Source organism: Helianthus annuus, chromosome 17 (genome assembly GCF_002127325.2).
Source record: "Helianthus annuus cultivar XRQ/B chromosome 17, HanXRQr2.0-SUNRISE, whole genome shotgun sequence".
NCBI lineage: Eukaryota > Viridiplantae > Streptophyta > Magnoliopsida > Asterales > Asteraceae > Helianthus > Helianthus annuus.
This window is the reverse complement of record NC_035449.2, coordinates 191,148,116-191,209,063: the sequence shown is the minus strand read 5'-3', so window position 1 is coordinate 191,209,063 and position 60,948 is coordinate 191,148,116. Positions and strand designations below refer to the sequence as shown.

Sequence of the window (60,948 nt, the reverse complement as noted above, 5' to 3'; positions counted from 1 at the left end):
CAATATATTAACCCGTTTCAATACCTTTCCTTAGTGGCCGTTAAATGATAGCAATGTAAGTATCCATGTGCTATTTATTTCCTAAAATCATACAACTTGACAACCCATTAGTCAATATTGTCAAAGGGTGATAATTTCACCCTTTTGACTCGTTTGGTCTAAATAACCAATTACCATCGCCAATTTGTCAAATATTGTCAATTTACCAATTTGCCCTTATCGGTTATTATAATTTACCTTATTTGATAACCATTAAAAGTACATGTTTCATTCGTCATAAAATGATCGAATAACCAATTTTAACTCATTTCTAACCATCACTATGGTTTCTTATCATATTTGATTATTTTGTTTCGTACGACTACACGCCGGAACACCATATCTCAATTAGATATTTGTCCTTTACGTACTCTAAAAAAATATATATATGACTAGTGTAAGATATACTTACTTTGCATCCGAATTATGCTTTTCCTTCGTTCTTGATTCGTTTGACCCGCTTCCTTCCCCAAGCTTTCACCTAGCTTGCCATGCGTCAAACTATCATTGTAATTCGTAAGACGGTTGGGTTAGTCATAATCATTTACGACTATTCCATCCTACGCTTCTTATATCGAGTTTTATCATTTGATCATATACTTGGTCGGTTTGACTTTTTAAAGTCAATCGACTTATCAACTTATTGATTGCACATTTGGTTTATTGAATTTCACTTAGTCATTTCATCCGAATGCTTAACGAAATCAATTTTTTACACACTAACTACTAGGTAACATGATTTCAAGCATCTATATCACGATCTTAACATCAATTCTTTTATATCATATAAAAACCCATCTCAAGTCATGTATGTTCAACACTCAAACTTGCAAATTGTTCAAGTATCTTGCTTCTACTAGCAACTATGATGATTTTAAACATGTGTAAACCATCATCTTCCCTACATAATCAAAACCCACTTAGCACATAATAGGTAAATTATCAAATCCCTAGTTTTAACACTAATTCTCTAAGTTTTCAACTAGGGTTTGTTTCTAAACAAAGATTTCAACACAATAGCACTCATAGATTCAATATTCATTCCAGAATTTCGATTATGATTGTTCATCATAATCTCAAAGTATCACCAAATCTTAAAATTCGACATACCTTGTGATCCCCACGACTAGGTGATCATTTATATGTGTTCATGCATCGATTTGGGTCTTGATTTGAGCTTCAATTTGTTGATTTGTTGGAGTTAGGGTTTTGGCTCTCCTTGGAGCCTTCTCCTGGTCGTTCACGAACACACTAGGTGTGTGTGTGTGTTTTGTTTTTCATTTTAGTAAATAATCTTTTAGATTATTCCACCTTTGGCCCCTCAAGTTTTGTTAACTAGTAAGTAGGCTACAACCTACTTATTTTCAACAATACTTTGTTTTGTTAACTAGGTTAAACTTTGCTAGTTTAACTTAGTGAGTTCGGGGTAGTCGTAGCCCGTTATATTTTAAGTCCCGTTAGCTCGGGCCTTCTCTATATACTTTGTTTTCCTCAAAGTATTTATCCTCTTTTAATTCATATCAAATTTATTCATTTAAGTCCTAATATTAACCGGGTTAATTTTTACCACTAACGGTATTTTGCCCGTCGTCACTAGTAACTTGGTTTAATTACCAAATCCATTTTTGGGGTGTTACAAGTCTACCCCCTTAAAGAGGTTTCGTCCTCGAAACCTTTTCTTACATAATTTATTTGAGTTTCAACCCAATGTGCATAAACTGAGTAACCTTCTAAGCATTACTCACACTTTGACCATTTGTTAGTGTCATTCGACAATATGGTAACATCTTTTAATTACACAACATATGTATCTTTTATGCGAATTTACGCAACTCAAAATAACGCCATCTTGTCATTTCGACTTGTTTGAGTAACTTAGCGAAATCCATCGCCTTTATACTTTCGGATTCCTTGTGAATCCGTTATTTTCACCCATTTGGATGTTTCTAGTGAGATCTTTCACTGTTTACAAACATACCACTTTTCTTTACGAACTTATTTATTTGGTTCATTCGTACAGCATTCGCCACTAAAATGAATTTCCTGATTTTATCTTATTTATTTAGCACTATTTAAATGTGCTATTAACGGAATTCTACAAGGCATATTACCACATACCTTCCGGCTTTATCCTTTTTCTCGTGCCTTTACTCGATCTGACTTCCCAACACTTTGCTTGTGTTGCCTTGTGATCGCTCAGTATAGGCGATCAATACTTTTCATTATTATGACCTCATGGACCATCACTGTCGTTTTGTATTCACCTACCTTTATTATTTGGCTTGACTGAGTAGCCATTTGGCCACTAGGTCATACACGCTTATCAACTATGATTATTTCACGCTAATCTTAATATAGATAGCGTGTTGAACACTTTCTTAATTTAAATATTGATCTTAACCGGCCTCATTGACTAGTCTTATTAGTCCAGTTGCTTTATACCCATCTCTCGGGCTAATATGTGATTTTATTTCACATAACTTTCCTGACCGTGATCGCGTCACGTCGTGTTTTAGGTTTATTCCCCAATCATCTCATACTATATATGTTTGATAAAACGTTGTTTTTGACTAAAACGGAATTTTAGTTTAATGTTTTATCTTTAAGTTATGTCAAGCAATTTTGACGACTTGGCATTTACTCTTTTACAGTCTTTGTTTTACGCGAAGATTCTCACTGGTTCCCTCACTTTGTTTAAGTAATTCGTAGGTTCTCTCACATGGCCTCGTAGGCTATTTCCTTAGGTCTTCACCCCCTTTTAATGGGAACCCTAAGGTTTATTCCCCTTTCTTTTCGTGACCCGAGGGTCATTCTGATCCCATAGACCTTAACACTAATCGCATTCCCGTAGGTTACGATGATCCCACAGATTCATCTTTTATTTGTATCTACATTCAAATGCATATATGTATATATGCATATATAGCTTCAAAACATGTCTTGTTATGTTTGGAATCGTATATTTCCGCTTTTGAACTTTAGTTGACCTTGATCGTAGTCTAAGGCTTCATTTGTTTATTTTCGGACGAAATTTTCCGACTTTATGACTTCTCATATCATTTATGCGTAGGTTCATCTTATGCTCACCATTCTCCAGTTTTCATATATCCGTACTCGATTATGTCCCATTGCCGGGCTCATTATTCTTTTGCTTTTAGCGGTACCACTATCCCGTTTGTATTTATTCATGCCGTCCGGCGTGATATTGTAATCGACCCGTTCAACTTTAAAATAGTTGAACATAATTTATTCACAATTTTTATTTACATTATTTTGTCATCTTTTAGTTATGACCCAAAACCCGAGTCCTTTAACTTTCTATCCGAGTTTCCGTTTCTCGGTCTGTGCATGCGTTCAATTCTTACCCATCAACCGGGTGTTTTACCGAAGTCGTTATTATTATGACCCTCCCAGTATGCATTAAGACCTCGCTTCATTTCTATTTTCCGACTTTGTCCTCGAGTTTGACGTTTTACAAAAACGACTCGTTTAAAGACATATTTTCATTTTTCCGGGTTCGAGTGTAAGTACACTCCCTCCCAATGCATATCTTGATTATTCTACATGTTTATATTCTTCGGGTTCGAGTGTAAGTACACCCCCTCCCAATACATGCCTACATCATTTTACATGTTTGCATTTTCTGGGTTCGAGTGTAAGTACACCCCCTCCCAATACTTGTCTAAATCATTTTACATGCTTACGTTTTCTGGGTTCGAGTGTAAGTACACTCCCTCCCAATACTTGTCTAAATCATTTTACATGCTTCTTTGTCCCTTCACTCGGGCTCATTATCCTGTTGTAATACGCTTCCGTCACTCGGTTGTGCGTTTACATTATTATCAAATATTTTGCTTATCTGATTCATTTGGGTACTTTTTAGTTAGTCCCATTCCCTCCGCCCTTACTACATCGGACGTAAATGTGTCCGCTATAAGAAACTCGTGGTATCATATGTCATTACTTACTTGGCCAGAGTAAGTGATTTAACACATGACATACACGACCTTTTTATAGTTTTCACATCACGCCTTATGTAAGTAACGCCCCTATTCAGTTTTCTTGGAAATTACATCCTGGATATGTATTTCTGTTCAGGTTTTCCAAGTTTCTAATTTACCTATGCAACGATCATTCTCTACATGTTTGTTGCATATTGCTAATTGTGCGATTATATTTAAAAACACGCACCTGGTAATGCTTGCCCCGACGGGCGTTTCTTGCCATTAACCTTGTTCGCGGTCGTTACGCGATTTAGTCCTTAGTGAGCATGCTCCTATCGTCATACTTCGGACCGTTCCTCTATCATATCCTTAATTTGTTCAGCTCTTGTCATCTTTAAATGCAAGTGTCCTTCAATCAAGATATTCACAAAAGTTAGTAATATCAACTTCAATAACCACCTGTATTATAATACAAGGCTTTTTCTACTATACGCGTCAACGCGCGTATTTTTGTCAACTATATCCATCATTTAATTGGGGTAACGTGTATTACACGGTAACCCTATGTGTTGTCTACAACACTTTAATGCGCTAGACCATTAGCATACATGCACTTACCGGATTTGCGATCAAGCCTCGAACCGAACACTATTCTTTGTCAAGAGCATAAGGTTTAAGTCCAAGCATGGTTCCTCCCCACCATACTCGAATCTCTTAAACCAAGGCTCTGATACCAACTTGTAACACCCTAGTTACTAATTAACGATTTTGTATGTAATTACCAACAATTAAATGTGTAGTTAAGGCTACACATGCTATAGAAGTACGAGTTTATTAAAACTTTTACAAATCATAAGTTATTCTACATAACGTGATCGAATTCGTTGTTTAAAATTTACAACGTGGCAAAGTGCGGAAACGTGTATCTTTATCGTGTTCGGTTCTTCGCTGAGCTTGATCGTCTTCCGGCATCCAAAAGTACCTACATTTCATAAACATGAAATGCTTTAGTCATACGGGGTTTAAAACGTGTCTAAACAAATCCGGGAATTTAAAATAAATAAAATATATTTTGTTACTGGGTCCACCGTAACTTACGGTGGCACCGTAAGTTACGGTAGCCCCTGAAAGTCTATCCTTCCACCGTAACTCAGTATGTAACCATCGTAATCATATCAGCTCCACCGTAACTTACGGTGGCACCGTAAGTTACGGTGGTCCCTGCATCCAGCTTTTCCATTTTGCCGTTTAACGACACGAAAACTTTCGTATCTTTCAAACCGCTTGTCCGTTTAACCTACCGTTTCTTCCTACGTGATTGTAATTTGATTCTCCACCTTATGGAGTTAAAATCTAACCTCCGGTTTTACAAAATTTTAGACTTTTAAGTCTTCGGCTATTTCCCTTTTTACCAACTTTCGACCCGTTCTATTTTTATCGAACAAACGAGTTTGTTTGACCTTTATTTCCCATAAACCTATCAAGTTCAAAAATGTTTAACATAATAGGTTTCAAATTACAGGTTTATATACCTCCTTAAACCCATTTTCACCCATATGCTCATTTTGACCCGTTAAGGGTATTTATGCATATTTTAAGCACCAATCTCTTTCATTCGCTTCTAAATACATATGCCCACATTTCTTATCAAATGACCTCCCACCACAACTATATTTGTGGTGGATTCGATGTAGTGATTTATATATTCCAAATTACACACTTCAAATCATTATTTTACGGCAAAGACTCTTTATAGAGACTTTTGACCAATATTTTACGTCTTTTGCTTTTCATACTTATTCAAAGTATTTATTTCATCCTATCGCTTATTTCCAAACAACCTTTATGGTTCTTTGCTCAATTTCACTTACAAGGGCGTTTTAGTCAATTTTAGTCCTTCATTTACGACGAAGGACTATTAGTACATGTTTGATTCCAATTTACGACCTTTTAACTATATTCTTGTTTAGAAATCGATATGTTTCTAAAATACCTTAATCATAACTCAATTTATTCGGTTTACCTAAGAGGTAACCAAATATCTATATTTTAACCTTGTCTAATTCTTGTAGAACTCAAAATTCTACATGATGAGTTGTATCATTATACATACCTGGCTCGGGTCAATATATTGACCCGTTTCAATACCTTTCCTTAGTGGCCGTTAAATGATAGCGATGTAAGTATCCATGTGCTATTTATTTCCTAAAATCATACAACTTGACAACCCATTAGTCAATATTGTCAAAGGGTGATAATTTCACCCTTTTGACTCGTTTGGTCTAAATGACCAATTACCATCGCCAATTTGTCAAATATTGTCAATTTACCAGTTTGCCCTTATCGGTTATTATAATTTACCTTATTTGATAACCATTAAAAGTACATGTTTCATTCGTCATAAAATGATCGAATAACCAATTTTAACTCATTTCTAACCATCACTATGGTTTCTTATCATATTTGATTATTTTGTTTCGTACGACTACACGCCGGAACACCATATCTCAATTAGATATTTGTCCTTTACGTACTCTAAAAAAATATATATATGACTAGTGTAAGATATACTTACTTTGCATCCGAATTATGCTTTTTCTTCGTTCTTGATTCGTTTGACCCGCTTCCTTCCCCAAGCTTTCACCTAGCTTGCCATGCGTCAAACTATCATTGTAATTCGTAAGACGGTTGGGTTAGTCATAATCATTTACGACTATTCCATCCTACGCTTCTTATATCGAGTTTTATCATTTGATCATATACTTGGTCGGTTTGACTTTTTAAAGTCAATCGACTTATCAACTTATTCATTGCACATTTGGTTTATTGAATTTCACTTAGTCATTTCATCCGAATGCTTAACGAAATCAAATTTTTACACACTAACTACTAGGTAACATGATTTCAAGCATCTATATCACGATCTTAACATCAATTCTTTTATATCATATAAAAACCCATCTCAAGTCATGTATGTTCAACACTCAAACTTGCAAATTGTTCAAGTATCTTGCTTCTACTAGCAACTATGATGATTTTAAACATGTGTAAACCATCATCTTCCCTACATAATCAAAACCCACTTAGCACATAATAGGTAAATTATCAAATCCCTAGTTTTAACACTAATTCTCCAAGTTTTCAACTAGGGTTTGTTTCTAAACAAAGATTTCAACACAATAGCACTCATAGATTCAATATTCATTCCAGAATTTCGATTATGATTGTTCATCATAATCTCAAAGTATCACCAAATCTTAAAATTCGACATACCTTGTGATCCCCACGACTAGGTGATCATTTATATGTGTTCATGCATCGATTTGGGTCTTGATTTGAGCTTCAATTTGTTGATTTGTTGGAGTTAGGGTTTTGGCTCTCCTTGGAGCCTTCTCCTGGTCGTTCACGAACACACTAGGTGTGTGTGTGTGTTTTGTTTTTGATTTTAGTAAATAATCTTTTAGATTATTCCACCTTTGGCCCCTCAAGTTTTGTTAACTAGTAAGTAGGCTACAACCTACTTATTTTCAACAATACTTTGTTTTGTTAACTAGGTTAAACTTTGCTAGTTTAACTTAGTGAGTTCGGGGTAGTCGTAGCCCGTTATATTTTAAGTCCCGTTAGCTCGGGCCTTCTCTATATACTTTGTTTTCCTCAAAGTATTTATCCTCTTTTAATTCATATCAAATTTATTCATTTAAGTCCTAATATTAACCGGGTTAATTTTTACCACTAACGGTATTTTGCCCGTCGTCACTAGTAACGTGGTTTAATTACCAAATCCATTTTTGGGGTGTTACATTTATGCTGAGAAAAAATAATGTAAGATGGATTAGAGAACATATTTAATTGTATGTCATTTACTCACGATACAAAAGGCTAAAAACATGTCTAGTTTATTTAACGTTTGATACATTCTTTTGTCATGTGTTACAATCTTCTTATTATAACGCTACATATAAACTAAAGTTTATTTGAAATTAGAAAAAAGGATGAAACAAAAACATACATACATATATATATAATGCATAACAAAAACTTTACAACTTTGATAAAGTTATAAACTTAATTAAAGACTTTTAACCATAGTTATTGTAAAGATGTAGAGCAAGCTATGTTGATGGAGAGTAAGAACTCAAGAAAGTAGAGATGGTGAAATGCCAAAGTCAAGATTCCAAAGATCAAAAGTTCCCTTCACAAAATCATAATGTGCTCCCTTTAGTGATAGTTTTTTGTTGACCAAAGCTTCTCTCACAAATGGATATGTTAGTAGGTTCCCCAAAGATACATTCACAGCTTCCTGTATTTGTTGCAAAACACGTTAAACTCCGTTAAGTGCTAAGTCCGTTATAAAAAAAGGGTAGTTCATGATGTATTTCATTCAAAACGAGTCAAATTGGTGAACAAGAAGAAAAAGATAATTAGGTTAGTGGTGTGCATAAACCGTTGAAAATGATCAAACCCCTAAACCAAAAGAAGTCGGTTGGTTCAGCCAGTTTGTGATTTATACAGTTCGCGGTTCAGTTTTGACAGTTTAACGATTTAATGAAAGCGGCTTTAACAAGTTTATTTGTTTATGTATTTTTGGTACATGCACTTATGTAGATGTATTATATTGACCTCTTACCTTTATTAAAATTTTCAATACAAACTAACAATTTAAAGAAAAATATAGAAATTCATCAAACCGAACCGTAAAAATTGTTAAAACTGGTCAATCCAGCCGACCCACCCACCCAACCTAAGTAGTTTGATTTTTGTCAATCAATAATAAAAAAAAGAGAGAGGGAGAGAGACAGATTGTTAGTTTGTTGCTATCAGACGATAGCGTGTTATGTATTACAATAAAAAAAGTGGAAACTTCATGTTAATAAAAATTCTTTAAATTATTTAAAAAAAAATCTAGTAATTTGATATAAACATACCTTCTCACACTGGGTGCAAAGATCAGAGTACTCCAAATCGCTACAATCCGCTTTCACTTTGCTCTTAGCAGGCAAACCGATTTTGACCCATTGCTCAATGAAATCACTGTTCATTAAGTATACAAAACCAAGTTACATTATATTCATCAAAGATAGAGCAATATCTAAAGAACCACATACATATACATACATACATATATAGGATGTTAGATAGAAACCATGAGAACTGCATAATACATTTGTAGACAATATTTGACAAATGTATCAAGAGCAATGATTTTCTTTTTATAGTTAAAATCGAGTGATGTAATAAACAATTATGAAACTTGATTATTATTTACATGGTTGCAAAAGTCGCTAGGCGCTCTCTAGTCGGTCGACCGGGGAGTTAAGAGTACTCGGTCTACGCGGAGAGTACCCGGAGAGATTAAATATATGTCAAATAACACAGATTTACTAATATTATTTAAGTCAAATAACACATATTTACTAATATTTATAACAAAATACTTTTTGGAGATTAAATATATGTCAAATAACACAGATCTACTAATATTTATAACAAAATACGTGAAAATGATATTCATTCTTTAATATGATAGGCATAGAAATTATGTTATACTATTATTTAAGTCAAACTAGGCCCGAGTTGACCTACTAGATCCAATTATGGCCGAGGTTGACCGTGTTTGACCGACTCCGAGTAATTAGGCGGGGTCAAAGAAAGTCGCCTCGGCAGCCTGCCTTGTAGCGACTACTCGGGGAGTACTCGGCCTTGGAAACCTTGTTTTACAACCATTATTATTTATATCAAGATTTATAATTGTTACTTTTATGCCATTCATTTTTTATCGTTTATGAAAAAAAATTCACAAAAACACTATTTTTCTTGTTAATAACTTTTAAATAAGTATTAATTTGATTTTCAACAATTAAGGAATTCACATAAGATTTATGTGCCATGCTAGATTATGGTATTAATTTGTTGTATTAGGCCATCCGTAGTCATAAAGCCTCTTTGTGGGCGTTATGCGACACGTGTCGTGGCACGTCATACAGGGGCTTTATGAGGCGCTATATCACTAGAGCCCGTAGTCATAAAGCCCCTACCCATCATTACCTAATTATTAATTTTCATTTTTATCAATTAATTAAAAAAACACTAACTATTTTTTGATTGGTCAAACTTTTGAAAAGCCCCTGCATCACGCCGCTATGAAGATAGCGCTGCCCCCCTTTTTACCTCATAAAGCCCACCGTCGTGGTGTGCTAGGCGCCATTGGGCGCTATGAGCCAAAAATCCACCCATATAGCGCCCCACTACAGGGGACCTTATGCTTATAGTAAGTTACATATATAATTACCTAGCAGTGGTTCCATCATCTGGTATGGACATGAGTCCTTTAATTCCACCACAACAACTGTGCCCAATAACTACAATGTTCTCCACCTGAAAGTACAATGTTAACATTATTAGGTTACAATTAAGATTTATCTCCCATGTGTTGGGTTGACTAAGACCCTTTAAGCATTGTTTTGGAAACCGGGTCAAACGGGTTGGTCTAACCGGCTAAACCAGGAACCGACGATTTCATAAGTTGGGTTACAAGTTAATGCCCTGACTTATATAAATAGTACGATTTCAAGTAAACGAGAAAACTAAATAAGAAAATTGATTTTTTGTGTGTGTGAATAAATGATAATGCATGTATAAATAATTAGTGTAATCAATTGTCATATGTTAAATAATGAGTTTATCTTTTTTTAAACAACAATACATATTCTCTAATTCTACACTACCTAAAAAAATCACATAAATAGTCACAAAATTACCATTTTTCATTTAATTATATAATGACATAGTTATGACAGAATTAATATAAATAAAACAATATTTATATTTGATTAACGTATAAAATAGTTTTAGAACGGCAACTCACCACTTGAAATTGACAAAATCTTATATTAGACATGATAAATGATAACTGGATTAGATATATCCTTATAACTCATGAGTTCTACTTGACATAAGGAATCTTCTTAAACCCTATGTTTAGCATATTCCAAAATATGTCACAAAGAGGTACGTACGTACAGGGGCGGATCCAACCCATATTTATGGAGTTTCCAGAAACCCAGTGCGTTTGGAAAAATCAGTGAGAATCTTATAAAATTTAGAAAAAAAAATAGTGAGAATTAAAGATAATTTATCAAAAGGAACCCAGTAGAATAAAATCTTGGAACCGCCACTACTTACGTAATTTTTTAAATTGGAATTGTTTAATTGCCTCCCTAAGACCACCCGTAATCGGGCGTTTTTCATAAAAAATTTCCCAAACATGCCCGATCACGCCCCGGTGCCGCCCCCTAGGCGTTTTCTGGCGTTATTCGCAAAAAAAAGGGACGTTGCCGTGATTTAAAACACGCCGGAACTTGATTTCTTTGCCCAATACGACCTTGCCATGTGTGTATACTTAGTTTTAATTAAAAAAAAAACAAAAGAAATTAGTTTTAATTAGATTTTGGCAATGGTTTTTCTTGAAGTTTAAGTTGGAGGTGGTTGTTGTGGATGAAAGGAAGAAGAAGGTGATTTTTCATTTCAGTCTGCATTTTGAGTGTATATAAAAAAAGATTTAAACTTCAAAAGTTCTTAAAAAAGGATTTTGCATTTCAGTCCCTAAAGTTTTAATTAGATTTTGGCAATGTATTTTTTTTTTTTTACTTTTTTCTGGTTTTTTTTTATTTTTAGTATTGTATTTTTTTAATTTAATGAAGTATTTTAAGTTTTTAATTAAAAATAATAATTGTGTAATGATTGGAAGAGGCGTTATTGGGCATTATTCCCACTACGGCACTTTTGCAATAACGTCCAATAATACCCCTATGCTGACTGGACTGCCACATGACAGAAAACACCACAGGGTGAAAGCATTATTTATCTAAAGACACGCATGTTATAACCAGGAAACCTCCTTTTCTAAAGATGAAACCTAACTACCACTATATAGAAATATATGGTCCTGGGTCCATAAGGCATGTTCTTCTTATCAGTGTTTGTTGTTCCCCTTTTGACTTTTTAGCATAGACAATTTTTTTATGCTCAGTTCAAGTAATCATCTAGTTGATAATATAAAAAAAAATATATATATATATATATATATATATAGGTAGAGGATCCTGTAAAAAGTGCTCAAAGTGTAAGAAGTGTGAGAAGTGTATTATAACACTATATATAATACTATATAACACCATATAAACACCGTATAACAATATGTAACACCATATAATACCATATAACACTATGTAACACTATATATCATTATATAACAAATATAACACTATAGGTTGTCTGATAGCATGTCTATGATAGATGTATAGTGTTATATTTGTTATATAATGATATATAATGTTACATAGTGTTATATAATATTATATGGTGTTACATATTGTTATACAGTGTTTATATGGTGTTATATAGTATTATATATAGTGTTATAATACACTTCTTACACTTCTCACACTTTAGGCCCTTTTTACACTATCCTTATCCTATATATATATATAAATTATCAGTTTTTGTTTCAATTATGAGTTTTAAATTACAATGATAATTCTTTTAAACCGGAAATGAGTCCAAATCATTTATAAGCTACTCTAAATCAGCTTACTAAAAATGGTATCCACTCAAAACAAACAAATTTGATTAAGTTGTATCAAGCTACGTTATATACAATTTAACTTATACATGTGTGCGTATATATAAATACACACGAAAAATAATTTAAAAAACTACTCCGGCTCAAGCTCTTATATGAGCCGACCTCAAGCTTAGTCAAACTCAAGTTAGACTCGACTCCATTACACCTCTAAAAAGGTTATCAAACAATAATCATATTTTTAATAGTTTTGTTGAAGTTCATCAGATTAAGGGGTTGTTTGTTTACCTCTTAATGAGGCTCTTAATGGTTCAGAGTGCTTACTGATTCAGCACTTAATGGTTCAGACTGTTTGTTTCACGAGCAGATGTATGAATGGTTCAGACATTTACCTATGAATGGTTAAGCATTATACAGAGTCTTAATGGTTAAGACCTTAAATCTGAATTGGTCAGACATTTGCCTCTGAACGGTTAAGCATTATATATGCTCTTAATGGTTCAGACCTATTACTGGTTCAGCACTTAATGGTTCAGAGTACTTGGTAGCCTCTGAATGGTCATTAAGAGGCTACCTCTTAATGGAACCATTAAGAATTTTACCAATGAGAAGGTAGAAGAATGTGACATGTGATGATTTACCATTCAGACTTGAGGTTACCTCTTATTCATTCAGAGGTTTTAAACCATTAAGAGGTAGCAATCTGAATGGTCATTAAGAGGCTACCAAACAGCCATGGTTCAGACCTTGTTCATCACTTAACCATTCAGATGTTGCCAAACAGCCCCTAAGAAATACTTTTATAACAATTAAAAATATTAAAGCGTTTAAAAAAATAAATGAGTTTAAATAGAAAATAATATTGAAACTAATTAACAGTTGAGTTATGGAACTAAAAAAAGGTTTCACTGTTTACCTTTAAGTGCAATACTGCATATTCAATGGCTGCTCCAGCTCCAGAGTGTTTTATCTATACAAAGTGACTTTAAATGAGTCAACAAAGCAATAAACAATCCAACAATTATTGAACCAAATTCACTATTATTCAAAGCGTCCACTTGTACTTTCAATACATTAGATAAAGTCAACTGTTGACTTTTTAGGTTATTATAGATGTATTGGAAAGTTTTCTGTGGATGAAGTGTAGGCAGCAATGCCTTAGTGGTGGTGATTGTGACGACAACGATTGAGACCATAGTTTTATTACTAGACCCGTCATCAAACCGACCATGTGCACCAGTCCACTTGTCAACCCGTTTTAAAAATCAATCATTTATAAATAAATTAAAAGACTAAAAATATTTATGTATAACTACGCTAAAATAAAGGGAAATTGGCCTGTAATAATCCCACCTAAACTTTATTTGTCATTAATAATCCCACCTCAGAATATTCCCCCCACCAGTCTCACTTTTCACTTATTTTTCCTACAATGGTCCACCGTTAAAAAAACTTAACGGAGTTAAGCTTTTTTCCAAATTACAAACAGATTTTTTAGGGCTTTTGATTAGAACGACGTAAGTTTTACATCAATGGATTCGTATCATCGTTCTGATCAAAAGCGCTAAAAATATGTTTGTAATTTGGAAAAACTCTTAACTCCGTTAAGTTTTTTTAACGGGAGACCATTGTAGGAAAAATAGGTGAAAGGTGAGACTGGTGGGGGGAATATTCTGAGGCGGAATTATTAATGGCAAATAAGGTGTGGGTGAGATTATTACAGGCCAATTCCCCTAAAATAAAATATTAAGCTGCTTTATTTATTGTTGTTAACTTGTAATGTTAACAAAATATGAAGTCATAAATAAATAAAATACGGAGGCTGAAGTATTAACGATTAGCAAATGAGAATTTAGAAAGAAAATAATTACAAAAATATTGAAACCGGTCTAATCACTCGGTCTGGTATGCCGGTTCATCCGATCCAACTGGTAATCAACCGGGTCAGATGGAGGCATGCATAGACTCAACCAGACCGGTTATGTAGCCAATTTTTACTGATTTTAAGTTAGCAGGTATTATAACGTAAGTAAACTCAAATGGACTTGATAATTTTTGGAGACCCAAATTAGCTTATAATTAAACAAAAAGTATTTAAACCGGTTCTCTTCTTGATTAATGGCTCGTGAATGTCGATCTAGTCATAAGAGTTTGAACTATTACTGTATCATAAGGAGGAACCATGTTGGCGATGTTTCTGACGACAAAGGCTTCACCAGGTTGAAAATCCAGGATGTGTGATGGGCAAACTCGAGAATCCGAGCAAGCAAATACCAAAAACTGCGTTACAAGTAAAAGCAAGAAGTTTAATGTCTCTAAAAACATGATTATAAACTTGCAGTGTATTTATTTATATCATGTAATATACTGAAAGATATTCAATATAAATAAAACAAAGTGAAGTTGTATAAAAATGTTCACTTTTTTCTTATTTAGCTATAAAACACACTTCAAGAAAATGTATAATCCCCTTAAACCAAATGTGAGGGTTCACACCCCATTATAAGTATTCAAAGACCCTGGGCTTATAGCTTAGTGGTCATGGGAAATGAGGGAAGACTTCTGGACTTTGGTCTTGAGTTCGATTCCTGATTCCTCCGGGTTTTACCGGTTTTTCATTGTCGTGCCCTCGGGCGGGGGAAGGGTCGGGTTTTCCCTGGAACTGGTGGCTTGGTGGGCTAGGGGCTCCATACGTGCAGGGTGGACTGCCATGGGGCTACCTTTCGGCCAATGGACGCCGCGTACGGAGTACCCAGCATTGCTTAAGTTGGACGTTAAAAAAAAAGTATTCAAATGGTGTAAAATTAGGTAGTGTGTCTATTATGAGTATTCAAATGGTGTAAAATTAGGTAGTGTGTCTATCACAATTCTAAAATATAGTTAATGCAATGAAAGATAGCAATGTGTCAATTTAGTATGAAAATAAATATTAATATTAATATTCCTTTTAAGGCAAAACTAAAGTAGAAATATGAATAGTTATTTTGATGTTCAAAGAGTGACGTATTTAACACAAAATTTCATTTGAGGTGCTCAAGTTTATATCAATTGGTCATTTTACCACGTAGCTTTTTAAACTCGATTCAAATAAATAATAGATTTAGATATATAAATACCATTTTCGACAACAGGATCAGCATTATAAATGTTTGTCAAGAAATAAGAGATATATAAATACCATTTTCGACAACAGTGTCAACATTATAAAAGTTTGTCAGGAGATAAGAATTAAACGTCTCAAATGAGAAATATTATATATTTGTATCATGTTTTAGATAATTAGATCACTCTCAAACTTGATTTTTATAGTTAATAAATTAATGGTAAATACGTTATAAAGAGTCATTTTCAACAAAGGTTCATCGACCAACACATGTAGTTTGTGTCTTTATTTGGTAAAGAGTCATTTTCAACAAATATTTAAAGTTTGTTACCTTATTTGCTAATCTTTAAGACTATGTGTAATGGTCTGTATATGGCGCCCTTTTCCTTCATAACGCCCCCATAGCGCCCCGAACACCACTACGGGGGGCGATATGGGGTAAAAATTTTCTCCTCCCGTTATATATTTCGCGGCGCCATGCTTGTTGTTTGTTTTCCCTCCACTCACACAGACATATATATACACATATATATGTATAGTTTAAGGGTTTATTAATTAATTGGGTAATGATTAGACGGGGGCTTTATGACTACGGACTTAAATGCATAAGGCCCCATAACGCCCACACGCTGACGTGACGCGCCACGTGTCGCATAACGCCCACAAAGGGGCGTTATGACTACGGATGGCCTAAAAGCATCACAACCTTAATTTAGGAGAGAGAGAAAGTTAATTACCTTACATGATTTTTTTTTTTCATTTACCTCTTTTATGAATTTTACTTGTATAAGATTAAAAATAAAATCGTAAATAATGTAAAACAAATAGAAACAAAGTAAAAAAGAGGGAGAGAAAGAGGGGTGACCTTGGGGCTTTGGCCTTTGGCAAGCTCACCATATAAAGTGGGGTTTGTTCTGCACAAATAGAAGAAAAAGAAAAGGACAAAAGGTCAAAACATACACAATTTTGCCCATAATAAAAGTTGCTATCACTTTGATAATTTATTCGTTATTATGAATCTACTATTTAGAAAGTTGTTATGAACAATGGCGAACCCAGAAATTATTTGCTTGGGGTGCGGATAAGTCGTTCAATCATATTTGCAAGGGGCGCGGTCGGGATTTTTGCCTAAAATATACACTAATTTTTTTTTCAAATGGTGCGGCCGCCCACCCACGACTGTGGGTAAGTTCGCCACTGGTTATGAATTGTGAAACTGCTGTGAAGATGTTAATCAGATGTGTTGCAATAAAAGGAAAACTTTACACTTATATAATCATTTTATGTATCACATATTAAGCAATATATATGTCTTTATACAGTTCTTGCAGTTCTTTATTTAAATTGGTATCGTAAAGAACGCTCCTCATACGTTTATAACCGGAAATAAAATTAACGTATCTCTAAAGTCATAAAAATCTTGAAAAGAAAACATGATTAGCTACTTTTCTTCACGTCGACACATCATAACTTTCGAGAGTACACAATATCACATCAACTTTTTAATGTTTCTAAAAAAATGTCGATTTCAAGACCCGAAAATGTCACATTGCTAAAGAAAATCATGACATTGATAAAGATCTAAAAAAATAAATAAGATTTTCGTTACAAGCTTTATAGAGTTCTTCTTGCAATCCATTTTAAAATTGATTATCCAAACATAATTCAATATATAATTTAATATTTATGATCAACTATATGTGCGTTTATAAAATTAGTCATTTTTTCGTTTATTAATATAACCAGAAAACTTGTTAAGTTACATCAAAACAGAAGGTAGACGGGCAACAAGTTGCGCCGCCAACCCTTTATAAAATCAAAATGAAATTAATAATTATGCAAATCATGGTTCCAATTAAAAATTTAAAAGTGGCAAAAGTGGCAGTACAGTCAGCCATTATAAAAATGGAGTGGATTATGTGCAGAAATGAGCAGTGTAATGATTTCATTTCAGTACTAAAAAAGGTACAAGACGTACTCGTATTTCTCCTTTTTAAACCGATCGAATCCTTCCCGGATCCTCTGCACCGGGTTAAACCCATCGGATTTTGTCGCCTCCAACTCCGCCGTTAACTGTTTAATCTTCTCGGCGGCAACAACTTGAAGGTCATGTTTCTCACTGCCAAATTGCCAAATCAAACGGCGTTAGTTTTTTTAACGGCAAACATAAACAGGCCAGCAACATGGCGGATATTGAAATCTCTCCGTATATATAAAAAAAAATACGGGTGTAAATGAGCTGAGCGGCTCGCGAGCTACTCGAGTTCAGCTCGAAACAAGACGAGCTTTAACGAGCTCGAGCCAAGCTTGAGTCTAAAATAAAGCTTGTTTAGCCTCGCATGTGAAGCTCATGAGACTCATCGAGCCTCAGTATAATATTAGTTTTTATAATATTAATAACAGTTACCCCTTATTTAAAGTTGTCTAGTAAACGAGCCGAGTCCGAGTTTTACTTATGGAGCTCGTAAGTCTAAACGAGTTTATTATTTATATTATTTTCACTTAATATATTATAAACGAGCAGAGCTCGAGGTCTGAAAACAAAGCTCGAAACGAGTTGAGCTCGAGCGGCTCGTGAGCTACTCGAGTTCAGCTCGAAACAAGCCGAGCTTTAACGAGCTCGAGCCAAGCTTGAGTTTAAAATAAAGCTTCTTTAGCCTCGCATGTGAAGCTCGTCAGACTCATCGAGCCTCAGTGTAATATTAGTTTTTATAATATTAATAACAGTTACCGCTTATTTAAAGTTGTCTAGTAAACGAGACGAGTCCGAGCTTTACTTATGGAGCTCGTAAGTCTAAAAGAGTCTATTATTTATATTATTTTTACTTAATATATTATAAACGAGCAGAGCTCGAGGTTTGAAAACAAAGATCGAAACGAGTTAAGCTCGAGCTCTCATAAGTTAATCGAACTCAAGCTCAACTCGTTTGCACCGGACCGGCCAGTCATTTTCAATTCCGAAATAACAGGATCAGAATTGTCCTTTTCAGTAATTTAACATGCTTTGATTTTATCATTTGCTGGCTCTGATCCCAATATTCTTCTGTTAAACTCATTTTGTTTTTTCCCCAAACGTAATTACCGTCAATACTGACGCCGTTAGTTTTGACAAAGGTTTAAAAAGGACTTATTCGGTATATTCACAAAAAACAGAGCTAGCTACCTTAGAAGCTTCTTGAGTCCGTTAATGGCGTCATCGATCGTGTGGCCGTTAGTCGCCATGTCTTCTACGACCTGAAATTCACGAAATCTGCACTTAAGATCATGTTTATAATCAATCTACAACCTGAAATTCACAAAATCGGCCGAGGGAAACCTAATTTTATCAAAGTTATATCGATTAACATGTAAAATCACTTTCGGTTATGAATTTACATATCAAATCAGATTCATAATCAAATGTTTGTGAGTGATTTACTGAATATGACTCGATATATTCACGATATCCTCATAGTAACTAACGGCAATCTTTAATAAATTGATACACAAGCAAGCAACACGTGAAACACTTTAGAATATTCACCTACACTACATATCAGATCAGATTCATAATTATATGTTGTAATTGAATTACTGAATTCGCTTATTGAAAGCAAATTCTAATAAACTGTGAGACGTAAAACACTTTCGATTATGAATTTATATATCAGATCAGATTCATAATCATATGTTTGTGATTGAAATAGATTAATTCTGCGACCTGAAATTCACGAAATCCTCCAGAGTAAAAGCGAATTTTGATGAATTTATATATCAATCAGATCAGACTCATAACCACATGTTTGTGAGTGAACTACTGAAGATGAATGATCTGGAAAAGTTAAAAACCTAAATAATCGATGATCGAGTACACGCAAATAGAGTGAAATCGATGAGTTATAGTGATGAATTTGATGAAGGTGGAGTAGACATAAACCTTGATAATGGTGTGACGATCAAAGGCGTGATTGGTGTAAAATCAGCTGGTTCAGACCAGACACGTTTGTATGAAGAATTTGAAGAAGAAGAAGGTGGGGGCTACCCTATTTATAGCAGACGTATGTTGCTAACCATGGTTAGACTTTATGTAAGAATATTCAAATATTAACTTTTTACGGTATGCCTTTATCTTATTTTTCTTTTTCTTTTTTCACGTCTAATAAACCCCCGCCACTCCGATTGGTAAAAGACCAGGTACGGTTGCGATTGTAGACATCGCTAGTGACCTGACTTGTTATCAATGTATATGAAACTCAATAGTCGAATGCCTATAAAATCCATGACTCACACATGACATTTTGACACAAACGAGATTCCATCCGACGATCTTCACTAAATAAAGTTATTAGGTCGTGTGTCCACTTTTTTATGTTTTAATATTACTATACTTAGGGGCGGATATAGAGTGTAACAAGGGGTAACTTTTGTTGCCCCTTAACGCTCCGGCGGTAGTGTAAATTTTGGGAAAAACTGTCCTTTTTTTCGTTACCCCTTTAGATTTTTTATTTTTTTTAAATGTTGCCCCTATACTGATTTTCTAGATCCGTCATTTACTATACTAATATTCTAAAAGAAGATTTTTGCTTTTAGTAATAGTCTAAGGGAAGAAAACATAAATATTTATTTGTAATAGAAGCTTATACATGTAACTTTAAGACTTGTATATATAGATATTTAAAAAAAAAATATTGGATGCCACATGGCATACACCTATTGGCCTACAAAAATCATTAACCAATCAAAACACTCAAAAATGAATAGTGAAACCTTTAATTTTAATAAATCTTATACTTATTTATTAAAATATTATTATAATTGTTATTTTAAGTTCAAACTCAATTGAGCTACGAGTTAACACGCCGCAACATGTTTGCGTGGTTCAATGTTACATCTAATCTTTTGTTCGAATTAACGGTATCGCCGCAACGTACTACACATTTTAACATAAGCTTTCGGATATTGTCAACGTCTTTGCTATAACGTGTGGAATTTTTTTATTTCTTTTACGTTTTGGTGAAAATTTTACGTTTCAACGTTTTTACGTCTCTAAATTAACAATTCCGACGCAACGTACAGATTCTAAATACTAGTTTTTTAAAATGTACCATGGTAATCAAATGTAGGTCTTCCACAAACAAATAAAAACAAATTATCAATTAAAAAACATACCAAAACAAAAATAAAAGTCAAGCCGGATTTCATGTTCACTTATAAAAATATACCAAATAAGTTTATTTTTGTTCTTCACTTGTAAAAAATCGTAACTTCATAACCGGTTATAAAAATATAGAAGTTACTAGATATGGGTTACCGATCAAGCTCGGTCACGAAGACACGTGGTATGCCTTAAACTTTATTAATGTTTTAATACTTATATTAGTATTTTTTCCAAAAATAATAATTCATATAAAGTAAAATTAGATATGATATTATCTGGTGGGGGTGTGTTCTTGACTTCTTGACTCTTAAATGCGGTTTTTTTGACCTTTGAGAAGGACGACATGAAGCATGATATACAAAGTCAAAATATATAAACAATATTTAACGCGGTTTAACAAAAGTAAAATATAAAATAAAAGGCATTTGGTGAATGGTCTTGGTGGACCGACTAAACCGGGAGACATGTGTCCACTGGCTCGATTGGGCGCACACCAACCTTGGCTGGCTCAAATTATTTGAGAACCTTCGGTTGTTGCTAGTCATATGTTTCTCCTTCCACGGCCACCGGATTTTCAATTTTTTACAATTTAAATAATATATTGTAAGAGCTATTGATGATGGGGGTAGCCCAAGACCAAATAAAGTAACCAAACATATAAGTGCTTAAAAGGTTAAACGGTTCAATGGTTAAAAAGCTGTGAAGTGGGAAAAGCGAGAAGGGAACAGTAATCAATCACATCCGAGCTCACTCCACCAACCCACGCTCGCAAAAACAGAGCAGGTCTGCAATACATGCTATTACCCAGGGGTCCAAAGCCTTCAACCCCAAAAGGGGAAACCCTCCACTGCAAACAGGTTCCACTAGTCTTGTACATACCATTTGAGGAGATGTCTTCCCCTATAAGAAGACAGCTCTTTCACCTCAAAAAGACATTCCAAACCGGAGAAAGATTCCTTCATCTCTGGTCATTCATAAGAGTACTTGCTTCCAAGTTACTTCTCGTCATATTCACCACATACATTCTGTTTGCTTTCGTTTCTGGATTCGAGCTTGTCTCGGAGAAAGAACCTCAAAGCAAACAACAACTACATACTAGTGAACCTCCTTCCACGTTTTGCAAAACGTGGGGGGACCCCGCGACCTGCGTTAGGCAAAGCTGAAACCTTCAGCCTTTTTGCCTAACCAACTCCGCTACCATCCTCGGTCTCGTGTTTGTTGCATCAACAAGTTGGCGCCCACCGTGGGGGCTACGCCGCTATTTCTTCTCAAAAAGACCTAGTAGTGTAGCTCTCTTCACTCAAAATCACCATGTCAGAAAGTGGATCCCCGGGAGAAGTGAACCAGATCCCTAACACTTCTACTCCGGGTGGTGGTCAAGCTCATACGACTATAACAACACCGTTTTCGACTCCGGGGAGTACATCCGAGTTCCTTACCTTCAACACACCAACCCCATCCAGATCCGGGGCTCCGTCTCCCAACGTCGGTGTATCAGACACCCCAGCGCGTGTTGAACTTACCCCCGAGGGGGTCGCTAATAATTTCCTCGAGTTAAGGTCACTTCTTAACCAGCATGTGAGTAAAGAAAGGGAAAAGGGGGTAAGGATTCGTTTAGATTATGACGAACCTGAGCCAACGCTGTCTCCCGGACCACCCCAACCTCCTTTTACCACAAGAAGTGAGGCTGGTCCTAGCAACCCTTCAAACCCTCATCCTTATCTATCCACTATGACAAATCCAACGGTTCATCCTATTCTCTCTTCCCAACCAATTACTAGTGGCACTCCTCTGGGACACGAGCTAACGCTTGACCAGCTCCTACAGTCCCCGGTGACAAGCTATCCAGCTTCTTTAACAACCACATGGGAGCAAGCTCTGTCCGTGCTCCCTTTAGCACGAAGTGCTGTTACTAGCACCCCTCTCGGGGTAAACTGCTCAGTTGGTCCAGGAAGCCTTCAGGGCTTCAACTTCATACCCAATATGATGTCCCAGATGATGGCCAACTTCCCATGGCAACACTTCATTAATCAAGTGCTAGCCACTCAGGGGAATCATGGCAATAGTCACAATGTGTATACAAGACCTGAAGAAGACCTGGCTAAACCCTATAAGCCAAGCAACCTTTCATGCTTCTCAAGGCAGATAGCCGATTATGATTTTCAATCAAAAATCAAGATGCCAGCCCACATCAGAACGTATGATGGGACTGAAGACCCCGAGGATCACCTCCAGATCTTCACTGGTGCTACTCGAATAGAAAAATGGTCAAATGCTGAATGTTGCCTAATGTTCATGCAGACTCTTGTTGGATCCGCCAGGATCTGGTTCAACAACCTACCTGCTCAAAGCATTCGAAGCTTTGATGATCTCAGCAGGGGTTTTCTGGCGAACTTCTCCCAACAAAGGCGATACGTCAAGGACGCAACAGTAATCTTCCAGATAAAACAACGCGACGATGAAAGTCTTCGAGCATTCATTGAACGATACAAGAAAGAAGGACTAACCTATGTAGGGGCTGACGAGAAAATGAGAGTGGCCGGCTTTATGAACGCCATAACCTCTAAATACCTCACACGAGATTTCAACAAATCTCTGCCCAAAACCTTGGAGGAAGCCCTTGAAAGGGCCGAAGCTCACATTCGGGGAGAGAAAGCTGTAGATATCAAGAAACAAAGGAAAAGAGGGTTTGGCTGGCGAAGCAACAGCCCAGCCAGAAAGAGAGGAAACTTCAACTCTTACGACAGGCGCCCAAAGGGTTCAGACCCTCGAAGGGTTGAAGGTCGAAACCCTTCAGGCAGAGACAAAGGCATGAGTTTCACTCCCCTCACCAAAACCCCTCAAGAAATCCTGGCAACGGAAGAAGTCAAACAAAACTTTAGACCTCCCAGGCCTCTCCCCAAAAGCAGAAAAAATGAGAACTCCACGCAATTCTGTGAGTTCCATGAAGAAAAGGGACATCACACCAACGATTGCTTCCAACTAAAAAAGAGAACTGAAGAGACTGTTAAGTCAGGAGAGCTCGCCCATTTGGTAAAAGGAGTTCGGGACAAGATGGCTGAAGGCAAAGGAAAGGAAGTAAACATGGTGTATTCTGATGAAAAGGTTCCTCACAAGAAACAGCGGTTGGAAGCCTGGGAGCTTCAGTGTGTCTGCTTTCCCCCAACGAGGAAGGACCCACTTCCCAGTCCCCTTGTGGTTGAAGCCACCGTGGGTACACTACAAACATGTAAAGCATACATAGACACGGGAGCAACCACTGAAATCATGTTCGAGAAATTCTTCAACCGTTTAAGCGATGAGGAACGTTCAAGGCTTCAACCTTTCCGAACCTCCATAAAAGGTATCGCCGATATAACCCTGAAGCCTTTGGGGCAGATAACCCTTGATGTTCGTTTTCAGCGAGAGATCGAAAGAAAGAACCCGGTCACTAACCTTTGTGGTTATCAACATCCCTTCAAACTATGACGTAATCATAGGGAGGCCCGGACAATGTGCATTTTACATGGCAGTGTCTGTCGGCCATGGCACAGTCAAATTCCCTACTGAAAGAGGGATAGCAACCCTTCAACCCTCTCAGGAAGCTTACATGATCGAGGGTGAAAGTTCAAACGGTGAAAAGGACAAGCAAGGGTTAGTCATAAACCCTAAATACCCTGAGCAACGAATAAGGGTCAACCCCAACCTTTCCCAGGAGACTCTTTCGTACCTTGAAAAGCTGCTGAAACATCACAGTGATGTGTTCGCTTGGTGTCCTGAAGATATGTCTGGGATCCCCCGAAACATTGCTGAACACGAGTTAAGAATACCACCGGATGTCAAACCGGTGGTCCAAAAGAAAAGAAGCCTGGCACCCGAGAGAAGCCTAGCAGCTTGCCAAGAGGTTGAAAAGCTTGTATCAGCCGGTATTCTCCGGGAAGTCAAATACCAATCATGGATTGCAAACCCTGTTATGGTCAAAAAACCCGACAACTCTTGGAGAATGTGCATAGATTTTAAAGATCTTAACAAGGCTTGTCCCAAAGATTGTTACCCGCTGCCGGAAATTGATCTCAAGGTCGATTCCCTCACGGGATATTCGTTTAAATGCTTTCTTGATGCGTACAAAGGTTATCACCAAATCCTCATGAAGAAGGAGGATGAAGAAAAGACAGCTTTCCACACGGACAAAGGTATCTTTTGTTATCAGAAGATGCCTTTTGGCCTCAAAAATGCAGGTGCCACCTATCAGCGACTCGTCGATAAGGCCTTTGAAGACCAAATCGGTAGAAACATGGAGGCATATGTCGATAACTTGGTGATTAAGAGCAAGACGGAACATCAAATGCTTGATGATATCCAAGAAACTTTCAAGAACCTTAGAAAGATTAACATGAAGCTCAACCCGGAAAAATGCTCGTTTGGATTCGATGAAGGAAAATTCTTGGGTCACATCGTCGGAAAGCAAAGTATCAAGGCCAACCCTAACAAAGTAAAAGTTGTCCTTGAAGCTAAACCACCAAGAACCAAGAAGGAGGTTGAAAGCTTAAACGGGAAGCTTGCAGCCTTGAAGCGTTTTACCTCAAAACTGGCCGAAAGGTCTCTACCCTTCTACAAAACGCTCAAGAACTGCTCAGATAAAAAAGATTTCAGATGGACTGATGAAGCTGAAGAAGCTTTCAATCAAATGAAGCAGCACTTAGCTTCCCTACCAGATATTGAAGCACCAAAAACTGGGGAGGTCATATCGGTGTACCTTTCAATTGCCGACGAAGCCATCAGTGCAGTTCTCACCATTGAAAGAGATAAGGCTCAGGTACCCGTTTATTTTTTCAGCAAAACTCTAAAACTAGCTGAAACCAAATACCCTCCCCTCGAAAAACTTGCTCTAGCCCTGGTTCAAACAGCCAGGAGGCTTAGGAGATTCTTCTAAGCACACCCTATACAAGTGGTCACTGACAAACCTGTCAAGAATGTGCTTGAAAAACCTGAGAACTCGGGGAGGCTAGCAAAATGGGCAGTGGAACTAGGTGAACATAACATCACCTATGTCCCACGAAAAGCAATTAAAGCTCAGGTCCTGGCCGACTTCCTGGTTGAAGTCCCAAACCAAACAATTGAAGAAATAAACACCACAACCGCTGAACCCTCCAACCCTTAAGCCTGGAAATTATTCACTGATGGGGCTTCAAGCGTTGAAGGGTCAGGAGCTGGTCTAGTCCTAATCAACCCTGAGGGGCTAGAATTCACATATGCTCTCCGTTTTAATTTTCAGACCACCAATAACGAGGCTGAATACGAGGCATTGATCGCTGGTCTGCGACTGGCCAAAGAAATGAAAGTCCAGAAGCTTGAAGGGTTCACAGATTCACTACTAGTATCAAGCCAAATTAATGACAACTATGTCGCCAAAGAGCCCAACATGAGAAGGTACAAAGAAAAATCCAAGGAGTTAATGAACACCTTCCAGGCATGCAGCATTAAACAAATTCCAAGGTCCCAAAACAAAAAGGCCGATGCCTTGAGCAAATTGGCATCCCTCACATTTGCCCACCTCACGAAAAAGGTGTTGGTTGAAGTGTTAAAGGCCCGGTCGATTGATGAACTGGAAGTGCAAGATGTGGTCACCGAGGAAGATCCAAATTAGATGACTCCCATCAAAAAATTCCTCCAAGATAATGAACTACCCAATGATCAAATAGAAGCCGAAAGGGTTAAAATCAAAGCAAGACAATATATGTTGCAAGGAGAAACCCTCTATAAAAAAGGTTACCTTGCACCCTTGCTAAGATGTGTGGGTCCTGAACAAAGCAAGTATTTGATTAAGGAAGTGCATGAAGGAATATGTGGAGCTCATTTTGGAGCTAGGACGGTGGTTGCAAAGCTCATGAACCTTGGATACTTCTGGCCGTCGATGCATCGTGACACCGTGGAACAGTTGAAGAAATGTGATGCCTGTCAAATTCATGCCCCAATCCCAAGAAGCCCCAAACATGACCTGGTTCCAATAACCCCGGCATGGCCATTCCATAAATGGGGAATGGGCATTGTTGGGCCATTCCCTCCAAGCAAAGGGGGAGTGAAGTTCTTATTAGTAGCAATCGACTACTTCAGCAAGTGGCCGGAGGTTAAACCCCTTGCCAAGATCACAGGAAAACAAGTCATAGACTTCGTTTGGGAAAATATCATCTGCCGCTATGGTTTGCCGGGTGTAATTGTCACCGATAATGGAAAGCAATTTGCCAAGAAACCCTTCAGCCTTTGGTGCAAGGAATACAGAATCAACCAGATTTTTAGCTCAGTGGCTTACCCACAGTCAAATGGCCAGGTCGAAAGGACCAACAGAAGCATCGTGGAAGGCATCAAAACAAGATTGGGGAGGTATGAAAGCAATTGGCTCGAAGAATTGCCTAGCGTTTTATGGGCAATTAGAACAACCGAAAAAGCAAGTCACAAGAAAACACCTTACAGCTTGGTATTTGGATCCGAGGCCGTAATCTCCGCTGAAATAGGAGTTGTAACCCAACGAATTGTCAACATGGATCCCGAAGTAAATCAACAAGAGACCATGTTGAATTTACAACTCCTAGAGGAAGCCCGAGATCAAGCGGCAATACAAGAAGCCAAATATAAACAAAAGATGGAAGCCTACTACAACAAGAAGGTTAAGAATGAATGATTCAAGCCAAGGGATCTAGTCCTCAGAAACAACGAAGCTAGCAAAAAGGAAAATTAAGGGAAGCTGGGCCCAAAATGGGAAGGTCCATATACCATCCTAGAAGCACACAAGGGCGGATCTTACAAGCTAGCAGACCCAGAAGGCAAAAGGCTTCCAAGGCATTGGAACGGAAAAACCCTGAGAAAGTTCTATGTTTAAAAAGTTTGGTTTGTATCAAAACGAAAACCTTTTGTAAAAGCAGATACTGCTTGAATGAATGAAGTTGATTTATCAAACTTGTCTTTCTATCCTAATATCAGGTTGAGAACCTAGCAAAAAACTCCATGGCAAGGGCCATGTAAGGGGATGAGCTCCCAGGCCATATCGCTCAATAGGTTCAAGGGTTGAATGAGCCTATATAAGGGGTGAGTTCCTAAATCAATACAACTCCATGAGATTTATTAAGAAAAAACAATAATGTCTCATAGACAGGTTTGAACAGCCTACACCAATCGTTCCTTAAGTCTTAGAAACATAATCAACAAATAGACTTACGAAATCAAATAAATTACAAAGAAATAATGAAAAGGATAGATACTACGTCTTGTTGTTAATAAACACTAAGGTAAAGTGTCTGCAGCACGGAACCCTTTAAAGTGTAAAAAACATAAAGACAAAGTAAACTCAACAAAGGCAAGACCAGAAAATAACAATAATTGACAAGGGAAAAATGAGCAGACCCATCAATAAAACATGCAAACCAAACCAAAAGCTGTCAAGGTTTTAAGCCAACAGAAAACAAGCTCGAGAGGTTAAAGGCTTTAACCCAAAAACAGCTACACAAAAGGCTTGAAGGGTTGAAAACCCACAAAACAAACCAAGCAAAACAAGTAAACAAACATAACACAAACAACATAGCAACCATCATATCATAATTAGGAAGGCCATAAAAGACCTTCAGAAAAAAGTTAAAGCAAGTTCTAGTAACTTGCAAGAGAAACTAGTGTTCAAACGGTCATTCAGGCCTAACAAACCACCAACAGGAACCTTAAGGGTTCCTAGAAACCTAATATTGTTTAAGATATTACAGACATAAAGTGTTTGCTAAGAAAGCTACGAATAAACATCAGGTAGCAGAAGGCTTGGAACCTTCAGCTTTGGACTTCTTGGCTTTCTTAGTCTTCATGGCCTTAGCACACTCATCACCACCAACCGCGGAGGCCTCTAAACCAGCATCTTTTGAAACATCAGGCAGACTTGAGAGGGTATCATCGCTATCCCCAGAGTAAGATCTCTTCCTTGAAAGGGAACCCAAAACCTCAGCACACACCTTCTCATTCAGCCCCTCAGGTTTCAAATCCTGTAAAACAGATAAAGGCTTACCAAAGCAAGAAGAAACCTCATAAATATAAGGGTAGGTTAGCCTCTCCATCTGCTCAACAGAGCCTTTGAAAATATCAGAAGCCTCGGGGCGAAACATATGTGATTTCTCCAAGGGTTGTCCAGACTCATGAAGCTTGTAACCAGCAATAAGGCCTTGATGTTTCCCCAGGTTCAGAAGCTTAGTATAAACATCACCAAGGGCAGAGTTAAACTCCTTGGAATGTAAAAGGTAAGTGACAACCTGCTGGAAACCATGCTCAATCAACCACTAATTGTCAGCAGTAACATGGCCAACCGAAGCTTTCAACCCTTCTTTTTCCTCACGAAAGGCCTGTTGTTGAACAGCCAAGGCCTCCCGGTCAGCTTTTAACTTCAGCAAGTTAGCTTCAAAACTTTTCCTCAGATCACCCATCTCAATATCATGCATTCTCTTCAAATCACTAACCTCCTTCCGCCACGCTGCTTCCTTCTCCGCAAAACCAGCTATTTCCTTCTTCATCGATGCTAGGGAGGATTTCATCTTATCCTTTTTCTTGGAGAAGTCCTCATATTCTTGCATCCTTTGACGAAAACGAGTAATCCCTTGAGGAAGCATAGCCGCAAGGTTGCAGGTGCTTAAAACCATGCGAGACAACATTAAGTCATCATCCATCTCAGCAATGGTCTTGTGCATAGAAGGAGGAGCAAGATGACTAAGAGCATCCTCACAAACAGCAGCATCCTTGAAGGTGTCATCATTTTTTACTAACCAAGCAGGCACATAAGTACCTTCAGGATTCAACCCTTCAACGTCCCTGCTTGAAGACTCCTGAACAGGGGTAGAGACAACCTTTTTGCTTTGAACCCTTTTACCACGAACAACCAACTCCTTGTCCTTCTCAACACCGGCTTCAACCTGATCTTCCGAAACTTCAATATCGTCACTCAAATCCACCGGTTCAGTAGAGGTGGATTGAGGAGCAGCTTTCAAACGACGAGTAGATCGTCGAGTTGAAGCCTTGGGAGCAAGAGGCTTCGAGAAACCCTTCACAATTGACACACTAGCATACCCACTACCCTCAAACCTTTGCTCAGCGGTCCTAACAACAACATTTTCATTTGGAACAGAGGGAACATCCTCAAACACAACGTCCGAAATGTCATCACTTTTAATAAAGTCCAAGGCAGACATAACTGCAAAGAACAATCAAACAAAACATAAGACAAAAAATTAAAAAACAAAATAACAAGAAAAATAAAAATGCATACCCGTGCCATCTCTCATCAGAACCGGATCCCGGTCGGCTTTTTCCCACAACTTACTAACCCCCAATAGAACCAGCAAATGCTCAGGAAAGGGATGAACCCTCGCAGGGCATTTACGAATACATTTCAGAAAAGCATCATTTAAATCAGACTCAAGGGGTTCCGGTTCATTGAGAACGGCATCCGGGTGACGCCACACAGTTTTAAACGGAACAATAGTGTCCGAAACCCAGAAAAAACGATCTTTCCAAACTCCAAGTGTGGTAACCATCGATGAAATAAGGCCAGAATCAACTTTAGACGCTTCAAAAGTAAACCAATCGCCATTTTTGGCGAGACGAAAAAAGCGACGGAATAATAACAAAGAGGGATCATAACCAAGGGCACGGCACAAAACCTCGAAGTGTAAAACCCTAGCCATGCCCTTCGGATGAATCTGACCAAAGGAAACCGGTAATACTCTAACAAATTCAAAACAAACAGAGAAAACGGGTAGCGAAGGTTTGAAAATTCAAAATGACGGCAATAAAGGGCGATGAAACCAGCCGGACATTTATCAACCGAAGCATCACAGGCAGGAGCAGTAGGTGTAAATTCAGCCCCAATACCATAATCTTTACAAAACAACTCTACTTCCTCTTGGGTTAACCGGGAAAAGGATCTCGCTAAATCCTTAAGGGCACCCATTTTTGCAAGAAAATTATGAAACAAAAGTAAAGCAAAGGGTGAACAAGCACTAACCTTGAGAGAAAAGGGGAAAGATTTGCAGGAAACACTTGATGGAAAATGAAATGGCAGCAAAGAAAAATATAAAACGAATTAATATAGGGGCAATAAAAGTAATTAAAGTCTCCTGCAAAACCGCCACCCTATCTACTGCCATACATCAATCAAATCAACTGTCAATAATTTAAAATTCAAATTCAAATACTAACTGCCTCCAACCTTTCAACTACTCAAGCAACGAACCATTGAAACCTTCAAGCAATAACACACAGGCATAAAAGTCAGAAGTCTTTGAGTATACTACCCAAAAGCCTCTGACTTGGGGGGCTGATGACGGGGGTAGCCCAAGACCAAATAAAGTAACCAAACATATAAGTGCTTAAAAGGTTAAACGGTTCAATGGTTAAAAAGCTGTGAAGTGGGAAAAGCGAGAAGGGAACAGTAATCAATCACATCCGAGCTCACTCCACCAACCCATGCTCGCAAAAACAGAGCAGGTCTGCAATACATGCTATTACCCAGGGGTCCAAAGCCTTCAACCCCAAAAGGGGAAACCCTCCACTGCAAACAGGTTCCACTAGTCTTGTACATACCATTTGAGGAGATGTCTTCCCCTATAAGAAGACAGCTCTTTCACCTCAAAAAGACATTCTAAACCGGAGAAAGATTCCTTCATCTCTGGTCATTCATAAGAGTACTTGCTTCCAAGTTACTCCTCGTCATATTCACCACATACATTCTGTTTGCTTTCGTTTTTGGATTCGAGCTTGTCTCGGAGAAAGAACCTCAAAGCAAACAACAACTACATACTAGTGAACCTCCTTCCACGTTTTGCAAAACGTGGGGGGACCCCGCGACCTGCGTTAGGCAAAGCTGAAACCTTCAGCCTTTTTGCCTAACCAACTCTGCTACCATCCTCGGTCTCGTGTTTGTTGCATCAACAGCTATAAACATAAGGGTGGAGGGAGTGGGCTCGGCAACATGTGGCAAGTTGGCGTGTACCATCCTGCGCGGTGCGACAAGGTGATTCGGCAAATGGTGGTGTGGCAAGGTGGGTTGGGTGTTTGCCAACCATGTTGAGGATCATGGAGGCGTTGGGTGGGTCCCTCCCCAAAATCCAATCAGTCGTATTCTGGTTTTTTTTTTATTTTAGATTTAATTTTAAAATTAGTTGTGGTATAGGAAGTGTATAAAGCGTGTGGCATTTCGTTTGATTTGATAAGTTATACAAAGTAAAAAGTCGAGCAGTTGAACAAGTTGATGTGGCATGGATGTGGAGGATGGGTTGCGGCATTTTGATCAGAGACAAGCACTCCCTCCACCCTAAATGGTGATGTGTATTTTATTTATTTATTTATTTTTTTTTTAAATGACAACGCTTACTTTTAGTCTATTACAACAATAATTTTTAATTAATCTTTCCTTCAGTGATTATACATTGTCTATCAACAAATTTTACTAAGTTAAAGTTTCAATTCATTTTGGGTTTTATTTAATTGATTTACTAAGTTATATATTTCCATTATTATTATTTTTTTTTTTTTACCTTTTTTTGAGGATTGAAAATGTAAGTTGGGTTACTGGTGGTGGTTGTGGACTCTAAATTTATTCAAAAAAAAGTTTGATGACGAAGAAGATAACAATAAGAAGTTAAAAAAATAATATAAATACGATGAAAATATCTAATATTAGTAATAGTAACAGTATCATGTGCAATTCTTATCACTATGGTTGCATGTCCATTCTATCCATTTAAAGGCCACCATAATTGTTATGGGCCACATAGGGAAAGGGCCTGTCGTATTACATTTGACATTTTAAAACTAACTATTATTAAAAAAAAAAAAAAAAAAAAAAAAAAAAACGAAATAGTTCATTGTGTGAGATAATAAAAATGAAAAAAATAATATTTCATTGGATCATTTCACTTGATGTTATTTGTTATGATTGAATTTAAGTTTTGACCATATCAGTTTTTTTTTTTTTTTTTTTTTTCCAGTGTTTAACACCTTACATGTTTCTGGAAATGGATTATATAAGCTTATTGACATCATGGATATTTATCGTTTTAATCTTCTTGATACAAAATAATGATTTCGGAAAACGTAAAATAAAAAAAATGATGTCAACTACAAAAACCGGACAATTAAACCATCAAATCGACCATTTTAGTTTATCGTTTTCTGAAACCATGGATAGCGGTTCGAACTAGAGTTTTCATCAAAACCGATCCGTACCGGAGGGTAAATTCCCCTAGTTTAGATCCGTGGAGATGTAATTCTGAGAGACACTAGAGTTGCAATGTTAATAATTATTGCAATCAGGGGCGGATCCAAGTGTCTTGGTGGGTGGGCGGACGCACCCTTGAAAAAAAAAAGTTAGTGTATTTTTTTGGCAAATAAAAACCCAACCGCACTCCTTTAAAATATGGTTGAACCCCTCCAGTGGCGGATCTAGGATTCTGACCAAGTGGTAACGTTTTATAATAAGCGGTAACGAAATCGAAAAACGTCAAATTTTTCCAAAATTTACACTAAAAACGTTAAAAATTTTCCGACCAAGCGGTAACGGAGGCTACCCCTTGTTCCATAATACATCCGCCCCTGAACCCCTCATCCGCAACTCAAGCAAATAATTCATGGGTCGCAATGATAGAGAAAAATTATAACTGAAACCATTGCATACATGATGGTAGCTTGGCTCTTGCTAGGTTTTTTATAGTAGGTATTAATAACTTCTGTTGTGTACGTAAATTGATTGAACAAACGAAGGACTGCTTTGAATGCTGATGTCGTGCACATGTCATACAACAATTGTTTACATGTTTGATTCTTTTCGATATATTTGCTAATTTTAAATAAAAATAATAGACTCGTTTAGGCTCGGCTCGTTTACTAAACAAGCTTATTGTTAGGTTTGGCTTGGCTCGTAAACAAGTTTAAATAAGCTTGGCTTAGCTGGTTTACTAGACAACTTTAAATAATGGATAAATATTATTAAATATTAATAAAAAATAATATTACACTAAGGCTCAACTATAGTGACGAGCGTCACATGCTAGGCTCAAGCTCGGGCTCGATAAGGCTCGGCTTGTTTTGAGCTTTTTCTTGAGCTGCCCGGGTCGTGTGCACCCCTACTGATAACTTTTATTATGTTGTTTTAATATGTGTACAATGTTATTTTATGGTTAAACTTGAAACTTATAGGTTAAAGAGAAATTGACATAAGTTTATATGATTAAATATAATTATTTTATATGTATTTGTATTTTTTGTTGTAAAGTGAAGCCGGATGTCTCACTAGAAGCAGCCTCTCTATTTCTACGAGGTAGAGGTGAGACTGTCTACATTTTATTCTCCTCAAACCCTACCTTAGCTTTGCTATTGGTGGGATTTAGTGATGATGATGATAATGATGATTATGATTATGATGATGATATTTGCTCCTTTTAATCATATAATTTTATAAATATTTGTGTAAATCTCATAAGAACACGATTATATTCGTGTTTGCATTTATTTATACATTAAATGATATACTACAACTTTCATTTATGTACATATATATACTTTACCATCGCCAGCCCTGAGGTGGGTTGGGAGAACCACCGGTCAGGGCCCATGATTTCGTAGGGCACATAATTATTTAAAAAAATCGATATTATATATGTAAAAAAATTAATATGGTATAACTAAACAAATACTAACATATGCCCACTTACAAAAAAAAACAAAAAAAAAATCATATGGTTTAGATTAATCAGTCCATTGGGATTAAGTTAGTGAGCCCAATAATGATTTAAAAACTAATAATAAACAAAACGTCCATGTTGGGCGGCAACTAGTGCCCTGGATATTGAAACGTCGTCTATGGCAGGAGAGTAGGAGACCTGGTTCGACGAAGAACTCACAGAGTCTGCACGCACATAGTCTGCACTCTTTTGTTCTCCGATTGTTATTCGATTTCAGTCTTGCATGCAGCCACGGGCCACCATGCATAGAGTTTTTCGACGAACTCAGTCTCATGATCACGGATCACGTATTCAGGTAAACATCAAATCATCAATCGTCAATCGGCCCTTGTTCAGTACTCCAGTTATGTTTTTTTTTTTTTTTTTTGTTGAATTCACTCATTCAGGTCCTAATTAGTTATTAATTATTATGTTTCTTTTTGTCGAATTGAGGCCCTTGTTTAGGCGATTAGTTATTGTCGAATTCATGTCCTTTTTATGTTGTGTTGAAGACTAAATTTTTGGTAATTTATACAAAAACGATTGTCGAATACGGCCCGTATTTTTTTTTGGTCGAATTCAGGTATGATTTACGATTATATAAGTAGTTGATTTATGATTTAGGAAGGCGTTAACTTAATTCGATGCAAACTTTGTCGATAATTTAGGCGTTAATGGCTCCTAAGGGCATGTTTTTTCGAGCTCGAACAGGGTATAAGAATTCTAAGAGCCTGCCCTGTACTTTACACACATGCACACAAGCACCTATTTTGTTAAGTGAAATATTAAAACTAAGATATAGGTCTTACATTGGGTTTCTGGATGCAACATAGTGTGATGCAATTGAATTTCCCTGTCATCTAGTATCCTTTATGTTGATTCCAACCTAAGACAAAATCATCAAATTACATAAACAAGAATCCTTAACGTTAGTTACTTAGTATATCGAATTATATATATATATATATATATATATATATATATATATATATATATATATATATTATCAAACTACATATATTATATATATTATCAAACTACAAAAAAAATAGTATCAACACTTTAAGAAAAATAGACAAAGTCAGTGAATATCAAAGTAAAAATCGGTGAAAAGTATAGCAAAACTCGTAAAAACCAGCTTTCAAAACTCGTATTCCTACTAAGACCACCCGTAGTCGAAGTGAAATTTGGCCTTTTTTTGCCTCAATCACGCCTAAAAACACCCGCGCACCGCCCCTTGGGCGTTTTTTTTGCATTTTTTTGGTTGAGCGTGTAGATTAAAACGCCGGATGAAAAATTTAAAAACCAATAAGAAATTTCCAACTCATTTATGATTATATTATATGTTTTATTTTTCTAAAAAGCTAATAATTAGGTAATCATTGTTGGGGCATTATGGGGCAATATATCACTACACCCATTTTAGAAAACGCTCCATAATGCTCTATTACTAACTGGAACGCCACATAAAGAATAATAACCAAGGGTCTTCCAACAACTATACAAAGTAAGAAAAGTACCTCATAAATTAGTTGTTTCTTCAAATGGATAGAATGGGGCTCTTCATTCAACAGAATTGATTCATGGGGATATGGGATTTAGAACGGGGGAAAACAAAAGAAGGGTTATTCTTATTTCCCCAATCAACAATTGAGAAACCAAGAACAAGAATACTAAGAGGACTTGTACTTTATGCAGTATAAGTTATACATGTTCATTTTTTATGCACTTTTCTTGAAAACGGGTATATAAATTTAAACCCTAGCGGACAAATTTAAGGAATGAAGACAAATTGGATAAAGAAAGTGATAGGGGAATTCACCAAGGCTTCTAAATGTGTTATCTTCTTGATGTGGGAGAATCTCTATGTTACACTTACCAATATGATCCATTTGTTCATACATTTATTTAGGCAAAAAAAGTGGCCATAAAACCCTAAATCCCAACAACATTTTGTATTTGGATTGTGTTATCTGGCCTATTCAACGAAAACTCTAATTTGTTTTAGTTAAATACTTTCTATTTTCAATTAAAATACATTTTACAACTAGGGATGGCAATCAAACCCGAACCCGTTGGGTAAACCCGAAACCCGACACATTTGGGACGGGTTTGGGGTCGGTTAATCGGGTTTGGGATGGGTTTGGAGATAGTTTTTAATTTTTTCGCGGGTTTGGGACGGGTTTGGGATTTAGTGATATACCCGTTTACCCGACCCAATTACCCGATAAACTGTACCCGTTTACCCGATTGTATACCCGATATAATTTCTTTTATATTATTAAATCTATCTCTTATACTAAAGCAAAATAATGTTGACTTTTTGACTTTAATGTGGCAATGCTCTTTGGCCAGAGAATTATATTTTTAGGCGCCATTCTCTCATTCTCTCTATTTGGTAAAAGAGCTGTGTTCTTCATATGGAAACTCTAATCAATCATCAATCACTTCAAAATCTTCTACAAAATTATGAACACGTATCAAAACCCTAATTGACAGCCGTATTCAATCAAAATTGTAGTTTCTCATACCTATCAAAACCCTAATTGAAACATCAACCATGATAGAGGCAGCGAAACCAGGCAGTGGTTGTGTCTAGCGGCGGCAGTGGTGGTCTAATGTTGATGGTGGAGGAGTCGCGACAGCAGTGGGTTTGTGGTACTGGAATCTTCATCTCAATCATTCCCTACTCCATCTAATGTTTTACAGGTTCGATTCTATTTTTTTGAATTGGGTTTGAATTCGAATTGGATAATGAGTTTTACTGATTTTGATTTGTGGGTTCTGTATATCTTAATAATTAGGGTTATTTATTGGATGATTTTGATATGTATAACAGTGATGTTGAAAGAAGATGCATACATGGAAATTTATATTATGGGTTTATGTAAGCATACATGGAATTGTATGCACATGACTGGTACAAGAACATTATTAAGGCCCCTTCTAAAAAAAACACTACTGAATATTTTCTTTTGTTTGTTTTATTTCAACTTAGATTGAATGGGTTAGGGAAAATTGGGTATTTTGATATGATTAGATAACTTTATCCAGCATAGGGCATAAAGATCAACTTGAACTATTGATAAAAGGTTTGAATTTTTATATGTGTCTGAGTTTAGTGAGAGAGCTGTGAGTGAGGATGATGATGATGATGTTTGTTTAAAATAATAAAAGTGGTGTGGGGAAAAAAATGATCAACGTCTTTAGTTGGTAGTTTGATTTCTCAGAGTATTATTGGTCTCATGATGACGAAGAAATTGTGTCTGAGGATGATATATCTGATGATGATGATGGAAATGTAAGTAGTTGATTATGTCCATCTTTAATCATTAGTTCCAAACCCGTTTGTTTTACTTTTATAACACACACTTAGTTAATAGTTTATCTAAGATTGTTTAATATATCTGTTTGCAGGCTGACAGCATTCGTGTTATGTGGGACAAATTAACGCCTCGAGATACCATGAAGAACGCTGGTGTTCCAACCGTACCAAGAAGTGATGGGCTATTACAGGTAATTTAATTCATTTACATCGCATTATCATTTATCGTATTAACTTTTTTATGTCAAAACCTTATGTGATATATTTTCATTGTCTTGCTATAGCACTGAAGAAGGCATCAAGTTAGCTGACGAGATAGGCTTCCCTGTGATGATTAAGGTAAGCTGTAATATTATTCTCAAAATAGGTGCCTATGGAAGACATTATTATACATTTATACTATTCTGATAAAGCATAATTTGTTTTTCATATTTCTAATTAAATCATTGAAACTCTGAGACCCTATTTGATTAAATCATACTCTTGTGACATTTAAACTCCGAGACCCTATTTGATTTGGGTTGTATTGTTTTCCAGTTTATAATATGTATAATATTTCAATTGAAATGGGGAAATGGCTTAAAGGTTTCAACTTTCTTACTTCTTCCTTCATTTTATTATTGATTTTTACAAACAGAGAGCATTCTTAGGGTTTTAATTTCATTTGAATATTACTTATAACTGTTATATTTTTGTGAATAGTCAAATACATTGGAAGAACTCAAGCCTTTGTTAAATCACAAACTGCTGGATGAATTGGTTAGCATCTCGCATAGAAGGAAGAGTGGTTTTTACTACCAATGTTCGTGAAGTAAGTAGACTTACATCTTTGGTCATTTCATTTGTAATCTCCACAACATTAATACCACTTTTCTAAAATGGATCAGGTTGGCCTTTCAATGGTACTTGGAGCTTTTCTTGCTGCTTTGCTACTTGCGAAAACTGAATTTTGTTTACAATTCTAATCAGATTTTGCTCCATAGCGTGGCCTTCTATTAGGTCCATAGCGTGGCTTACTTGGTGTTTCAAGTGCTTTACCATATAGAGGTCAATGTATCAATAATAAAAAAATCAGTTTAAGTATCAAAATTAATCTTAAGATTATATCATGGATGGCGAGAATGTAAATTATCAGTGAGTATGCTTAGTGTCTAAATCATTTAGATTTTCTTTTTTGATTGAAAAAAAATGTGCAATCTTTTACTTTAGTGCATTGATGTATAAATAATGCATATCTTATGTGCAGGTAGGTATATGTGCACTTTAGGAAAGGAAACTTAAGGAACTGAATCTAGTCATGAGAAATATTACTTGAGATCTGTATAATTTCATTGATGGCCTTGCTGACTTGACTTTGTATACCCTTTTAATTAGGGATGAGCATTTGGTACCGTGTACCAGTACCGAACTGTACCGGTATATTCAGTACCGGTACGGGTACCAATTTTCTCTGTTTTCCGGAACAGGTACCGGTTCGATACCAAACGGGTACCGTGCTCATCTCTACTTTTAATTAGACTTGATGTCTTGCCTTTGATGATCATGAATAAGGAATTTGTTTTCGCTTTATTGGTGGATCATGGTTTTGGTTTGGTTATAATAGTGTCATCAAAATCTATTATATAACGGAGTTTTTAGGGAATCAATTTATAGTACTTGAACTGTTATTTCTTTCAAAAGATTATTTCAACAATTTTAAATTATATATTTCTTTCAAAAGATTATTTCAACAATTTTAAATTATATAATAGTGTCATCAAAATCTATTATATGATACATCCATCTTTTACACATATAGGTATTCTATTCCATATACATTATAGTTATTTGATATATAATTTTATAATGACAATACAAAATGTAACCAGTTAGTAGTTACCCGATAGATACCCAATGGGTTTTGAGATGAGTATACCCAACAAGTAATCTTTTTAAATTAACGGGTTTACCCGAAACCTACGGGTATACCCGATACCCGATGGGTATTTACCCGCTAGAAACCCGACGGGTTTTGGGACGGGTTTGGGACAAGCTTATCTAACCGGGTTTAGGTTTGGGTTTGGGATTACCTAAACCCGTCCCAAACCCGACCCATTGCCATCCCTATTTACAACTTCAATGAGAATAAAAAATCAAAATATTTGTTTTTTTTTAACTGCAAATTTTGAATCACTGACGGACCACTGGAGTATCATCATGCCATGAGCGGAACCACCCGATCATATCCATCTCCACTAGGCTATAATGACTATACACCAATTCAGTAGGAAACCTAATAAATTTGGGAAAACCTCTTCTTGTGGGAATCGAAGTCAGAACCTAATGGTCTCTAAGCTTTATCCCACCCCAGGCCTAGGCTATAATGCCATGGGCAAAATCAAAACATTTTTGTTAAGCTTTTTAGAGCTTAGAAAAAATATATTTTACAGCTTCAATGGTAATAAAAAATCAAAACATTTGTATTAAGTTTTTTAGAGCTTATATTTAAGGTTTTTTTAATTAAAGAATCCTCAGTAATAAAACTTTTTCGGATTTATAAAAATATTCGTGATCTTTTAAGAGAAAATATACACATAAATCGTTTGAAGTAAATAAATTAAAACTGAGATTTGTGTTTCAACTTTCAAGACGAAGGGCATAGAATAATGATGTGGGCCGAACTTTATTCAATTACTTGTTGGGCTAATAATCAGCGAGAATGCAAAATATAAGAAGGGCCAGGTAGGTGGGTTTCGAGGATACCGGGCTTAAGGTTGTTCAGTTGTTCTTGGTAGAGATGCACAAATCGGTTTGGGCTCCAACCGAACGGGTCCCGGTTTGGGCCTTGACCAGTTTGGGGAGAAACCGGTTTGGTTCCAAACCGGTTTTTGTAGGTTTGAAGCACAAACCTATGGACCTGCTTTGGTTCGGTACTTCGGTTTGATTTTAGTTTGGTTCGGTTTCGGTGCGTAAACCGAAATTTAAGTGAGTAGTGATTTTGTTTACATAAATGTAATCATTAAACAAGCAAGAATAAAAAGATACATATATTTCTTTTATTTTCCGACACAACATGAAGCTAACATGAAATTTACAATATTTGGATTTAGCCTAAACGGTGTCAGATCAGTTTCAAGTTGATCATGTGGACACGTTTATCTAAATGGCTCATGGTTGTATTAATTTGTCTCGTTCACGGGCTTGACCTGTTTAATTTTCTTTTTATATTTCTTTTTAACGGGTGTTTTATTTCTAAACTCTTGAGCACTAAACGCCAATGGAAAAACTCTAAGCTTTTAATCACTCGAATAATATAGATGATGAGTCAATGGAGGCATGAAGCAGTGAAGTACCGCTTCGCCTTCATGTCTTGCTCATCTGTCACCGTCACTCAAGGATTAGTTATCGTTGTTGTTTGATTATCGTTGTCTATTGAATTTTGAGTTTGTTAAAGTGTTATTTTCTGTTGTATTCCTTTTTTGGTTATCGTTGTTTATTGAATTTTTAGTTTGTTAAAATGTTATTTTCTTTTATATTCCTTTCCAAACATGTTAAAACCTTTTTCTAACATTTACATTATAAATTCATATGCTTTTGTTACTTAAATATAAAAGTGTGTGAATTAACCTAGCAACTCGTAAAGTTGACTTAATGAAACCTTAAATCAACATATGTCTATCTCAAGACTATTATCCAATAACGAGTTCAAGTTGCATGTCCAACTTTAATATGCTCGGGCCTTTAATAAAATCTAGTAATCATACGAATAACTAAATAATATACTATGTTTTGTAATTATAACAAACTAGTGAATTTCAACATTATGGTGAGAATTCGGTCGGTATCGGTTTAGTTTATTATGATATTGGTACGGTAGCGGAACCCAGTATAGCAACAGAAAGCGAAAACCCCTAAAAAACGGTGGTTGTCTGATAATACCGATGGTTCGGTTCGTCACGGTATGGCATCGTCACTTGTATAGCTTACAATACAATATTTTAATACGACTCCATGCTCAATTAAATTTATAAAAAAAAAGTTCGTAAACATGTATCTTGAAGTGCAAATTGAATTTATCTTTTTTTTTAACAGCCAATACCCATCAAAACTTAAGATTTTGATACTAAACATGAGTCACGCTAACTTTCTATACATAACCCGAAATCAGACAATAGTCTATAGATTAGGGATGAGCTTAGTACCGCTACCGAAATTACTGGTACCGGAAATACCGGTATCGGAATTCGTCAAATATGGGTACTGGTATAAAAAATGTTCTATACGGTACCTGTATTTGACGGCAAATTACCGGTACCATACCGACCGAAAGTACCAATACTAAAAACGCCAAAAAGTGAGTACCGATTCGGTGCCGAAAATAATTCGGTATCGCTTTACCGGTACCAAATGCTCATGTAATGAGACGACTATTAGTAATCTTGGTCTGATATCCATCAGGTACCAGATACTTAAAATTCACCAGGTACGCAAGTATACCCCATATATGACTTATGTGGTTAGAATTACTCGTCAAGATGCTATTACTCGAGATCTGATCGTGAATTCACCTTAACAGTCGACTTAATTATTAAACATTTAGCTACACTTATAATATATTTGAGTAAACAGGACGCATACCACCTGATTGCATACCAGAATAAACATGTAAATGAGTCAAGTTAGGGTGAGACTCTTGTAAAAAGAACATTTTTCGTAAGAAGTGTGAGAAGACATAAAAATTGACATGTAGGCATCATGTTTTGAACTTAGACATGATATTTTAGGTTGTTTTGGCAAGAAAAACACCAAACATAACAATTCAAAACACAATGCAACGTATCATGGGCGTTAAATTTAAAACACATTGCTTAACACTTAAAACACACTACTTAACGTTTTTGGCATGGTGTTTTAAGTTTTAAGCCTAGAATCGATTGCATTTTGTCTCAAATTGTTATGTTTGGTGTTTTTCATTGCTAAAACAACCCAAAATATTATGCCCAAATTCAAAACATGTTGTCTACGTATGAATTTTTATGTCTTCTTATACTTCTCACGAAAAATGTTTTTTTTACAGGATCCTAAGACGTTAAAGGATCCTAAGACCTTAAATATAAATATTTAATTTATCACGTGGAGTTAATCTTTTAATATAAAAGGCATAGTGGTGCGAACTCGTTAAAGCATTTTATACGAATGAATCACGTGTGAATTCTTTTAACAATTTTCTTAACAACTAAGCTAGAACTAAAATTGGACACATGCTGTGTTGGTTTCACACTAATTGTTCCTTTTTATTGTAGTGTGTGAACCTAATCACAACAATAATGGATAAATGTTATTCTACTAATAACGAAGACATGGATTTTCTTTAGTTATATCAAAATGATCTATAAAAAAACAGACAAGGTAAAGACACATAACAATTACATCAAGTCAAAGCAAAAAATGCTTAACATTTGATAAAATTTGGTCTTAATATAGATTTTAGAGTGTGTTATTATTGAATGTGAAGAAAACCATACAAGATGAAATTTGGAAAACATATACGTTATCGTGTTCATCCATTTATCGTTAGCTGAACAAATGATCAGGCACCAACACTTAAATGAACAAAATTTATCGTTTGTACTCATTCATTAAGAGAATAAACATGTTCACCTCTATTTATGTTTGTTCATTAATATTCAAACGAACGATTCACAAACATAAATAAACAAACATAAACAAACGAACACGAACACCTGTGAATTTTATTGAATTTCCACCCGCTTATTCTTTAATCCAAACACTACTAGAAAACATCATTTTTCTAACAAAAAGTTTTCCACAAATTTCCTACAACTTAATTTTCGCTACAAGTTTCCTACCGTTTTCTGACAAAACGGAAAAACAAACAAAAACCCAAAACTTATCCACAATTTTCTAACAAAAGTGTCACACAACAAGCATTTGTAGTAATTTTGTAGCAAAATATATTATCTTTGTGACAAAATTCCTACAAAATAAATAAGAAATTTAAATTATTTGTTACTATAGCAAAATAAATAATTTAAAAAATAATTTTTCTAAATTTGTCGGAAATGTGTAGCAACTTGTTACAAATTTGCGACAAGTGTAATTTATTTTATTTTTCGAGTCTGAATTTCAGTAAAATAAATAATTAAATAACATAAAGTGTTAAACCTGTCGAAAATTTGTAGCAAATTGACCTTATTTGCTACAGTTTTTCGACAAAAAAGGTTTATTTCTTAACTTAGTTAAATAAAAAAATTTAAAAATAAAATGCTAAATTTGTTGAAAATTTGTAGCAAATTGACCTCGTTTGCTACAATATTCTTACAAAAAAAAAAGTTATTATATTTGTAATGTCTAAATTTTTGTAGATTAAATAAATTAAAAAATTAAAACTTACGTTGTAGCAAATTTGTAGCAAGTTGCTACGGATTTCCTACAAAAAGGTTATTTTATTTGTTAATTTATCAATTTTAGAAAAACATATATTTTTTAGAAATAAAAAATATATATTATCGTGTTCATTCGTTTAACTTTAGCTGAACAAATGATCAAGCATGAACAGTTAAATGAGCAAAATTTATTGTCTACACTCGTTCATTAAGAAAACAAACGTGTTCATGTATGTTTATGTTCGTTCATTAATATCGAAACGAACGGTTCACAAATATAAATGAACGAACACAAACACCCATGAATTTCTTTGAATTCTCATCCGCTTATTCTTTAATCCAAATCTACATAAGTAAAAATATTTGAATTAAAGATCCTCACCTATGGTTATCATGTTGTCACACCCCAATATTTCCACATGTTATCGGTGGGTCCGGCGGGTAGTATCGTGACGTAGTTGATATCATCATTGTCAATACACACAATATTATAGCACAACGGAAGGCTTGGTGAATAAACTATTACAAACCATAATGTCTGAGTGTTCGAGTTTATGAATATACAGACTGGAATGTAATAAGATCTACAGGCGGATCATAAATGTACAAAGAAACAAAAATAACAGACTTCAGGTATCTTATGGATTTGCAAGATCCTCTATAGACACCCTTGTCACACCCCCAAATTCCACCTGCGGAGTACCATCCGCTCGAGGGCGTGACTGACCAGGATCCAGCCACCAATTATACTGAATGATTGAATTAATAACCATAGTAATACTTACTAACCATACGATCAGTAAATATCATGTTCAGAGTTTAAAGTTTTAAGTTCAAATAGTAGTAAGTAGCGGAAGCATAAATAAAACAGTTTTTAAACAAGGTTCATAGTTCATGTTTATTTAACACCCAACACAGGGGTAGACGAACACTACACATCCCCAAGCAGCAAGCTCCTCAGTCACTGGTTACCTGCAAAGCATGCAGTAAGGTGTCAACATTAATGTTGAGCGAGTTCACTAGTTGTCCAGTTTTAATTACCAAAAACTTGTTTCACCAGTTAATTTATCCGTTTATACATGCCATGGGGAGCTACCCCAAAAGTTAGCGACTAAACTGTTTTTCCAATACCGAACACTAGGTAACCGTTTGCGTTTCCGCAGGATGCCCCGATGTCAATGTTCTATCATCATTGACGGATGCCTGAGTACATTAGTTCACGACCGATCCCAAACCATGGCACGGTGTGAGGTTGGTAAGACCTAAATAGCGCTATCAACTAATAACCCGTTCGCCTGGCCCCGGCGACTAATCGGTATTATGTAGTAGGGACTTGAGTGATAGAGTCTCGTTTAGTGCCGTTTGTTGCAATCCGTATAAACAGTAATTAACTAAAGGTTCCCAATAACAAGGGAAGAAAAGTAAGTTGTATCCCTCATAAAGGGATAGTGTTGTTTGTAGTTCCGTTTCCCAAACCACCGGGAACGCATGCTGTAACAACTATTATTAAAATCCATAATTAGAATGATAATTAGTCAATAAGGAAACCCTAATTGAAACACCCAAGTAATTCTACACTAACCCTAAAATTTTCGTAACAATCGGAATCAGGATCAGGGCCCCTAAAACTTAGGGGGCTTAAACCCTAGTAGATGTTTATCTTTCAAATTTGCTGTAAAAGTGAAATTAATTCGTTCAAATTACTCAGCAAAGCTACTGGACAACGAAACAACCTAAGCTAGAAACTAGACCCGTCGCGCCACGCGACGGGTACACCAGTCTCTCTCGCGTGGCGCGAGGGAGTGTATTTTTCAGATATAAATAGATGGGATTGGCACTCGAAGTTCGGTGTTCATTCGACGTCCCAACTCTTAATACTCTCTGAGTTATAGTCGAAACAGTTCACAACACACACTAATATCGAATCGCTGCCGCGGAACAGGGTAATCACTCAATCGCTATTACGATTCATTCTCCGAGATCAATATATCCAAAGAATGTCTAAGTGCCGCCCACTTTGGGTTATGCTTTGTCGTTTGTCGATAACTCGATAAATGAGTTGAAGCATTATACTTTGTCGTTTGTCGATAATTCGATAAATGAGTTGAAGTATTATACTTTGTCGTTTGTCATTTTGATAAACGAGTTGAAGTATTACACTTTGTCATTCATTGTGAGAATTTGATCTCGTAAGTTATCGTAACTGCTGTATTGATCACTAACCCTGTTTTGTGTGCATTATTGTTAAAATTAGGTTAACAGGGCTAAAATCCTATTCTATCCGTAATAAATCTGCAATGTGAGTTATTCTTCTTTTATAAACTCTTTTCTCACAGTTTGTGAGCTGTTAATTGTTTACAATACTCCAAATTATTTTCAGAATTATAACTTACAGTGATTGAGTTTATGTAATCACCAAATTACAGCCGGTATGTGGGGTATTGTATACATTACTTTATAATCGTCACCATTGGGGCAGCCATTGGGTGATATGACCATAATCACAGACACCATTGGACGTATGGGCCAATGGGTCGAGTGGTAAAGTACTGTGGGTAGTTGGTTGATATCAGAAACATTGTAAAAGATCTTACCACTGTAAATTATAATAAATGTGTCATTTTCAGTAAATAGAATAATTCACTCAGTATTTCCCCGCTGACAAAATCTTTTTCAAACATGTTTCAGGTGATCTGCTGTAATTCAGGAGAAATGCAGGGGAAGCATTTCAAGCTTAAGATAGTGGCTCAATATAAAATAAAGAATTATGTTTTATTAATAAAATCTTGTTATTGTAAATTATCGGGGTTTTATCCCGAATTGTGAAATAAAAATAAATCAGGAAAAGTTTTAACTTAGCCGATCCTGTGAATAAATTTTCCGCTGCTAAACTCACAATAAATAAAGTACTGCAGGATTTCTGTCTAGCGACTCCTGAAACGGGTAAAACCGGGTCGGGGGGGGCCGTGACAGAAATAAGGTGGTATTAGAGCCACTAAGTTAAGCTAATTAAGTATTTAAACGATACTTAATTTTTCCTGATTACTATTATTATGATTACGTGTTTATGTGCTTATAACTGATTATTTGTTAGTTACAGTATGGGTAAACAAAAGTTGCAAAACATCTATCTTAAATTAGATAGATCAATTTACGAAGAAGGAAGTTCGTCCAAAACTAAAATTTCAAAGCTCCCTACAATTCCTGAAGAAGGAATATTTGTGCAAAAAGCGAATTATGAATATCCGCTTTCTCCTAGAAAAAGGAATATGATTATTAAGAAAAGTAAGGAGCAAATCAGAGAAAAGAAAATTAAAAAGGAAACCCAGGATTTAATCGATAAATCACCTTGGGAAGATAAACTCGATGAAAAATGGGCAAATTTATATATGCTAGCCACTGTGGCAGAACATGCAAATCTCTAGATGCCCTAAATTTAGCGAGCAGCACTTCCCAATAAGTAAATAAATAAAATTTAGTAAAATAAATCTGAGTATGTTCCCCTGTATTTTTGTACAAATAGTGTGCAATAAAACTTCCATGTTTATTTGTTAAACTTTGCTCCAAAGTTTTAACTTGATATTTTGTGCATTTTGCATATATGCTACACAGCATGAACGAGATATCTGAAGCTTTTCAGAACCTCAATCTGTACCCAGTAAATATAGAAGTTTCTCATGAATTTACGGGATATATTGCTGATGTGGACCAACCTATAAAATCTCCTATTCCACCAGTAACCAAACCAAAAAGAAGGCCAAAGAAAAATTATGTGTGGGGAAGCCGTATACGTAAGAAAAAGTCAGTTACAAAACCTCCTAGAGCTAGTAAACCTTTAGAAAAAGGAAAGGCGATTATAATCCAGGAAAACCCTAATCCGCAAGAACAGGAAACTGAAGCCAATGACGAATCTAGGCAAATGGAGGAACAGTTTGATCAGTATTCTCAAGAAATAGAAATAGAAATAGGGCAAGGTTCTAGACCAACTCAGGTAGAATTCGGAGAGAGCTCTAATCAAAATAAGAAAATTACCTTTCAGGATCAGATAGATATTTTACTGGAAAAATGTGAGACTATGCAACCTGCCAGTCCGGGTATTTTTACCTATCCTATCGAACACCCAATCCCTATGAATTTTGCACCAACCATCACTGAACCAATAATCCATAACCAACCTGTAGAAATGGAAGAATGGTGGACCAACGATTGGCAATTTCAAAATATTGTCAATAACGCTTACTCATTTCTTCCACAGTTCGACCCAGAACCCCTACCTAATCCACCAATGAGCAATGAAAACCTGGCTGAACTTCGCCATTTCGGTGAGGAGTTGATGGATGCAGGGAATAGAATTAGGGAGATAGGGGGACAGATTGCCTGGAAGTATGACGAGAGGGAACTTCGTTTTAGGATGACAAGTAGGAGGATGGTGAAGCTATCTTTGTGTAATAGTAAAAGTAAATAGCGAAACCAGTTGTAACATAACAAATAAAACCTTGTAAAATATCGGTGTGTATTGATGCATACTATACTGATATGAAATGGAATCGAGAAATCGATAATTTTGGCTTTATGTGCTTTAATTGTTTGAATTATTGATATAAATTGCTAATTGCTAATTACTTATAATAAATTTTCATCAGATGGCAAATAATAATAACGAACCAGTAAATGAAGTTAATCAATCAGAGCAACACCCAGAAGATCAATATATGACCAAACAAGATATTGAAAATATGGTTGCCCAAGGAATAGCCAATGCAATTCCAATGTTCGTTGCTGCTATGAAAAATCCAAACGATCCACAACATATTGTTCCTAGTAAACATACCATCGAAGATAATTTCAGTAACAGTATAAACGGGGGCAATGATCATATAAATCATGACAATGAATCTCAGCACACGCCGCGCCCTAAGAAGCGAAAAGCTGCAACGCCTGGTTGCACTTTCAAAGAATTTCTTGCTTGTAAACCCGCTGAATTTGCAGGCAACAAAGGAGCAACTGCAACACTGCGATGGTTAGAGAAAACCGAAGCAGTAATTGCAATAAGTAAATGTGCTGAAGAAGATCAAGTCATGTATGCCTCAAATCTGTTTAAGGAAGGAGCACTAGAATGGTGGAACACAGTGCTGCAGACAAAAGGAAGACGAGTGGCTTATGCTATGACTTGGGAAGAATTTAAGAATCTTGTTGAAAGAAAATTCTGTCCTGAGTATGAGAAGGAACAAATGGCAAATAAGTTCCTAAATCATCGAATGACCGGGGTAGATTGTCGTGGTTATACTTCAACATTCTTCGAATATGCGAGAGTGGTACCTAACTTGGCTTCGCCAGAACCGGTACTCATTTCTCGATATATTTGGGGATTAATTAGCGAAATTCGCAATATCGTTAAAGCTGCGAGACCTCGCACTATTGACGATGCAGTAGAATTAGCTAATACCCTAACCGACGAACTGATACGCACAAGAGATGAAGATAGGAAGAAAGAATTGGCTCAGAAAATTACCCAAGGATTTAGAGTGGGTAATAGTAGCAATTTCAAGAAGAAAGGAGCGAGACAATCTTCAATCCCGCCATTTTGCAGAAATTGCAGAAGGAAGCATTTTGGAAAATGCAATGCAATTTGTAACTTCTGCAAATCTGTGGGCCATAGTGAAGAAAACTGTAAGAAGAAAACTGTAACCTGCTTTCACTGTGGAGAAACCGGACATTACAAAACCGAATGTCCTAAACTGAACAAAATCACTGATAACAAAGGCAAACCCGTTGAAGGAGCTGTTAAGAAGAATGCCAGAGCTTTCCAGCTAACTACTCAAGAAGCCGAGCTCATTCCGGATGTGATAGCCGGTACGTTTTTAGTTCACAACGTCTATGCAAAAGTATTATTTGACTCTGGTGCAAACCAAAGTTTTATAAATACTTCATTCTGTCAAGCTCTTAAATTACCATTAACTACCGTTAGGCAGATTTTTACAGTCGAAACTGCAGATGGAAATTCAGTTAAAATCAATCAGGTTTTGCAAAAAGTAGAAATAGAACTCTCAGGTCATAAATTTGTTGCAAACCTATTGCCTATGAAATTAGCTGAGTTTGATGTTGTGCTAGGAATGGATTGGTTAATAGCCAACCATGCTCAAATCATTTGTGATAGAAACTCTATAGAAATTCAAGCACCTACTGGAGAGGTAATTAAAATTTCAGGAGACAAACCTCGGAAGCCATTAAAGTTCATATCAGTAATGAAAGTTGCTAATTATGAACGAAAACAGGGAATAGTATATATGATTTCAGTAATCATTTGTACTAAAGGCAAAGAACTCAAGGAAATTCCTGTAGTCTCAGAATACCCAGATGTATTTCCAGAAGATTTACCTGGATTGCCACCAGATAGAGAGGTAGAATTTAGGATTCATCTAATTCCAGGAACTACACCGATAGCCAAGGCACCTTATCGATTAGCTCCTACCGAAATGCTAGAATTAAAGAAGCAATTAGATGAATTACTAAGTAAAGGATTTATACAACCTAGTTCATCCCCTTGGGGTGCACCAGTGTTGTTTGTGAAAAAGAAAGATGGATCAATGAGAATGTGTATTGATTATAGAGAGTTGAATAAGGTCACAATTAAGAATCGGTACCCATTACCTAGGATTGATGATCTTTTCGATCAATTACAAGGAGCTAGGTATTTCTCTAAGATAGACTTAAGATCCGGATATCATCAATTGAAGGTACAAGAGGAAGACATACCTAAAACTGCTTTCAGAACTAGGTATGGTCATTATGAGTTTACAGTCATGCCCTTCGGATTAACCAATGCCCCAGCTGCATTCATGGACATGATGAACCGAATCTGTAAACCATATTTGGATAAATTTGTGATCGTATTCATTGACGATATACTCATTTATTCCAAAAGTCAAGTCGAGCATTGTCAGCACTTGCATGCACTCTTAACTTTGTTAAGAAAAGAAAAATTGTACGCTAAATTCTCAAAGTGTGAATTTTGGTTACAAGAAGTGCAATTCTTAGGCCATATGGTGAATCATGAAGGTATTCACGTAGATCCTGCTAAGATCGAAGCAATTACCAACTGGAAGGTTCCACAAACTGCAATGGAAATTAGAAGTTTTATAGGTTTAGCTGGTTATTATAGACGGTTTATTAAGGATTTTTCCAAGATAGCCGTACCATTAACTAAGCTGACCTGTAAAGCCACTAAGTTTGAATGGGGACCAAAACAAGAAGAAGCTTTTAGAATCTTAAAGCAGAAATTAACCAATGCGCCAATCTTAGCCTTACCAGAAGGAACAGGAGATTTTGAAATATATTGTGATGCTTCAAAATTAGGATATGGATGCGTGTTGATGCAACGCAAGAAGGTAATTGCGTATGCCTCCAGACAATTGAAAAAGCACGAAGAAAACTATACGACTCATGATTTAGAACTAGGAGCCATAGTTTTTGCCCTTAAGATTTGGAGACATTATCTGTATGGAAGTAAGTTTACTGTTTATACGGATCATAAGAGTTTAAGGTATATATTCGGGCAAAAAGAGTTAAACATGAGACAAAGAAGATGGATGGAAGTCCTGAGTGATTACGACTGTGATATTCAATATCACGAAGGAAAGGCCAACGTAGTAGCAGATGCCTTAAGTCGTAAGTTCCATGAAAAGCAAAAGCGAGTCCGTGCTCTTAGAATAAATCTACAAGTAGATTTAAGGGAACAAGTGAAAGAAATTCAGAAAACGGCAATCAAGGACGAGGCCGAAGGAATGAAAGGTTACCTAAAAGAATTGGAACAAGGAAATGATGGAATTTGGAAATTTCACAAAAGCAGAATTTGGGTACCTAAACAAGGAAATTTAAGATCGAAAATTTTAGAAGAAGCTCATAAATCTAGGTATACTGTACACCCAGGAAACAACAAAATGTACCAAGATTTAAGAAAGAATTTCTGGTGGATAGGAATGAAAAAGGATATAGCTGAGTACGTATCTAAGTGTTTAACCTGTTCACAAGTTAAAGCCGAACACCAGAAACCCTCAGGTTTACTACAACAGTTAGAAATGCCTGTATGGAAATGGGAACTTATAACAATGGACTTTGTTACTAAGTTACCCAGAACCAGAAAAGGTAATGATGCGATTTGGGTAATCGTGGATCGATTAACCAAATCAGCTCATTTTCTACCAATAAAAGAAACCTTTAGCATGGAAAGATTAGCCAAGCTGTATGTGGATGAAATAGTATCCTTACATGGAGTCCCGCTCTCCATTGTATCGGATAGAGATAGTCATTTCACTTCCCGATTTTGGACAAGTTTCCAAGAATCAATGGGAACTCGACTCAACCTGAGTACTGCATATCATCCACAGACTGACGGACAAAGTGAAAGGACAATCCAAAATCTGGAAGACATGCTCCGAGCATGTGTAATTGACTTTGGAGGTAATTGGGATAACCATTTACCATTAATTGAATTCTCCTATAATAATAGTTATCATTCAAGTATAGAAGCCGCTCCATTCGAGGCACTATATGGACGCAAGTGCAGAACACCCGTATGTTGGGCAGAAATAGGAGAAAGTCAATTATCAGGTCCAGAAATCGTGCAAGAAACCACAGACAAGATAACCCGAATCAAGGAAAGATTGAAAACAGCCAGAGATCGCCAGAAGAGCCATGCCGACAATCGTCGCAAACCACTTGAATTCCAAATAGGAGACAAAGTACTACTAAAAGTATCTCCTTGGAAAGGTGTTGTAAGATTCGGTAAGAAAGGGAAACTGAGTCCCCGATATATCGGACCATTTCCAGTGATTCAACGAATCGGACCAGTTGCTTATCGCTTACAGCTACCAGAAGAACTAGCTGGAGTACATGATGTATTTCATGTATCCAATCTCAAGAAATGTTTATCAGATGAATCTCTGGTAGTACCTCTTCAAGACATAGAGGTAAATGAGAAACTGAAATTCATAGAGAAACCTTTACAAATAGAAGACAGGAAAATCAAGTTTCTCAAACACAAGCGACTCGTATTGGTGAAAGTCAAATGGAATTCCAAGAGAGGACCGGAATACACTTGGGAACTGGAATCCGAGATGAAGCGCAAGTATCCTCATCTATTTCAATGAATCTCGAGGACGAGATTTTTCTTAAGGTGGGGAGGATGTAACAACTATTATTAAAATCCATAATTAGAATGATAATTAGTCAATAAGGAAACCCTAATTGAAACACCCAAGTAATTCTACACTAACCCTAAAATTTTCGTAACAATCGGAATCAGGATCAGGGCCCCTAAAACTTAGGGGGGTTAAACCCTAGTAGATGTTTATCTTTCAAATTTGCTGTAAAAGTGAAATTAATTCGTTCAAATTACTCAGCAAAGCTACTGGACAACGAAACAACCTAAGCTAGAAACTAGACCCGTCGCGCCACGCGACGGGTACACCCGTCTCTCTCGCGTGGCGCGAGGGAGTGTATTTTTCAGATATAAATAGATGGGATTGGCACTCGAAGTTCGGTGTTCATTCGACGTCCCAACTCTTAATACTCTCTGAGTTATAGTCGAAACAGTTCACAACACACACTAATATCGAATCGCTGCCGCGGAACAGGGTAATCACTCAATCGCTATTACGATTCATTCTCCGAGATCAATATATCCAAAGAATGTCTAAGTGCCGCCCACTTTGGGTTATGCTTTGTCGTTTGTCGATAACTCGATAAATGAGTTGAAGCATTATACTTTGTCGTTTGTCGATAATTCGATAAATGAGTTGAAGTATTATACTTTGTCGTTTGTCATTTTGATAAACGAGTTGAAGTATTACACTTTGTCATTCATTGTGAGAATTTGATCTCGTAAGTTATCGTAACTGCTGTATTGATCACTAACCCTGTTTTGTGTGCATTATTGTTAAAATTAGGTTAACAGGGCTAAAATCCTATTCTATCCGTAATAAATCTGCAATGTGAGTTATTCTTCTTTTATAAACTCTTTTCTCACAGTTTGTGAGCTGTTAATTGTTTACAATACTCCAAATTATTTTCAGAATTATAACTTATAGTGATTAAGTTTATGTAATCACCAAATTACAGCCGGTATGTGGGGTATTGTATACATTACTTGATAATCGTCACCATTGGGGCAGCCATTGGGTGATATGACCATAATCACAGACACCATTGGACGTATGGGCCAATGGGTCGAGTGGTAAAGTACTGTGGGTAGTTGGTTGATATCAGAAACATTGTAAAAGATCTTACCACTGTAAATTATAATAAATGTGTCATTTTCAGTAAATAGAATAATTCACTCAGTATTTCCCCGCTGACAAAATCTTTTTCAAACATGTTTCAGGTGATCTGCTGTAATTCAGGAGAAATGCAGGGGAAGCATTTCAAGCTTAAGATAGTGGCTCAATATAAAATAAAGAATTATGTTTTATTAATAAAATCTTGTTATTGTAAATTATCGGGGTTTTATCCCGAATTGTGAAATAAAAATAAATCGGGAAAAGTTTTAACTTAGCCGATCCTGTGAATAAATTTTCCGCTGCTAAACTCACAATAAATAAAGTACTGCAGGATTTCTGTCTAGCGACTCCTGAAACGGGTAAAACCGGGTCGGGGGGGGGGGGGCGTGACACATGCTTTAGGTTGTGAACTCACCTTGGGTTGCTCGGTAGATTAAATACCCGGGTCAATCACGTTGGTCACCACGTCCTAGCATGTTTACCAAATATAGGTCAAGTTGGGGTACAAGTAATCACGTATAGCAAACACGTAGAGACATACTTAGCATGCATACATTCAAACAGTTGGGTTATTGGGCCTGCCCTAACATATTCACAAACAAACAGTAACAGAAATACATGCAGCCCAGTCAACAGATAGCCCAACAAGTCGTGGCCCAATAACACGTAGGCAGCCCAGTCGAGACAAGGGGGGTCTCGACTCGAGAATACACGGTCTCGAGTCGCAACCGGGAGATCTCGAAGAATCACGTTTTGGTCTCGAGTGTGCTGCTTGCGAGTCGCAATCTCAGGAGTCTCAAGCCCAGTCTCGAGTCGAGATCATGTCGTCTCAAGTCGAGACTTAGTCGGTCTCGAGTCCCTGAAGTCCGTCTCGAGTCATCATGCTTTGGTCTCGAGTCGCAACCAAGGGTTCCGACTCGCAACCACAGTTACGTGCACCAGAATCCTTCTAGAACCTGTCCAATGTACTAGCCAATAGAATTTCATATTTGTGATAATGTGTACTAACCAATAACATTCCACCAACATGTTTTCTTGTCCGGTCATCAACCAAAAATGGATCAAATAACATGATTTTTAATATTTTTGTGACATTCATATTGTTCTTCATATTATTCATCATATTATCAAGCAATCACATTTACTAAGATTCAAACATTCATTTTCAGTTATGCATATCATTCGGTATCAAAACCATCTAACCAAACATCTAACATCAATCGGATAACATAGCCATTTAACAACTCATCTTAACAAAATCGGATAACACAACCAAGCAATTATGAGCAAAATAGCTAAGATAGAAGGATCACTCTAACACTTCACATAATCCGAATGGTTCTAATCCTCTTTTTACCCAACCGTTCACATACAACACATGAAGGAGCATGGTTAATCAAGCAAAACATGTTACTCATATCATCAAACAAGCATCTTTACATAACCATCATACACAACAACAATCTTTAAACATTCAACCAAAAGAGATACTAACCGGCTAGACTTAAGGTGTGAGATTATGATGAACAAGCTTCCGAGAGAGAATATTGAGCTAGAAATCCGAGAGCCTTGATGTTACGGTTGGATCCGAGAGAGGGAAGAGGGTGATGTTGGAGGGTGATGTTGTTAGGGTTTTAGAAAGAGTGTAGTGAGGGTGAAATGAGGGAGAGTGTAAAGGAGAGTGTGTGGGGGTTTTGGGTTTTTATACCCGTTTCAAGGCCGGTACACCCCTAGTGGGTTTGGTTCCGAGTGGTATGGCCCAACCGGCCCAAATGTTCATTGTTCACCCGAGACCAGGAGTGGTCTCGAGTCGGATCCTTGGGGTCTCGGCTCACTTGTAACACACACATATATATATATATAATATACATACATACAACACGTAACAACAGATAATTCATAGTTTTCATTTAATAATATACGTACACGCAATGTTACATCAAGAAAGTTGCCCGGGAAAACCCGAAGTGTCACATTATCCCCAAGTTTTAAGAACTTTCGTCCCGAAAGTTAAGGCAGTCACTGTCAAGCTAGTATAAATGAGAACGTTTCAACGGGGTGTCACATCATCCCCCCGTTAGTTTGGAATTTCGTCCCGAAATTCGGTTGTAGCTTCAGTGCTGGGGTTTTCGTTTGGGAACAACTGGGGATACTTGTGCTTCATCTGGTCTTCCCGCTCCCAGGTAAACTCTGGGCCACGTGGCGAGTTCCAACGGACTCGTACAAGAGGTATCTGGCTACGTTTGAGGGTTTTGATCTCTCGATCCGTGATCTCAATCGGTTCCTCAGTAAAGTGTAGCTGTTCGTCGATAGTTAGTTCCTTAAAAGGAATTACGAGTGTTTCATCTGACAGACACTTCTTCAGATTAGACACGTGAAAGACGTTGTGCACCGCACTCAGTTCTTCAGGCAGATTCAATCTATAAGCAACCTTACCGATTCTCTCGGTAATTTCGAATGGTCCAATATATCGCGGATTAAGCTTGCCCCGTTTACCAAAGCGTACCACACCCTTCCAGGGTGAGACTTTAAGTAGAACCCGGCCACCGACCTGGAATTCTAGTGGTTTCCTGCGCTTATCAGCGTAGTCTTTCTGACGGTCATGAGCTGCCGCCATGCGTTGTCTGATCTGGGCAATCTTTTCCGTTGTATCTACCACCATCTCTGGGCCCGTGATTTGACTATCACCGATTTCCGCCCAACAAAGAGGTGACCGGCATTTACGACCGTACAATGCCTCGAAAGGTGCTGCCTGAATGCTAGTGTGGTAGCTGTTGTTGTAGGAGAATTCCACTAGCGGTAGATGCTTCTCCCAATTCTTGCCAAAATCGATGACACATGCTCTAAGCATGTCTTCTAGGGTTTGGATGGTGCGTTCAGACTGCCCATCCGTTTGCGGGTGATAAGCGGTGCTCATGTCCAAACGTGAGCCAAAGGATTTGTGCATAGCTTGCCACAATTCCGAAGTAAAACGAGCGTCTCGGTCGGAAATAATTGAGGTTGGCACCCCGTGCCTCGAAACTACTTCCTTTAAGTAGACTTCCGCCAAGGTAGAAAACTTGTCTGTTTCCTTAATAGCCAAAAAGTGTGCGGACTTGGTCAATCGATCTACTATTACCCAAATAGTGTCATTTCCGCGTTGAGACCTAGGTAGCCCTGTCACAAAATCCATGGAAATTTGCTCCCATTTCCATTTTGGGATTTCTGGTTGTTGGAGTAGGCCTGCTGGCTTCTGGTACTCTGTCTTGACTCTTGCGCAAGTCAAACATTTGCTGACATATGTTGCTATGTGGGCCTTCATGCCAGGCCACCAATATGTAGTCCTTAAGTCATGGTACATCTTATCCGAGCCAGGATGTACTGAGTAACGGGACTTGTGGGCTTCGTCCATCACGAGCTCACGTAAATCCCCATAGAGTGGGACCCAAATGCGCCCTGTTACATAGTAAGCGCCGTCTTCCTTCTGTTCTAGTCGCTGTCTCGATCCTCGTAGAGATTCGGCCCTGATGTTTTCTGGTTTCAATGCTTCAGCCTGAGCATTTCGAATCTGGGTAGGGAGGTTAGACTGGATGGTAAGTTGTAATGCTCGCACGCGCTTTGGTGTAGTGTCCTTTCGGCTAAGGGCGTCTGCCACGACATTGGCTTTGCCCGGATGGTACTTGATGGCGCATTCGTAATCATTCAAAAGTTCGACCCATCGACGCTGTCGCATATTCAATTCCTTTTGCCTAAAGATATGCTCGAGACTCCTGTGATCGGTGTAAATAGTGCACTTGGTACCGTACAGGTAGTGTCTCCATATCTTAAGAGCAAAAATCACTGCTCCTAGTTCCAAGTCGTGCGTAGTGTAGTTTCTTTCATGCGTCTTAAGTTGTCGAGAAGCGTAGGCAATAACTTTCTCGCGTTGCCTCAACACGCAACCGAGCCCATGGATAGACGCATCGCAGTAAACCACAAAGTCGTCAGTGCCTTCAGGCAACGAGAGAATAGGAGCACTACAGAGGTTATCCTTTAGCCTTTGAAAAGCCGACTCCTGAGCTTCATTCCACTTGTAAGCAATGCCTTTCTGAGTGAGAGTCGTGAGGGGTTGAGCAATCTTTGAGAATCCTTGGATGAATCTACGGTAGTATCCTGCCAATCCCAAGAACTGGCGAACTTCGGTTGGTGTCTTGGGCGTAGGCCAATTCTTTATCGAGTCGATCTTAGCGGGGTCGACGTGAATTCCGTCCTTATTGACCACATGCCCAAGGAAATGGACCTCTCGAAGCCAGAAGTCACACTTCGAGAACTTGGCGTACAATTGCTCATTGCGTAAGAGTTCGAGGATAAGGCGTAGGTGTCGTTCATGCTCTTCTTGACTTTTCGAGTAGATCAGGATGTCGTCGATGAACACAATCACGAATTTGTCGAGGTAAGGCTTGCACACTCGGTTCATGAGATCCATGAAAACCGCAGGTGCGTTAGTCATTCCAAAAGGCATGACGAGGAACTCGTAATGTCACAGCCCCCGATCCCTACCTCCCGGGAACGGGCGGCCGTGAGCCAGTTTCGGTGGTATCACGTTTATTTATCCAATTTGGCAGCGGAAATTTTCATCAGGACCGTAGTTAGGAAATATTTTAATCAGAGTAAACCACCATGTTTATAACATTAAACATATGGGTAAAAACCCAAGTTTTCAATACACACGTTTCATAGGAATACATCCTATTTATTTAATAAAAACATCCATTTTATTCTTAGGTAACTTTATTGCCACTTTTCCAAGCCTTCAGTGCTGTCCAGCTGGCTTCTATTTGGCTTTCACACTTTGTTACCTGAAACGCGTTTTAAAAACATTTTGTCAGTGGGAAATACTGGTGAGTGAATCCCAGTTTAATCAAGTTTAAGTAAAAACCAATTTGCAGTATTGAGGGCACATCCGCAATTACATTTGTATCCAAGACATCACAATTAACATCAGTGGTACGGTCATACTCAACATATGGGATGTTACCACGCCAGTAACCAATTTTGTATACAAAACCCCAACATACCCACTATAATTGTATTCTTTACAAATACTCAATAACTGTCATTTGCATGAAAAGGTATTTAAGGTTTTGTAAAAACAGTTTACAAAAAGGAGATTACTCACAAAAATGAGCATATAAAAAGAAGGATCACTCACATTGCTGTTTTAGGTTTTTCGTAAGGGTTTCCTGGAGATAATCTATAAATTACACAAATGAACGTGTGTTAGTATAATAACCCATTTTAACATTAGTAATACCCTCCCCGAGACGGCATTCCAACGACTACGTCGGGCAGAACCACGACAGCCGTTACGGAACCCTAGATCAATCGGGCAGCGTATCTAATACGTCTCCAGGGGTTATAATACTTACATCGTAGCAGAACCTCGCTATTTTAGGGGGTATAATGCCCGGGTATAGTGTATACTACTTCAGAAATTTAGAAAGAAAGAAAGATTTGAGCGATCGTCGAATGAAACCGATGCGTGCTATTTATAGGATCTGATCTGGGGTTTCTCGCGGCCCGCGTGGGATTTGGGCCGGGTTCACGCGGCCCGCGTCAAATGAAGTCAACGGCGTAGCTTGGCCCACTCATCACTAGACTTGACACGGTGTTGACACGTGTCGGCTCCGGGTCATGCCACAAATCAGGACGCTTGCGGCCCGCCTTCACTTCCCCAAACATGTACGCGGCCCGCATCAACTAAGGGTTTTGGCGATATCCTGGTATACACTCGCGCGGCCCGCTTAAGCTTGAGGTGAGGCCCTACGCGGCCCGCCTCAACTTAATAATTATTGTTTTTATTTATTTTATATAGTATAATCTATCTTGGGGCTTGGTTTTCACATATGGGGTGCATATAAAGACACATTGAGAAATTTAAAATATATTAGGGTGTCGGAAATATTATGAGGATGTCTGTTTTACCGAGGGTTGTTATATCCTCCCCACCTTGTTTTAGAGCTCGTCCTCGAGATCTACTGGAACAAGTGTGGATATTTCTTTTGCATTTCTGATTCAAGCTCCCACGTGTACTCGGGTCCTCTTTTGGAGTCCCACTTTACTTTGACCAGAACCAATCTCTTATGCTTGAGATTTTTAACTTTCCTATCTTCAATTTGTAGAGGCTTCTCCACAAACTTGAGTTGCTCATTAACTTCTATATCCTTAAGAGGTACTACGAGTGATTCATCAGCTAAACACTTTTTAAGATTGGATACATGAAATATATTATGTATTCCTGCCATTTCCTCTGGCAGTTGTAGCTGATAGGCTACAGGTCCTATTCTTTTAAGAATTTTGAAAGGTCCAATATACCTAGGACTTAGCTTTCCTCTCTTGATGAATCTTACCACTCCTTTCCAGGGAGAGACTTTCAATAACACTTTATCTCCCACTTGGAATTCTAATGGTTTGCGT

At 37.1% G+C, this 60,948-nt stretch overlaps 1 protein-coding gene and 1 long non-coding RNA gene across 8 annotated transcripts; one reads left to right on the top strand and one right to left on the bottom strand.

Moving 5' to 3' along the window:
* Window positions 1–7,860: 7,860 nt before the first annotated feature.
* On the bottom strand, window positions 7,861–36,505 carry LOC110920631 (carbonic anhydrase 2). 5 transcript variants are annotated; one of them, XM_022164804.2, is made up of 10 exons: window positions 36,046–36,505; window positions 35,335–35,411; window positions 18,831–18,901; window positions 17,646–17,786; window positions 16,533–16,581; window positions 14,728–14,844; window positions 13,481–13,534; window positions 10,273–10,358; window positions 8,909–9,014; window positions 7,937–8,283 (listed from the first exon to the last, which is right to left on the bottom strand). In XM_022164804.2, exons 2-10 carry the CDS (start codon window positions 35,383–35,385, stop codon window positions 8,119–8,121), a joined length of 840 nt encoding a protein of 279 aa, XP_022020496.1. In that variant the 5' UTR covers window positions 35,386–35,411; window positions 36,046–36,505; the 3' UTR covers window positions 7,937–8,118. The 5 variants fall into 5 exon arrangements, with proteins under 5 accessions (XP_022020497.1, XP_022020498.1, XP_022020501.1 ...); XM_022164805.2 differs by lacking the exons at window positions 35,335–35,411; window positions 36,046–36,505 and adding an exon at window positions 19,584–19,728 and having other exon boundaries at window positions 7,861–8,283; XM_022164806.2 differs by lacking the exons at window positions 35,335–35,411; window positions 36,046–36,505 and adding an exon at window positions 19,496–19,650 and having other exon boundaries at window positions 7,861–8,283.
* Window positions 36,506–36,921: 416 nt separating this feature from the next.
* On the top strand, window positions 36,922–39,419 carry LOC110925594. 3 transcript variants are annotated; one of them, XR_002584599.2, is made up of 7 exons: window positions 36,922–37,234; window positions 37,365–37,826; window positions 37,943–38,041; window positions 38,135–38,189; window positions 38,553–38,661; window positions 38,738–38,752; window positions 39,097–39,419. It is a non-coding gene; the product is annotated as an uncharacterized LOC110925594 (long non-coding RNA). The 3 variants fall into 3 exon arrangements; XR_002584598.2 differs by lacking the exon at window positions 38,738–38,752; XR_004885517.1 differs by having other exon boundaries at window positions 38,738–39,419.
* The last annotated feature ends 21,529 nt before the right edge of the window (window positions 39,420–60,948 follow it).

Bases quoted from the DNA above. Each gene is read 5' to 3' on its own strand.
- LOC110920631 (XM_022164804.2), bottom strand. From the start codon at position 35,385: ATGACAGGGAAATTCAATTGCATCACACTATGTTGCATCCAGAAACCC. The intron at 9,015-10,272 runs GTAATTATATAT...CTTAATGAACAG, and splicing joins GATGATGGAACCACTGCTAG to TGATTTCATTGAGCAATGGG. The intron at 8,284-8,908 runs GTATGTTTATAT...CAACAAATACAG, and splicing joins TTTGCACCCAGTGTGAGAAG to GAAGCTGTGAATGTATCTTT.